Source organism: Helianthus annuus, chromosome 4, assembly GCF_002127325.2.
Source record: "Helianthus annuus cultivar XRQ/B chromosome 4, HanXRQr2.0-SUNRISE, whole genome shotgun sequence".
In the NCBI taxonomy this organism is placed as follows: domain Eukaryota; kingdom Viridiplantae; phylum Streptophyta; class Magnoliopsida; order Asterales; family Asteraceae; genus Helianthus; species Helianthus annuus.
The window spans coordinates 126,871,189-126,943,277 of record NC_035436.2 but is presented as its reverse complement, the minus strand read 5'-3'; the positions used below and the strand labels follow the sequence as shown (position 1 = coordinate 126,943,277).

The window sequence follows — 72,089 nt, the reverse complement described above, 5'->3', positions numbered from 1 at the left end:
ATCGTACCAGGCAGTCCTTGAGACTGTGTGCGATCTAAGCAGCAGCACTAAGATTTGTAATTAAAAATTTCTTTTTGTTCTTTCCGGTTTGATCTTATATTCCGCGTTCGATTGAACCGTCGAGTGATATCACGGGTTTTTTCGGGACTAACAAACATGTTGTGAAATATTTTGACAAAAACATTTAAGAAAACATTTTGAAAAATATTTCAATGAAAATTTTTTGAGAAAACATTTTGAAAAATACTCTAAGGCATGAAGCCTAAGGTTCAGGATAAATCATCTAAGGCTAGATGATTTGTAATTCATAGAGTTGTTATGGCACGAATAAGGATGAGGATTAGGAAAGAGTTCCTAAGTTTACTCACGTTTGGGTCCTAGGAAGGTTATAGACTAGGTTTAAGGCATGCTAATAACCTAATTCCCTATAACCAGTTCTCTGATACCAATCTGTAACACCCCAATCGCGTAATACAACAACACGCGGCGGAAATATCAGGGAGTCACGTTACAAATTGCTCACAACTACTGGTTCTAAATTGTTACAATATCATTAACATCGTTTTACAAACAAAGAATACATGTAATTGTTCTTTTGTTTTAGAAGTCTAAGGCCCGTGTGCAGTCCTATGCGTTGCATGCTTGAACAGTCGAAAACCTGAAACATATGTGAAAAACAGTCAGCATAAAAATTCCGACGAATACATAGGTATTATTAGCCAAGTAAATGGCAAAACATTTGGTATTGCAATACCTCAACAGCTACGAGAGCTGTCAACCGAAAATAAATCTTGAAGCCAAAAAATGGCAAAAATTTAGTATTACAATACATAATCCTAATTGTGAAAACTCGTGACAAAATAGGTTTGTATATGGCAATATGATTATTACTAAGTCATTTTATTCCTTACTGTAACGCCCTGCTTTTTCATACTTTCCATAATTAGAAAGCTCGCCTTGTAATGCTATTTTTGGAAATCTTGTATTATTGTAGTCTTCTTTTCGTTGTAAAATCCGAGACTTGGATCATAAATAAAATTTGTATTTCTTTAAATTCACCATCTACATATTCATACATGTTCATACGTTCGAATTCATTGTACATCGAATCCTTATTTGTAATTCATACTTATACGATATTTATTCACGATGCATGTCCATACTTGTCCTTAAATTGTTGATACCTAAAAACCCCTAATAATATGCTTATTTATACAATGATTAATCATCTAATATGTGACATATACTTGTCACTTACAAACATGTTACATACTTGTACATTACACTTTTTACCTAGTTAAATCATGTTTTATTTCATATTTCACCTTGTTACAAGTTAGGGGAAACATTGTTGCATATTATTACACAACTTAATTAACAAAATTACTCATTATAATGTTTTAAAAAAATAAAAAAAAATAAAGAAATATGGCAGCCCCAATTCAGCAAAATTCAGCCCCATATAGTTGGGTTTTGTGGGCTAGTTTCAGGGTGTAACCCCTTCTAAACACTTACAAAGCCCAACCCATTGAAACCCTAATCCTTCCCCCTATAAATACCACTTATAACTAGCCTCCCTACCACTTTTTCAACACTAAAAACTCTCAAAAGTTCCTCCAAACCGTAGCTGAAAGCAAGGGTTCGAGCAGATTGACACCCCTTCACGAAAATGAGCATAACTCACTCAATTCTTATCCGATTCACTCGATTCTTTTTCCTACTACTTTGTATTGACCTTATCTACGTTTCCATGGGTTTTTCACAGTAAATAAGTCCCTGGAACTCCAGCAAAAAGGCTCCAAAGTCCACTGATTGTTTTTGTTTTCATGAAATCCTTGTTATTTCTTACCAAACTTGAGTCTATCTCATCTCAAACCTATGTCCTAATGCTTACAATACTTTAGTGGTTGGTTAAGCTTAAAAACAAGGTTGAGACATTTGAAATCAGAGGATTAAACCTCATAAACTTGGTGTTTTGTCTAGGGTTTCAACCCACAAATCATGTCAAACATAGTCTTTGATACATGAGTGATTATGGAACAACTTTGTCACACCCCCAAAATCCCACCTGCGGAGTACTACCGCTTGGAGGCGTGACTGACCAGGATCCAGCCACCAATCATACTGAACAAGCATATAATAATCATAAAAGTTTAACCAATACGATTGGTGATCCAACAAAACCAAGTTTAAGTTGTAAGCGGAAGCATAAGTTTAAAGTTATAACATAAGTTCAACATTTTCAAATAAAACATGACACGCAGCAATCCGTGTCCCACAACGGCTCTCCTCCATGCAAGCTCCAGCTGAGTACCTATGGTCCTGCAAAGCATGTAGTAACGAGTCAACAACTAGTTGAGTGAGTTCACGGTTGGGTGTTCGTTTTAGTTATTTCAAAAACAGTTTCCTTTAACTGGCATCCTGCCGTGGGGGTTGCCCCATAGTTTAAAAACGTGACTTGTTCATTCCCAGTTACTCCGGCACTCCAGCCGTGGGGGCTACCCCATGTTAGTTATCAGGCATTTCGGCCGTGGGGGCTACCCCATGCGTACACTAGACTCGTTACCATATCGACTGCTGACTGTAGTCATGTTTATGTGCCCTGAAAACATCAATGTCTATCATCATTGACGTGCCCCAGATCCATTAGTTCACGCCCGTCCTCTGCGGCACGGTGTGAGGTTTGTCAGACCTAAATAGCGCTATCTAACTAATGACCCGCTCGCCATTGGCCCGGCGATTAAGTCGATACAAAAAGGAGGGACTTCGTGATAGAGTTTTAGTCTAGTACGTGTTATCCGTCCATCCGGACGAGGAATCACATTCCTGAACCACTGACGTCCTACCCAAGGAGGACGAGGAATCCACGTTCCTTAACCCCGTTCCCAACCCAGGGAATCCCATGCTTCGTGGAGGGTGTGAACTCACCTTGGTGTGCTCGGCAGTTAATCACGGAAAGTCAATTAAGTTGCAGGTAATCAATTAGGTCCTATCACAGGTATTATTCGTATCAGATTCAAGCCAAGCAGTGCATGTATGTTCGACACGTATTGTACACAGGTAATGATCATGGCAACACGTTTAACATTAACAGTTCACAGTTAGCATTCAAACACAGCCCAAGGTCTAAGTATAAAGTCCGAATAGTTGGGCTCGTAGTAACAGGCCCAAACAACACGTCACAGAAGTCCATAAGTCCGGCCCACTATCTTAGGCCCATAACTAAACAAGTCCAATAGGTGTAGTCTCGAGTCGCAACCGGACTCGCAAGCATGGTTTCGAGTCATGCTGTTTGTGTTGACCATGGATGGTTGCGAGTCGCAACCTATGTCGCAACCGTGGTCTCGGCTTGTCATGTTTTGGTCTCGAGTCGCAACGGGACTCGTAACCCGTGTCGCAATCTGTGGTCTCGGTTCATCATGCTGTGGTTGCGAGTCGCAACCAGGCGTCCTTGACTCGCAACCGGTGTCGAAACATGGAGATTTCGAGTCGCAACCAGGGGTTCTCGACCCCCCAACAGTGGCTGACTCTGCACAGTTGTACTATCCAATAGAATTTGGATGTCATGCAACACAAATATTGTACTATCCACTAAAACATGTTTTATTGTCTAATAATTCATGAATTCAGATCAAACAAGCAGAATTCAAACATTTAACCCACATTCAACAAGTTCTTCATGTTCTTCAAAACATTCAAACACATTCATAACATGTTCAACCTTTATCCAACACATTTTGCATCAATCCTAAACATAATCATGAGTAACAATTCCACTTATCTAATATAACACATAAGCTCGGTTCTATACTAGGCCGAATGTATAACATATGTAACTCGGTTTCATGTTCATCAATATAAATGGTTCAATCTTCATTTAAACACAAGACACCAAAATTCATCATGCTATATACATACCCGAAATCAAGACCTATTAACCGATATCAACATTGTGCACATTAGGACATCATATTCATCAAAAATCATCATACAAACACTAACATCCCAACACAATAAACATCTAATCCTTCATTTTATTATTTAACACAACAAACATTAGTCAAAACATCATGGACACTAACCGGTTGGTGAGGTGTGTGAAGCTTCTAGCCGATTGAGTGTGGACCGAACCACCCTCCAAAGATCCGAGAATGATGAGGTGTTTGTCTTCTTAGGGTTTTAGTGAGAGGGAAAGTATGAGAGTGTGGGTGTGAGTGTTGTCCAAGAAAAATGGCAAGGGTTGCCATGAGTGTGATTTATATAATCCTCTTGGTGCACCCTAAGGGCTTACTAGCCGGTTAAGGAGGTCACGGCCCAATGGCCCAAACCGGTCACTAGGTTCTCGGCCCAAGGCCCATTCGGTTACTATACACTCGAGACCTCATGGTCTCGAGTCGGGTCCTTTGTTCTCGGGTTGGGTTCTTGGTTCACTTATAACACGTATAAATATATATGCACACAAACAAGACACATTTCACATAAAAGGTTCACGTTTATTAACAAGTTAACCAGTTCCCATAGTGTATAAGTATGTTACATCAAACGCAATTGAAAGGTTCTAGATTTCGAGTTGTCACATCATCCCCAAGTTGAAAGAAATTTCGTCCCGAAATTTGATGGCACTCACTGAGGAAGCTAGTTAAGTTGTCTGGTTTTCCCGGTTTCCTGGGGTGTCACATCCACCCCCCGTTGATCTGGAATTTCGTCCCGAAATTCCGTAGCTTCAGCCTCAGTAGCGGTTGTACTGTTCTCAAACAGTTGGGGATACTTTTGTTTCATCCGATCTTCGCGCTCCCAGGTGAACTCTGGGCCGCGACGTGAGTCCCAACGAACTCGAACGAGGGGTATTCTAGTGCTCTTGAGGACCTTAACATCCCGGTCCGTGATTTCGACTGGTTCTTCGACGAATTTCAACTGTTCGTCGATCGTGAGTTCCTTTAGAGGAATTACGTGGGTCTCATCTGACAGACACTTCTTCAGATTCGACACATGGAAAACGTTGTGAACTGCACCGAGTTCCGCTGGTAAGTTCAGTCTGTAGGCCACCTTGCCTATTTTCTCAATGATTTCAAAAGGTCCAACGTATCGTGGGTTAAGTTTGCCTCGTTTACCAAAACGAACCACACCCTTCCAGGGTGAAACTTTGAGTAATACCCGCTCCCCAACCTGGAGCTCAAGTGGTTTCCTGCCCTTATCGGCGTAGGCCTTCTGACGGTCTCGAGCGGCCGCCATGCGTTGTCGTATTTGAGCAATCCGCTCAGTAGTGTCTACCACATGTTCTGGACCAGTGATTTGACTGTCCCCCACCTCTGCCCAACAGAGGGGTGACCGGCATTTACGTCCGTACAATGCCTCAAATGGAGCAGCTTTAATGCTGGTGTGGTAGCTGTTATTATACGAGAATTCCACAAGTGGCAGATGCCTTTCCCAGCTGTTGCCAAAGTCGATTACACAAGCGCGAAGCATGTCCTCTAATGTCTGGATAGTGCGCTCGGACTGCCCGTCCGTCTGTGGGTGATACGCTGTGCTCATATCTAGACGTGAGCCAAAAGACTTGTGCATTGCTTGCCACAGTTCCGAAGTAAAACGTGCATCTCGATCAGAGATGATAGAGGTGGGCACCCCGTGCCTCGAAACAACTTCCTTGAGGTATATTTCCGCTAAGGTGGAGAATTTATCCGTCTCCTTAATTGCCAAAAAGTGTGCGGATTTTGTGAGTCGATCTACGATCACCCAGATAGTATCGTTTCCGCGCTGGGATCTAGGTAGGCCAGTAACGAAGTCCATGGAAATTTGCTCCCATTTCCATTGTGGTATCTCTGGTTGTTGGAGTAGGCCTGAGGGTTTCTGATATTCCGTCTTGACTCGCGCACAAGTCAAACACTTGCTGACGTAGGTTGCTATGTGGGCCTTCATACTAGGCCACCAATACGTAGTTTTAATATCGTGGTACATCTTGTCCGAACCAGGGTGTACCGAGTAGCGAGATTTGTGCGCTTCATCCATCACAAGTTCTCGTAAGTCGCCATAGAGTGGGACCCAAATGCGTCCTGTTACGTAGTAAGCACCGTCTTCCTTCTGTTCTAAGCGTTGCCTTGACCCGCGTAGGGCTTCAGCTCTAACGTTCTCTGGTTTCAGTGCTTCTATCTGAGCAGCTCGTATTTGCGAAGGTAGACTAGAATGGATCGTGAGTTGTAAAGCTCTTACGCGCTTAGGCGCGGCGTCCTTTCGAATGAGGGCGTCAGCCACTACGTTGGCCTTGCCCGGGTGATACCTGATAGAGCACTCGTAGTCATTCAGCAGCTCGACCCATCGTCGTTGTCGCATATTCAGTTCCTTCTGCTTGAATATGTGCTCTAGGCTCCTGTGGTCGGTGTAGATGGCGCACTTGGTTCCGTACAGGTAATGCCGCCATAACTTAAGTGCGAAAACAACAGCTCCCAGCTCCAGATCATGTGTCGTGTAGTTCTTCTCGTGAACTTTGAGTTGTCGTGAGGCGTAAGCTATGACTTTATCTCGTTGCATCAATACACAACCAAGACCTTGAATTGATGCATCACAATAGACCACAAAATCTTCTGTGCCCTCCGGCAGTGAAAGGATAGGTGCACTACAAAGTCTATCCTTTAGATGCTGAAAAGCTGACTCTTGTGCATTTCCCCAATGATAAACAACGCCTTTCTGCGTTAGCAAGGTGAGAGGCTGCGCGATCTTAGAAAAATCCTTAATGAATCTCCTGTAGTATCCTGCCAATCCCAAGAATTGGCGAATTTCCTTTGGTGTACGAGGTGCAGGCCAGTTCTTAATAGAGTCCACTTTGGATGGATCAACGTGAATCCCATCCTTGTTCACCACATGCCCTAGGAAATGGACCTCTCGAAGCCAGAAGTCGCATTTCGAGAACTTTGCGTAAAGCTGTTCCTTCCGAAGGAGTTCCAGAATAAGTCGTAGATGTTGCTCGTGCTCCTCCTGACTCTTAGAATAGATCAGGATGTCGTCGATGAAGACTATAACGAATTTGTCCAGATACGGCTTGCACACTCGATTCATCAAATCCATGAAAACTGCGGGTGCGTTTGTCAGCCCAAACGGCATGACCAAAAACTCATAGTGCCCATATCGAGTCCTAAAGGCTGTCTTAGAGACATCCTCTTCTCGAACTCTCAGCTGGTGATATCCCGATCTCAGATCGATCTTTGAATAGTAGCTCGACCCCTGCAACTGGTCGAACAAGTCGTCAATGCGCGGTAGAGGATAACGGTTCTTCACAGTCACCTTGTTGAGTTCACGGTAGTCGATACACATTCTGAAGGTACCGTCCTTCTTCTTCACAAATAGTACTGGAGCTCCCCAAGGCGATGAGCTAGGACGAATGAAACCCTTATCCAAGAGTTCTTGTAGTTGCGTGGAGAGTTCTTCCAACTCTGATGGAGCTAAATGATAAGGTGCACGGGCTATAGGCGCAGCTCCAGGAGCTAGTTCAATCTGAAACTCGACTTGGCGATGAGGCGGAAGACCAGGTAATTCCTCAGGGAATACTTCAGGATAGTCTCGTACAACTGGAAAATCCTCTAGCTTCTTCTCTTTCTCTGTGGTATCAGTAACGAGAGCCAAAATCGCAGTGTGGCCCTTTCGTAAGCACTTCTGGGCCTTAAGAAGAGAGATGATGTTCTCAACAGCACTTCTCTTGTCGCCGCGAATCATGAGGGGTTCACTACCTAGACCAGGAATACGAACGATCTTCTCGTTGCAAAGAATCTCTGCTCGGTGTTGGGATAACCAATCCATCCCAATGACAACGTCGAAACTACCCAAGACGATAGGGATGAGGTCAATAGAGAAGGTCTGGTTAGCGAGGATAAGTTGGCAACCTTTGACTACGTGTGAGGCCTCCAAACTCTTACCATTTGCTAGTTCTACTGTGTGCTTGTCGCTCAGGGGTGTTGGAATACGCTTAAGCATCTTACTAACTTCTAACGACACATAGCTAGTATCGGCACCCGAATCAAATAAGACTGTAACATAAAAGTCGTCGAGAAGGAACTTACCCGTCACCACGTTGGGATCATTCCTTGCTTCACCTTGACCAATCACGAACACTCGTCCCCTAGCACCATTGTTGTTGTTGTTGTTCCCATTGTTGCTATTCCCCTGATTGTTGTTGTGATTGTTCTGGTTCAGTTGGGGACAATCTTTCTTGAAGTGGCCTTCAGCTCCACACTGAAAGCACCCTTTGTTGTTACCCTGCTGCTGTCGCTGGTTCTGTTGAGGTTGCTGACGATTCTGATTGGCGGGATATGCGCTCCTGCAATCCTTTGCAACATGACCAGGCTTGTTGCACCGATGACAGTTGCCCCTGGTGCATGGCCCACTGTGGTGTAGGTTGCAACGATTGCATTTGGGGTGATTCCCCTTGTACCCACCATGACTTTGACCACCAGACGATTGCTGACTGGGGCTCTTGTGATCGTCCGTCTTTCTCTGCTGAGACTGAGATGGCACAGAAGTTGAACCCCTGCTTGAAGTTCCATCCCATTTCCGTTTGTCCCCACTAGAAGTACCAGAAGTAGTTGCAGCACCTATGCGCTTCGGTAACTTGTTCTGCTCCACCGCCTGATCAGTGAGACGGTGAGCCAACTGAACAACCTGCTGGATAGTGGTCAAGTTTGCTGAAGTCACATGACTTTGGATCTCTGGCACCAAGCCCTTGAGATAGAGTTCAATTCGCTTATACGGAGGGTCCACCATAGTAGGACACAACAAGGCAAGCTCATGCGATCTCTTAGTGTATGCCTCAATCTCTGACCCCGTCATCTTGAGATTGTAGAACTCATCTTCCAGCTTATGAATGTCATCACGACTGCAGTATTCCTCCCTGATCATTTCCTTGAAGTTTTCCCATGGGGTGGCGTTGGCAGCAACCAACCCCAACATCTGCACTTGAGCATTCCACCACGTGAGGGCCAAACCCTCGAGAGTACCAGTAGCATACTTCACCCTGCGCGCTTCAGGGCATTCACACATTTCGAACACAGATTCCAGTTTCTCAAACCAGTGTAGGAGACCTACTGCTCCTTCAGTTCCGCTAAAAGTAGTGGGTCGACAGTCCATAAAAGTCTTAAAAGTGCACACCGGTGCCTGAGCATATTGACCTAAGGTAGGTGAAAGAAAGACAGAGTTTAACACAAAGGTTGGTTCACGAGAGTAGGATCCAAATGATCCTAGAACAAATTCGGACTGCAGGATATACCTCCTGCGTTTGCAGCTGCAAGCGCTGCGGCAACTCGTTCGTTGATCAAAGCCGTCAACTGGGCTTGTGTCATGTTTACGCGTCCAGACATGATTCTTCATAACAAGAGTAATACGAGTGAGAGAGGTTCGCGAAAGTACGATAGTGGGATAGAGTAAGCACGCACGTGTTCAAGCAACAGCAATTATACTAATCAAGCATACCATGGGCAATGTACTGTGTAACTAACAAGTAGGCAATATACACATATCATATTACCTAGTATATCGAGCCTTGCATGTGGAGCGAAGTGTCGTTGTGGACCGTTGAGCACTAAACCGGTTATAGTCTGGTTTTAACAAAAACGTTTCTCCTTTATTAAAAGCAAGTTCACTATAACCAATGGCTCTGATACCAATCTGTCACACCCCCAAAATCCCACCTGCGGAGTACTACCGCTTGGAGGCGTGACTGACCAGGATCCAGCCACCAATCATACTGAACAAGCATATAATAATCATAAAAGTTTAACCAATACGATTGGTGATCCAACAAAACCAAGTTTAAGTTGTAAGCGGAAGCATAAGTTTAAAGTTATAACATAAGTTCAACATTTTCAAATAAAACATGACACGCAGCAATCCGTGTCCCACAACGGCTCTCCTCCATGCAAGCTCCAGCTGAGTACCTATGGTCCTGCAAAGCATGTAGTAACGAGTCAACAACTAGTTGAGTGAGTTCACGGTTGGGTGTTCGTTTTAGTTATTTCAAAAACAGTTTCCTTTAACTGGCATCCTGCCGTGGGGGTTACCCCATAGTTTAAAAACGTGACTTGTTCATTCCCAGTTACTCCGGCACTCCAGCCGTGGGGGCTACCCCATGTTAGTTATCAGGCATTTCGGCCGTGGGGGCTACCCCATGCGTACACTAGACTCGTTACCATATCGACTGCTGACTGTAGTCATGTTTATGTGCCCTGAAAACATCAATGTCTATCATCATTGACGTGCCCCAGATCCATTAGTTCACGCCCGTCCTCTGCGGCACGGTGTGAGGTTTGTCAGACCTAAATAGCGCTATCTAACTAATGACCCGCTCGCCATTGGCCCGGCGATTAAGTCGATACAAAAAGGAGGGACTTCGTGATAGAGTTTTAGTCTAGTACGTGTTATCCGTCCATCCGGACGAGGAATCACATTCCTGAACCACTGACGTCCTACCCAAGGAGGACGAGGAATCCACGTTCCTTAACCCCGTTCCCAACCCAGGGAATCCCATGCTTCGTGGAGGGTGTGAACTCACCTTGGTGTGCTCGGCAGTTAATCACGGAAAGTCAATTAAGTTGCAGGTAATCAATTAGGTCCTATCACAGGTATTATTCGTATCAGATTCAAGCCAAGCAGTGCATGTATGTTCATCACGTATTGTACACAGGTAATGATCATGGCAACACGTTTAACATTAACAGTTCACAGTTAGCATTCAAACACAGCCCAAGGTCTAAGTATAAAGTCCGAATAGTTGGGCTCGTAGTAACAGGCCCAAACAACACGTCACAGAAGTCCATAAGTCCGGCCCACTATCTTAGGCCCATAACTAAACAAGTCCAATAGGTGTAGTCTCGAGTCGCAACCGGACTCGCAAGCATGGTTTCGAGTCATGCTGTTTGTGTTGACCATGGATGGTTGCGAGTCGCAACCTATGTCGCAACCGTGGTCTCGGCTTGTCATGTTTTGGTCTCGAGTCGCAACGGGACTCGTAACCCGTGTCGCAATCTGTGGTCTCGGTTCATCATGCTGTGGTTGCGAGTCGCAACCAGGCGTCCTTGACTCGCAACCGGTGTCGAAACATGGAGATTTCGAGTCGCAACCAGGGGTTCTCGACCCCCCAACAGTGGCTGACTCTGCACAGTTGTACTATCCAATAGAATTTGGATGTCATGCAACACAAATATTGTACTATCCACTAAAACATGTTTTATTGTCTAATAATTCATGAATTCAGATCAAACAAGCAGAATTCAAACATTTAACCCACATTCAACAAGTTCTTCATGTTCTTCAAAACATTCAAACACATTCATAACATGTTCAACCTTTATCCAACACATTTTGCATCAATCCTAAACATAATCATGAGTAACAATTCCACTTATCTAATATAACACATAAGCTCGGTTCTATACTAGGCCGAATGTATAACATATGTAACTCGGTTTCATGTTCATCAATATAAATGGTTCAATCTTCATTTAAACACAAGACACCAAAATTCATCATGCTATATACATACCCGAAATCAAGACCTATTAACCGATATCAACATTGTGCACATTAGGACATCATATTCATCAAAAATCATCATACAAACACTAACATCCCAACACAATAAACATCTAATCCTTCATTTTATTATTTAACACAACAAACATTAGTCAAAACATCATGGACACTAACCGGTTGGTGAGGTGTGTGAAGCTTCTAGCCGATTGAGTGTGGACCGAACCACCCTCCAAAGATCCGAGAATGATGAGGTGTTTGTCTTCTTAGGGTTTTAGTGAGAGGGAAAGTATGAGAGTGTGGGTGTGAGTGTTGTCCAAGAAAAATGGCAAGGGTTGCCATGAGTGTGATTTATATAATCCTCTTGGTGCACCCTAAGGGCTTACTAGCCGGTTAAGGAGGTCACGGCCCAATGGCCCAAACCGGTCACTAGGTTCTCGGCCCAAGGCCCATTCGGTTACTATACACTCGAGACCTCATGGTCTCGAGTCGGGTCCTTTGTTCTCGGGTTGGGTTCTTGGTTCACTTATAACACGTATAAATATATATGCACACAAACAAGACACATTTCACATAAAAGGTTCACGTTTATTAACAAGTTAACCAGTTCCCATAGTGTATAAGTATGTTACATCAAACGCAATTGAAAGGTTCTAGATTTCGAGTTGTCACAAACTTGGGTTGTCCAAACATACAATCCTCACATGATTTGATGATTTCTATTAGTTAGTTTACTTTACATACATGTAATGACCTTAGTTCATGACCCTCCTTGGTTGTTTTTACATCAAGTGTAGTGGTGAACATCAAAGGGGTGCCTAAATGGAAGCCTTGTCTTCCTACCCCATCCATGACACCCATGACTCAACTTGAGGTACCTAAATGAAGATGTAATCTTCTACCTCTTACTTGAATACTTGAATATTTGGACTTAATAATATGTGTATATTATACAACCTAAATACTATCTATGTACACTCGAATCTTTGATGTTGAAATCATATTCATTTGTCAAAGTAGTAGGTTATCATCTAAGGACCTAAACCTTGTTATGATTCTTATGGGTGTTCAACTCATGAAATCATTATAACCCTTGTGGTTACCAAGTGTCATACAAGTGTTATGTGTGAAGATGAATATTTTGATATAATATTTTCATGTCACTTTCATTCCGAATCTCGACTCTAAACATGCTTGAACTTAAACCTTTACGCATTCAATCTTCCAACCTCATCAACTCGTCAATAATTGGATAATTGGAAAGCATATGCAAACTTTGTGAGTATACTCGTATTTCCCCCTTTTTACTTTTACCACTTTTGGGGTGTAACATGTTTACTTATAAAAAACTTACACATGAACATTTTGCTTAAACACATGAACATTCCTATAACATGCTCGTATACGTGATGGCTTGATACTTTAAACTTGGGTGATTCTTATGTGTTGAACTTATCATTAACTTCGTACGAGCCTAACCGTGACATATGTAGCACTATAGGATTAACGACCCGCCCTTTATCATCGGTAATGTCATGAGCATATTGCGTTTCCTTGGTTTGATATGTTAGACACATGCCATGTTTAAACGTTTATCTTGAATCACATGCTTGCTATGAGGAATTGTTTAAAACTTATCTTTTACTATGTATGTATCAAACTTGTATACTCGCCTTTGCTTTTGCATTGAATTGTATTTTAAACATGTTACAGGTTGATGATGACGATGCTATGAAAAGAAGTAGCGTTGATGCCTAGATACACATATAGACGTTAGGTTTAATATGTCGTATCAATTTTGCTTATGTTATCATGTATTTCTTTTGAAGTTGTTGTTACTTGAGTTTATGTAATGTTGACAATTGAAAGTTATGAAATGAAATGGGAATTATTTAATTATCGTCACAAATAGTGTTATGATGTCTCGAGCAATCTTCACACTTCGTCTCATCCCGATGTTTCCGCCATTGGTTGGGGTGTGACACTTACATCGTATTCTCGTTTAAACCATCGTAAAAACTTGTTAATATGTTATTAGAAATCCAAACAAGGATTAATAATAACTGTTTTGAAATAAATCAAAACTTATGTAAGTATTATATAAATCAAATCAATGAGTCATGATAATACTTCAGATATCTTTCTAAGAATCTAACATATAAGAATATGGGAGATTCTACGAAGATTTCGATAATCAAACATTGAAACAATCATACACAAAATCCTATAGTGATCCAGATAACGCTCCAAGAATAATAAAATAAGAACACTTATATATAGGAAGTATCAGCGGCATATCCACCATGTTCTTATTTTATTACACCCGTTTTGTTATCTAAATCACCACTACCACATAAACACATAATTGTCAACTTGTTCCACCTCGTAAACACGCATTAAAGTACACAATGAATCCAAACAGTGGCTCCAATATTAGTACTCTAAACATCCCAAATATGTCTAACTATGAAGATAGATAGATACTATAGGGATCGGGTTCTCGCCACATCGTCTCATCAAACTCGCATTAAAGTACACAATAAATCCAATTAAGGACTCCAATATCAGTACTCTAAACATCCCATATACGTCTAACTATGAAGATAGATAGATAGATAGATACTACAGGGATCAGGTTCTCGTAACATCGTATCATTGGACCACAACATCCTAAATCCTAATATGATTCGGGATAACGCCACCAAGGGTAATACAATAATCACAATTATATATAGGAAGTACCAGCGGCGTATCCACCATGTGCTTATTGTATTATCTAGTTTCGTTATCTAAATCAGCAATAATCTACACAAAACCAACCCTCGAGTCGTAAAGTACTTCTTAAAAACCTTACTATGAAGATAGGAAGATTCTAAGTCTGTACTTCAATTATCATATAAGAATCTAACTATGAAGATAGGTAGATACTACAAGGATTAACATCGCATTTGCATAATCGGAGTAATACACATAAAAGCACTTAGTAAACACATATATGCCATACATTTCGAAAACAAATCGATTACACCTATGAATCACCCCAAAACAGTTGAAAATGGTAAAAGAGGGGAACTATGTACTCGCCTGGGATTGCATATAGTTCTGGTTCAAAGGGTATAACAAAGCTCAAAAGACCAAGAGCTCAAGTGTTGAAGCGGTTCCTAGTGTAACGGATACTATGTTAGTGAATCGACACCTAAATCGGAAGATCGGATAGAATGAGGTCTTGTAAACCAAATGAGTGTTGGAACTCATGTGATATGGTTTAACAAAGCCTACATTCTAAATCGGAACCTATCCTAAGTGCTTACGACCCATTACGACCCGTTAAGGTAGCTTACGCCACTTTAACGCGTCGTTTGCGCAAAAGCGTGTTCGAGACGCCAAACTAGTCCTATGACAAGTATTATATTCCTTAATATATCTATTTAGGTTATGTAATCAGTTTAGATGTCAAAACATGTGTTACATATGCTTAAAATGAAATTATGCGCAAAAAGGGCATTTTGGTCAATTTCCTAAGGCATATAAACTACCTATCATATGACTAACTAAACGAGGTGACCATAAGGTATAACCTCGGAAGGTTATTCCCTATACAACTATGGTCACAATACATGTTTGGTCGGATCCTAGCGATTGACCAAACGGGTCGGGTTCGAAAGTCTAAGCGATTGTTTAGAACGCTTATCTTACGAGCCTATACAAGCACTAAACTAAAAGTGACGAGTTACACATGTTAAAACATGTTTAACTAAGTTAGAAAACAAGTTTGATATCAACAAACGGTTTTTATACCAAAAATAGTTTGGTTGCAAAATACGCATAGGCACGTATTTTGACCGAAACTATGACTCGTCACTACACCTAATTAACGTGGTAATCAGTAGGTATAGTCACAAGGGATTATAACCATCGTGATTACGCTCACGTTGCAAAGTTCAAACGAACTTTGTGTTGACCAAAGACTGGTCAAAGCAGAAAGTCAAACATTGTTTGACTTTCACGCTTGAAAAACGATAACAAGCATGAAAGAAACTTATAAAAGGTCCAGGCAAGGAAGAATTGAATAAAAAATACTCAGGTATGAAGCATAAGCTTCAACTTAGAGAAGAAATGATTCAATTGTGAGGAAAACAAATGAAAGGTTTGGGTTTATATAGATTTCAGAGAACCGTTAGGATCGTTTCTCCTAAATCGTGCTTCGATCTAGACCTTACATGTGGGCACAAGGTTTTACAATACAATGGGACATCAAATGGTATTGCAAAACAATGAACAAAACCATCAAAAACAGGCTGGAAAGCTGAATTCAATGAATCTGGTCTGCAGGTCTATCGCGCCCCGCATAAGAAATGGGCAAGGCATAAGCCCCACTCCTAGCAAACTTTGGCAGATTGTCAGTTTTAGTCCCTACAGCCCTAAAACTTGGTTTTTGATGCATTTTTGACACGTTTAAGCCCCGTTAACCCCATTTCAAGGCTCTAAAATGAAGTTAAAGTATAGGGAACTTAAAATACGCTCAAAAACATCTCGGATGTCGGTTCATTTGGTTGTACGATCGCGTTGTTTGGTTAATTACGATGGAAGTCGTAACGAACGCGAAATCGATCCAAAGTACGCGACGAGTGAAATTCTAACATTCCAAACATTAAAATAAAATATTTTAATGATTACAAAATTTTTGGATGTCTGGATATATTCCGAACGTAAGATATGCGCGAAAAGGCAAACTTATGCACTTTTTGACGCTTTTAGTCCCTATTGATCAAATAAGCTTATTTTCGCATAACGAACCCCTCAAAGCCTATTTCTATGCTATGTAAAGGATATTTAGGGTACGTTTAGCTTATGATCAAGTTCCAGAATGTTCGTTACTAAACGATTCAGTAGACTTTTGCAGTTTGACGCAAATAGTCCCTAAGAGTGAATAAACTTGTTTTTGACACACCAAAGCTTTCAAAACCTATTTCTAAGTTATATAAAGGTTATTTAAGGTATGTTAAGCCTATGTCACTGTTTCGGAGTGTTTACCGCATTAAACTGGTTACGTTTATGCATCAGTTCACGTATAACTTTCCAGAAAGCGATTTAAGGCTTGAAATTGAACTAAAATCAAAACGTGAAATTGACAAATGCAAATAAACAAATTTTAAGACCAAAGCACATTGTTTCTTTGATAAAAGATAGTGTCCTATATCGTGTGTGTTTACGGAGCACAAGTGTCATGGTCACCCCTACTTCAGGAAATTTTGTCCCGAAATTTATTCGAAGGTGACCGTAGTGTGAAATTGAGACAACTGATGGATAAGCAGATTGCTGGATCCCAAAGATGCGGAGCATCATTTGGTGATGGAAGTTTCAGGGGATTCAAAATGTGATTTGGGATATTCAAAGTATCTCAAGGTATTCAACCCTTTGAAACTTGTGAAAGTCGACTAGTGTTCAAAAATCATTTGAGTATGGCACTATGTTATACTAAGTTCCTAGTGTAATTCCTATCAAACAAAAGGGGTGTACATTCAAGCCCTACACGTACGCGGTTTCTAACGTCCCACGAGGTACATCCAATGCACCATGAGCATCTCATGCATAGGAGACGGGTCAACATACCTATGGCATCAAGATCGTCACCTTTAACACCATAATATACTCCCGGTCGGCTCGATTTGAGTTAATGAATGTACTCGCTGCCGTCCATCGGAAATAACCACACAATAACACTTAAACACATAATCACATAATGGTCCAAGATAACATAAAATCACCAACTGATCTTAGCAACGTTCTAAAGAATAGCACAATAAGAACACTTATGTATAGGAAGTACCATCGGCGTATCCACCGTGTTCTTATCGCATCATACTTCTCCCGTTACCATAATCACTTTAGATTTTATGCCACCATACTTAACAAGGCTTACTATGATTCTCATGCATCGATTCTCATAATTAAGTGTGCACCCATAATTACTCGTTTCATCGCATGGTCCACATAGCTTCTCTTGTTAAGCGAGGGTAAACAAATAATAAGGTTGAACTATCGTCTAAATCAAATAAACATCATCACAACATGATATCTGTCAAATCGAATCGTATTTCATACTAGCAATGATAACACTACTTATTTTGCATACAACAAATTTAGTAGCAGGTATTCTATTCTAGTAAGAATATTTATATATATGTTTCATATTAACCAAACAGGTAGAATGCAACATATACTAATCATACATTATCATCATAATGCAAGCATATCAAGAAAATGTTTTCAAATCATGTGCTAGGTATACTAAGTTAACACACTAAGTACGCTAAATCCACATAAGAAGCAAATTGTATCTATAATCATGTACTATACATATTAGATAAACAAATCATGTATATAATGCTATGATCATAAAACGGTATTAACTTGTTCGTAGTATTCGTATCAATCGTGTTACCAAGTTCGTATGAATACACCAGAGTACAGTCATATTATGCTAAATTATAAGATTTAGTTCCTAAAGAATGGAATCCTCGAAATCAGCATGTAATTATAATTACTCATAGTGTAATCACATTAGAGTTTGAAACTTGGAAATGAATAACAAGGATAAATATAAACTTTTTGAAATTTATATTGTCATTACAAACATAGTTAAAATATGTACATTGTTTTCAAAAATAAACATAAAATATAGAGGTTCAGATTATCATAAGCTCTTGATCATTAGCTGGAGCCTCGTTGACGTTGAATACTCGTCCATTAACATTGGCAAGCTTGGGGCAGTTTCGCTTGAAATGATTTAAGTCACCACAATTGAAACATGCTCTCGGGCGAGTCTGAGTAGGACCTGCTCGGTTCGGGATACGACAAGTCATAGGTAGATGTCCAAATAAACCACATATTGTACACTTGCGACAAGGAGAATTTGACGCGTGATGATAGTTGCAATGATTGCACCGAGGTTGCTTTCCACGATAAAATCCCTTAAAGGGTACTGAATTTAGTGGAACAGGTGTAGGAATTGCAAAATTCTTTGAAGTCTTGCACTTCCTAGAATTCTTAGAAGTTTCAGCCTTTGTTCATTTCGAATTCTTGTTAACAGATTCAGAGTTTTGTTTATTGTCTCCTTTTTGAAATAGATTACCTTTTCTAACCTGGGAGTCAGTTAACATGGCGGCTAATTCTTTAGCCTCCCTAAGCGTTGCAGGTCGGCTGCCAGTGACAATGTCTTGGACAGGATCAGGTAGGCCATCGATGTACTTCTTAATAGCCCGATCCAGAGGTGTGACCATAGTGGGGCAAAGTAGGCTTAACTATTTAAATCGGTCAGTATAGGCACGGTTTTCCCCACTATCTTGTCTTAGATAATAGAGCTCGCTTTCAAGTGCCCTTATTTCGCTTCGTGGGCAGAATTCTTTCTTCATAAGATCTTTAAATTCTTCCCACATCAGTTCCATTGCTACATCGGCACCTCGGTCTCTCATAATACCATTCCACCAAGTGAGTGCTCTACTTTGAAAGACACTCGAAGCGAAATCTACCTTGCGCTCATTGGGACACTGAACATGGAGGAATGTGCTTTCTATACTTTCAAACCATTGCAGGAGTGCGGTTGCTCCTTCAGACCCAGAAAATTTTAGCGGTTTCGCTGAATTGAAGGTCTTGAAACTACACTAGGCGTTGTTGTTGTTATTGTTGTTGTATATCTGATGAACCTGGGTTACTGTTGGACCCAGTATGGCCTTAACAACTTCTTTTTACGTAATATGGCAAGTGATTTCAGTATATGTGAAAAAGATGTGCGGAAATGGAAATCAGACTTTCAAGAAACAAGACCTACAGAATTATCAAGTTTATATCACTTTGAAACAAATTAGTTTAACAAGGTGATTGTAAGATTATTATCTAATACAAATGGATCTTGATTTCTGTGGGTGAGAAGAGCAGTGGAGTTTGGGTGTTTGTATGTGAATGCTAAGCTTCAAACTCAAGTATCTTCTGCCTCTTAAGCCTTCTATTTATAGACGGCTGTGGACATGAATAAATAATTGTTTATTCATGCAATAAGTCCTGCGTAAAGTAGCAATTTGACATATTCATTGAATCCATCGTTCAAGTTGCATTTGTAATCATGAAAACCAATAATGTCATGCTTCGGTCATGGGTGGCAGGATAGAGTTGTGATTTTTAGACAAGTGGGTCTTTCATCAGAATTTCTGATAAACCACTTCATCAGAAATTCTGGTGAACAAATCATCAGAAAGTCTGATGATCAGAATTTGTCAGAAACTGATGATATTTCATCATAAATATCATCAGATCCATCAGAAATATCATCAGATCCATCAGAAATGACCTTCTCTGATAATCCAAAACAACTCTTGATCAACTTGTAATTCTTTGTAGTAGATACTTTGCTTTTCAGTTGTCCCAACTGATTTTCTTCATCTTGTTGTGTTCTTCAGGACTGTTATCTTCTTCAGAGATCCAGTTGATTGAGATTTTCTTCAATACTTACAAATAAAGTTTCCTAACAGTTTCCCCTAAGTATTGTAAGAAAATGAACTATCTCATGAATATAAAATTTCCAAACAGTGGAAACTTAATACTTGCAAAATTTAAACCAGTTGCTAAAGTTTTTGAAAAACAAATTACATAAAAGATGAAAATAAACAAGTTTTAATTCAGCTTCACTCTCTGATGCATATCTCCTTTCTTTATCTTCTTTTTGTAGGAGATGTATTTGTTGCAGCTATCATACATGTCTTTGTACCATTCTCTTGCTTGAATCCATTCTTCAATCATTTGCTCAATTTCTTTCCTGCTTCCCTCCAAGTTCTTTTCTATCTTCTGAAGATGTTCCTGTCTCTTGTTCATGGTTTTTAAGATATACCTCAGGGTTTGATTTGAGTACTTACAGATATCAACACTTCTGAATAGAGCTTTGTTCTTGTCTTGATCTCTAAAGATTACACCATATTCTTGTTCTCCATCTTTGCTTGTTTGTATAATGATGTCTCCAGATCTTGCATCATCCAGTATTTCTGAGGGAACTTTTGTCTTAGGTGATCTAAAGTACACCTTTTTGTTGTGCACATGCTCATAATTGATGCATAGATCAAAGTCTGAAAAAGCCATTCTTTCAAATAGTGATATTCCAGTGATATGCCATTCAATGCCCTTCTGACTTCTTGGTTATTTTTCTTTTCCTTTTCATAGTGATCCTTCATGAACAAAATGTCCAAAGGATGCAACTGGTCAGCTAATTCTTCATCGGTCACCTTCTGTTCATCCCCCTTTTCTCTTTGAAGTGTGTATCTGTTTTATACATAAGTTCCTCCTATATCATCAGTTGCAACTTTCACTTCATCCACCTTTAAAATTCTCCTTACCGGATTCTCATTGTGTTTGTGAATGCTGTATGGCCCTCTTTTCATTCTTTCTTCTCTTAACCCCAGTCTGGTACGAGATAGTGATCTTGGTATTTCATCTTCTTTTGTCAAGTAGTAACTTACCAGATTGTATTCAGGAAACATCATTACATCTCTGGCAATTTCTTTGACCATGATAGACTTGGTTTTTGATATTTTTCTCTTAACAATCTTTGACTTTGCCTCTGACTCACCTTCTTGTTCCCATTCTGTCACGGCCCTCGTACCCGGTTTGACCCGATCCAGGAGCCGCGGGACAGAAAATCCCGTGGTATTTATTTTTACAGCGGAAGTCATAACAGGATCGTTTTAAATTTGAAAAATGCCCGAGTATTATTTATTTACACTTCGGGATAAACCCCGTAAATATCATAATTTCATTATTTTACAAACATGTTTATTTATTTATTTGAGCCACCACTTCAAGCTTGATAGTGCTCCGTAGCACGTGTACTTAATTCAGTAGGTCACCTGAAACATGTTGTAAAAAGGTTTTGTCAGTGGGGAAATACTGAGTGAATCATTCATTTTGATAAAATGACACATAGTTATAAATTACAGCATAAGAGCGATTACTATGGCAGTATCTTAATTAATATCTGGCCTTGCCACCCGTGTGACGATGGTCATACCACTATTGCGTCCAGTCACCCAATTAGTGACGTTTTGTCACTGTTAGGTCTTATTAGCCTAACCCCTGTTAGGGCTTATTGCCTAACTGTGAGAAATTAGTAATGTGCACAATACCCCACTAGCCAGCGGTTAAGATAACCACGACTTAATCCCTGTAATTATAACATTTTGAAAATAATTTGAGGTATTGTGAAACAGTTGATAAAAAGAGAATGACTCACATTGCAGATTTATCGAGCAAGGTATAAGCCTACTGATTAGCCTTGATTAAACCTAATTTGATAATAATGCACACACAACGGGTTAGTAACTTAATACAGCAGTTACGTCAATTCACGAGATTAAACCCTCACAACGATTAACAAGTGCAATACTTAACAATTCAATCGGATTCACAACGAATAACAGAGCATAGTCCGAATTCGAACAGTACTCAAATATTCAAGTCGAAATCACGACGAATAATCAAAGTAGAAGCTCAATTTGAGCAGCACTCGGACAATCGTTGGATAGTTATAATCGATCGGACGTTGAATCGTAATAGCGATCGAGTTATTACCCTGATTGCGGCAGCACTTCGTGACCCGTGTGTGTTAATTTGAACGAATACTGATATAACTCGACGTAAAATCGGAATTTTAGCGTCGTTTCAACTTCTCTGTTCATGTCCCAATGTCTGCTATTTATACTAATTTTTGGGACTCCCTTACGGACCGTATGCCTGAACCTTTACGGTCCGTAAGCTAAGAAGTCTAACTATAGGCTGCCTAGGCTCGGGACTAGCTTGCATGAATCAATGAATTTGACCAATCAGAACTTTGCAACGTTTATTTTAGATAATTATTAAACTAAGGTTTGCCCCCCTTGAGTTTTAGGGGCCCTGATCCTGTTTCCGATTGTTCTAAAAATTTTAGGGCTAATGCAGAATTACTTGGGTGTCTCAATTAGGGTTTTCTTATTGACTAATTATCGTCCTAATTATTGATTTTAGTGACAGTTGTTACATCCTCCCCACCTTGAGAAAATCTCGTCCTCGAGATTTACTGAAATAGATGAGGATACTTTCGCTTCATCTCTGATTCCAGTTCCCAAGTGTATTCTGGTCCTCTCCTGGATTCCCATTTGACTTTCACTAGCACTAGTCGTTTGTGTTTGAGAAACTTGATCTTCCGATCTTCTATTTGTAGGGGTTTCTCTACGAATTTCAGCTTTTCATTTACCTCTATATCTTGAAGAGGTACTACCAGGGATTCGTCTGATAGACATTTCTTGAGATTGGATACATGAAACACATCATGTATTCCAGCTAATTCTTCTGGTAGTTGTAAACGATAAGCTACTGGTCCTATTCGTTGGATCACTGGGAATGGTCCGACATATCTTGGACTCAGTTTTCCTTTCTTACCAAATCGTACTACTCCTTTCCAAGGAGATACTTTTAATAGTACTTTGTCTCCGACTTGGAATTCTAACAGCTTGCGGCGATTGTCTGCATAACTCTTCTAACGATCTCTAGCAGTCTTCAGTCTTTCCTTGATCTGGGTTATTTTGTCGGTAGTTTCTTGCACAATCTCTGGACCTGATAATTGACTTTCTCCTATTTCTGCCCAACACACGGGAGTTCTGCACTTGCGTCCATACAGTGCTTCAAATGGAGCAGCTTCGATGCTCGAATGATAACTATTGTTATAGGAGAATTCAATTAATGGCAAATGGCTATCCCAATTACCACCAAAATCAATTACACATGCTCGGAGCATGTCTTCCATTGTTTGTATCGTCCTTTCACTTTGTCCGTCCATTTGAGGATGATATGCAGCACTTAAATTGAGTCGAGTTCCCATTGCCTCCTGGAAACTTGTCCAGAAACGGGAAGTGAAACGACTATCTCTATCCGATACAATGGAGAGTGGGACTCCATGTAGGGATACTACTTCATCTACATACAACTTGGCTAACCTTTCCATGCTAAAGGTTTCTTTCATTGGTAGAAAATGAGCTGATTTGGTTAATCGATCCACAATTACCCAAATAGCATCATTACCTTTTCTGGTTTTGGGTAACTTAGTAACAAAGTCCATTGTTACGAGTTCCCATTTCCATACAGGCATTTCTAACTGTTGTAGTAGTCCTGAAGGTTTCTGGTGTTCTGCCTTAACTTGTGAACAAGTAAGACACTTGGTTACATATTTAGCTATGTCCTTTTTCATTCCTATCCACCAGAAATTATTTCTTAAATCTTGGTACATCTTCTAGAACTTCTTCTAGAATTTTATGAACTTCTTCTAGAATTTTATTTCTTAATTCACCCTGCTTAGGTACCCAAATTCGTTTCTTGTGGAATCTCCAAATTCCATCTTTTCCTTGCTCTAGTTCCTTTAGGTAACCTTTCATTCCTTCGGCATCATCCTTGATTGCCGTTCCCTGAACTTTCTTCAATTGTTCCATTAAATCTAATTGTAGATTTAACCTAATAGCACGGACTCGTTTTTGCTTTTCATGATACTTACGACTTAAGGCATCTGCTACTACATTCGCTTTCCCTTCGTGATATTGAATATCACAGTCGTAATCACTTAGGATTTCCATCCACCTTCTTTGTCTCATGTTTAACTCTTTTTGCCCAAATATACACCTTAAACTTTTATGATCTGTATAGATAGTAAACTTACTTCCGTACAGATAATGTCTCCAAATCTTAAGGGCAAAAATTATGGCTCCTAATTCTAGGTCATGAGTTGTATAATTTTCCTCGTGCTTTTTCAACTGTCTGGAGGCATACGTAATTACCTTTTTGCGTTGCATCAACACACATCCATATCCTAATTTTGAAGCATCACAGTATACTTCAAAATCTTCGGTTCCTTCGGGTAAAGCTAAGATTGGAGCGTTCGTCAATTTGTGCTTTAGAATCCTAAAAGCTTCCTCTTGTCTAGTTCCCCATTCGAACTTAACTGCCTTACAGGTTAGCTTAGTCAAAGGTACAGCTATCTTAGAGAAATCTTTAATAAATCGTCTATAATATCCAGCTAATCCTAGAAAACTTCTAACTTCCATAGCCGTTCGTGGAACCTTCCAGTTGGTGATTGCTTCTATTTTAGCAGGATCTACATGAATTCCTTCGTGATTTACCATATGACCTAAAAATTGTACTTCCTGCAGCCAGAATTCACACTTCGAGAATTTGGCATAAAGTTTTTCCTTTCTTAACAAGGTTAAGAGTGCATGCAGGTGCTCACAATGTTCTTCCTGACTTTTGGAATAAATGAGTATATCGTCAATAAACACGATTACAAATTTATCCAAGTATGGTTTACAGATCCTATTCATCATGTCCATAAATGCGGCTGGAGCATTTGTTAATCCGAAGGGCATGACTGTAAACTCATAATGACCATACCTAGTTCTAAAAGCAGTTTTAGGTACGTCCTCCTCTTGTACTTTCAACTGGTGGTATTCGGATCTTAAGTCTATTTTAGAGAAATACCTAGCTCCTTGCAATTGATCAAAAAGATCATCAATCCTAGGTAATGGGTATCGATTCTTGATTGTAACCTTATTCAATTCCCTATAATCGATACACATTCTCATCGATCCATCTTTCTTTTTCACAAACAACACTGGTGCACCCCAAGGGGATGAACTAGGTTGTATAAATCCTTTGCTTAGTAATTCATCTAATTGCTTTTTCAATTCTAGCATTTCAGTAGGTGCTAATCGATAAGGTGCCTTAGCTATTGGTGTAGTACCTGGAATTAGATGAATTCTAAACTCTACTTCCCTATCTGGTGGTAACCCAGGTAATTCTTCTGGAAAGACATCTGGGTATTCTGAAACTATAGGGATGTCCTGGAGTTCCTTACTTTTAGTGTTAATGATTACAGAAATCATATACACCATTTCTTGTTTCCTTGAATAACTAGCCAATTTCATTACTGAAATTAAATTTCAGTGACTTTTGTGGTTTATCTCCGGTTATTATTACTAATTCTCTTGCGGATGTATGGATTTCTATGGGACTTTTATTATAGAGAATTCAAGCATGGTTGGCTATTAACTAATCTATTCCTAATATAACATCGAATCCGGCTAAATTTATTAGTAACAAGTTTTGCAGAAAATTTATATCCTAATTCTATCTTTGCTTCTCGCAAAATCTTATTTATTCTAACGAAATTCCCATCTGCTGTTTCAACTGTAAAAGCCTGCCTAAGGTTGGTAATTTAAGGGCTTGGTAGAATGAAGTATTTATAAACTTTGGTTTGCACCAGAGTCAAATAATACTTGCATAAACGTTTGTGAACTAAAACATACCAACTATGATGTCAGGAATTAGTTCAGCTTCCTGAGTGGTTAATTGAAAAGCTCTTGCGTTTTTCTTGGTAGTCCCTTCTGCAGGTTTCGTCTTTTCGTTTGCTGGGTTGCCTAGGTTCGGACAGTTTGTTCTGAAATGTCCGGTTTCTCCACAATTATAGCAGGTTATTGCCTTCTTTTTCCTGCAATCCTCTTCTCGATGTCCTGGAATTTTGCAGTAATTGCAGCATCCTTTGCATTTTCCAAAATGCTTTCCCTTGCAGGTATTGCAAAATGGGATAGTGGAAAATCGTCCGGTTCCTCTTTTGCTACTATTACCCACATGAAATTCTTGGGAAATTTTCTGGGCTAACTCCTTCTTCCTATTTTCTTCTCGAGTGCGTACCAGTCCGTCAGTTAGAGTGTTGGCTAACTCTACCGCATCGTCAATTGTGCGAGGTCTCGCAGCTTTGACAATGTCACGAATCTCACTAATCAAACCCCAGATATAGCGAGAGATAAGTACCGGTTCTGGCGAAGCCAGAGTAGGTACAATTCTGGCATACTCAAAGAATTTTGAAGCATACCCTCGACAATCTACATCCACCATTCGGTGACTTAAAAACTTATTTGCCATTTGTTCTTTCTCATATTCGGGACAGAATTTTCTTTCTATTAATTGCTTAAATTCTTCCCAACTCATGGCATAAGCCACGTCACTTCCTTTAGCTTGTAACACTGTATTCCACCATTCTAACGCTTCTTCTTTGAAAAGGTGCGAAGCGTACATAACCTCATCTTCCTCAACACATTTACTTATTCTGATCACTGCCTTGGTTTTCTCTAACCAACGCAGTGCCGTAGTTGCCCCTTCATTGCCTGCGAACTCTACAGGTTTACAGGCAAGGAATTCCTTGTAAGTGCAACCAAGCGTTGCAGCTTTCCTTTTCTTAGGGAGCGGAGCTTGTCGCGGTTCCTCATTATGATTAACATAATCATTGCCTCCGTTTACGCTATTACTGAAGTTATCTTCAGAAATACGTTTGCTAGGAATGATTTGCTGTGGTTTTACCGGATTTTTAACAGCAGCAATGATTGCTGGAATAGCGTTGGCTATCCCTTGAGCAATTATTGTTGGAATAGTGTTGGCTATCCCTTGAGCAACGATATTTTCTATATCCTGTCTAGTCATATATTGATCCCTTGATTGTTGCTTAGATTGATTAACCTCGTTAACTGGTTCATTATTAGCGTTTTCCATCGGATAACTAATTTATAGATAAATAATTAGTATACTGGAAGTAATCCAATGTTACCCTTAATTGCACATAATTACGTAAACAAACCAAAATTTCTAAAATTTTATTATACCATGCTTCTATATACAACCGTTTTATTATTTATTTTACACATACTGATTTTACTATTACTATTACACAACCAAAATTTCATAAATCCCCTATCCTTTTATCAGATGATATTCTAGTAACGGTGTTCCCTCTAATCGTATTTCCAGGAGATCTGTTTCCCAATCTCTTGGATCCTATTCCCAACATTCATTAGTTCTTGGTCAAAGTGGCGGAGTCTAGCTATATTCTTGTTACTCATTGGTGGATTTGGTTCTGGATCGAACTGAGGAAAAAGCATATAGGGATTGTTTTGTAACTGTATTTCATTAGTCAACCATTCGTCTATTTCGAAAGGTCGCGAGTGGATTGAAGGGTTTGGAGTAGCTGGTTCTATGTTAATTGGTAGTTGTGTTTCATTAACAGACTTGATAGTATTATAATCTATCAATATGAAATCTAACTCTTCCTGAGATGGTAACCTCTCAATTTGCCTAGAGCTTTCCCCAATTTCTATTTTCTTAGGCGTGGGTTTTTCGAAAGGTACAGCGTTGAATTCTATAGGTTCCTCTATGTCTGGTATATATCTATTGAAATCTCTGGAAACTTATATTCTTACTGGATAGAGATTTAAATTCTGAAGGGCATCAGACAAGTTACTCATGCTGTTTAGCAACATACACACAATTACTAAGTCAGAATTTATAACAAATTTGGTAGAAAACTTTGAAATACTATTTCATACTGTTTAATTACCAAAACAACTGAAATTTAAAACACCTTAGATTTTATTTATAAATTTATTTTACTGAACAAGATAAAGGTGCTAAAGCTTAGGTCAGGAATTGCATTATTTGCTACATTGGCTAGCCTATAAAGATCTGCCCATCCTATACTCAATTAATCAGATAATAAAACATATATTCATAGAATGACAGTTAGAAAATTTAAATAAATACTTAATAGGCTTAAATCAGTGGCTTGATCAGTGGCTCTGATACCACCTTTTTCTGTCACGGCCCCCGTACCCGGTTTGACCCGATCCAGGAGCCGCGGGACAGAAAATCCCGTGGTATTTATTTTTACAGCGGAAGTCTTAACAGGATCGTTTTAAATTTGAAAAATGCCCGAGTATTATTTATTTACACTTCGGGATAAACCCCGTAAATATCATAATTTCATTATTTTACAAACATGTTTATTTATTTATTTGAGCCACCACTTCAAGCTTGATAGTGCTCCGTAGCACGTGTACTTAATTCAGTAGGTCACCTGAAACATGTTGTAAAAAGGTTTTGTCAGCGGGGAAAAACTGAGTGAATCATTCATTTTGATAAAATGACACATAGTTATAAATTACAGCATAAGAGCGATTACTATGGCAGTATCTTAATTAATATCTGGCCTTGCCACCCGTGTGACGATGGTCATACCACTATTGGGTCCAGTCACCCAATTAGTGACGTTTTGTCACTGTTAGGTCTTATTAGCCTAACCTCTGTTAGGCTTATTGCCTAACTGTGAGAAATTAGTAATGTGCACAATACCCCACTAGCCAGCGGTTAAGATAACCACGACTTAATCCCTGTAATTATAACATTTTGAAAATAATTTGAGGTATTGTGAAACAGTTGATAAAAAGAGAATGACTCACATTGCAGATTTATCGAGCAAGGTATAAGCCTACTGATTAGCCTTGATTAAACCTAATTTGATAATAATGCACACACAACGGGTTAGTAACTTAATACAGCAGTTACGTCAATTCACGAGATTAAACCCTCACAACGATTAACAAGTGCAATACTTAACAATTCAATCGGATTCACAACGAATAACAGAGCATAGTCCGAATTCGAACAGTACTCAAATATTCAAGTCGAAATCACGACGAATAATCAAAGTAGAAGCTCAATTTGAGCAACACTCAGACAATCGTTGGATAGTTATAATCGATCGGACGTTGAATCGTAATAGCGATCGAGTTATTACCCTGATTGCGGCAGCACTTCGTGACCCGTGTGTGTTAATTTGAACGAATACTGATATAACTCGACGTAAAATCGGAATTTTAGCGTCGTTTCAACTTCTCTGTTCATGTCCCAATGTCTGCTATTTATACTAATTTTTGGGACTCCCTTACGGACCGTATGCCTGATCCTTTACGGTCCGTAAGCTAAGCAGTCTAATTATAGGCTGCCTAGGCTCGGGACTAGCTTGCATGAATCAATGAATTTGACCAATCAGAACTTTGCAATGTTTATTTTAGATAATTATTAAACTAGGGTTTGCCCCCCTTGAGTTTTAGGGGCCCTGATCCTGTTTCCGATTGTTCTAAAAATTTTAGGGCTAATGCAGAATTACTTGGGTGTCTCAATTAGGGTTTTCTTATTGACTAATTATCGTCCTAATTATTGATTTTAGTGACAGTTGTTACACATTCCTTCATTGTTTGTATATTCATATATTTGCTTATTGCTGAGTCATCAGATATTGTTGGATTTGGAACAGCAGCTAGCATTTTCAAATTTGTAATGACTTGAGGTTTTGCAGCTGCTAGTCTTTTCAGCATTTCTTCTTTTGGAATATTTGGAGATGGTCCAATCATTGTGGTATCAGCTTTGGTGATTGGTGTGGTTGATGATTGTTGAGGAGTTGACTTTGGAGCTTTCTGATGTGAGCTTGAAACCGGAATTTCCTTCATGAGTTTTTGAGGATCCACTTTGGCAAAACTTGCAACATTGAATTGCATTTTCTCCATTAGTTGTTGTGTTTCTCTTACCAGTTTTGAGTTGCTGGCCATGTTTTTCTGAACTTGGTTGAATTCAGGTTGTGTTTTCTTCTGATTTTCAGCCCATTCTTTTGACAGCTTCTCAAGGACATCTGTGATGCTGTTATTACTTGCCCTTAGAATGGTAATTTCTTCTTCCAAAACTTTATTTCCACTGCTTGACTGTCTTGACTCCATCACATTCACAACTTGTGTTTTGATCTTTTCTATTTCTGTGAGAATCATTTGGATTTCTGATGCAGAAATGTTGAGTTCTGGTGCTTTTTCTTTCATCTTCTGAAGGGACTTTAGTGCTTCAGTGTTATCATCAGTCTGTTTCTTTATTGCTTCCACTGATTCTGATAATGTCTTCATTTCAGCCCTTTGACCTTGTATCTCTGACAGCAACATATCGAGTTTTTCTTCCACTGGATTTCTTTTGCAGATTTTGTAAACTTTTTCCAACATAGTTTCTAGATTTTCTTGATTCATGGGTTTTTCAGGGATATTTGGAACAACAGATGTTCCTGCTAACATTCCAGCTGCAAACACATTTGCTGCTGTTTTGGAAATGATAGGGTCACTTTTTGCTTTACCAAAATTTGGTGCAGCATTAAGTTTACCAGTATCATCTCCACCAGTGGTGAGTGACATACTCTCATCCTGGATTTCCTTATGTCCTTGAATCACATCAAGATGTGATTCTCCATAAGTTTTTAAGGTAAACATATTACCTTTTTCCAGATTTCCTTGATCAGTTTCCTGATCTCTATCTGTTGAGACCTCATACTCCTCCTCATTTTCTGATTGAGATTAAAAGCACTAGTAACCTCTTTATCAATATCAGTTTCTTTATGTTCTAAGTTGTAAGAAACATTTACCGAACTTTCTGAGTTAGTTTGTTTTGAGTGCATATCAACTAAAACAGTTCTTGAGAAAGATGTACCCACGATATGAGATTCATCATGATGTATTACTTCCGTTGTTTCAATTTTAGTGCCACCAAATTGACCTTCTTCATGAATTCTTCCAGCAATATGTGATTCTGCATGATGTTCTTGTGCTGTCTCTTGTAGTATATCAAAATCTGGATGAATTCTTCCTTCATGAATTTGATCATTTTCAGCATCATCTGGTGTGTTGGTAATCATCAGAATTCTTTCTCCTCCTGCTTCTTTTGATGATTTTGACCTTTGTTCTTCATCTCCTTCCATTGATGAAGAGCATTTGAAAACTTCTCTGCTGGCTCTTTCTGTTGTGGAGTCTGATTTGGTTAGAAAAGTCTCATGTTGTATTCTGAACTGTGAATCTTGTGAAATGAAACATAGCATGCTTTCTGGTAATATATGAATATCTTTGTCAAATTCCCATCCATGATTAGAACTCCAGGCCTTCATTGTGTTTGATCTCCACAGATTTTCCAGAATTGGAATTTCCATTTCTCTTGCAGTAAACATTTCAGAGATGAAAATAGAAATTAATCTCGGATATGGCAGATGTGAGATTATTTTTCCATTTTTGGTGATGATTGACCTTTTGATCAGGTTAAAAATTTCTAATCCATAATCAATTCTGAACCCAGTTATGAGTCCATACATGATTGTCAGAATAGCTTGATTAATCTGATCAGTTCCTCCAATTTTTGAAGTGAGACATTTGTTCAATACTTCCATCATCACTTGCCATATTTCTGGTAGTTCATTTCTTCTGATTGAACCAATTTTGTTGATCTTCTTATTCTTGTAACCAAGCCCAATAATAAAGCTTAATAACTCTTTCCTGCTTGGTGCTTCAACATAGTTATCAAGAATAGGTAGTTCAAGCCATTCTCTTACCCTTGCAGGAGTTAATGTTACGAAAACATTTTCCCAAACATGGGCAGAGAGTTGGTTTTCTTCAACTTCATCAAAGGTGTGAACAAATTGTTGTAGCAGCTTTTCTGGTACTTCTTTCTCTTTTGTTAGAGCTCCTGAAATTGGACAGTTCATGAGATATTCTATCAGAAGTTGACATCTCATATCATATTCTAAATGCTCTGTATTCATCAGCAAATTGTTTTCCTTCATTGGCAGAAATGTATTGTCTTCAATTGAAGGTACATCATGTTGAACAATTGGGATGTTGAGGTTTACTTCGGCCATTTTTGAAGTTTGTGAATTAGGGTTTGAAATTTAGGGATTTTTGAGTGAGGAAGAAAGTTTGCTTTGGTTTGGAATTTGTGAGAAAGGTATGATTTTTGAATTTTCTGCTAAGGGCTATATAGTGAAGATTTTTAGTAGAGTGTTGTGGGTTTATGGAGTTGAGAGGATATGGAACGTGTCATGTAGTGGCGGTTAAAGGATCATTAATTGTCTTTTATACCGTTTGATCATGGGATGTCGGTTTTTTATTCATGATATAACCGTTAGATCGTGGGTATCAAGACTTTAATGATGATTAATCGTGTAATCGTGGTTGTGCCCTTTCAACTTGTTCTTTTTGTAGTTTCACTGAAGTGCTTCATCTGAATTTAGATTTGAAAAACATTATCGGTTGTATGACACCTTTCCTTCTTTGTGGACCCTACTCTTTTGAGGAGGTCCAATTAGCTTTCTTCATCTTCATTCTTTTTTTTCTTGCAAGTCAAAATTCCATGTCTTCAGAAAAAAATTTATGTTGAGGAATATGTATTTCCTTTGATCATCTTCCTCCTTCCTTTTTTTTGATCAAATAAAGTCAACAGAAGTCAAAAGAATTTGATATGTTTTTCCCCCTAAATTTGTCACCCTTTCTTTTTTTTTGGCAATCGATCCTTCCTGTTTGTCAAGAAAAATTACTTTTGATGTTTTGTATCAAATTTTTCAGTTTTATCTGGTGAATTTGAATCAAATTCTGCTGATTTGATGAAGTTTCTGATAAATTTTATCAGATTCTGATGATTTATTATATCCTATCAGATTTCATTTGATTCTTACCAGATTTTCCTTGTTAGTTAAAATTTCTTTTACTTATAAAGCAAGATTTAAAGCAAAACATGTAGCATTTTATATAAACACATATATACTACATACCATCTACACATATAAGATCTATTTATGAAGGGTTTTAATCAATATCTATTCCATCTCCATATTCAATCTCAAGAAGTACCCATTGTTCGGTTACTAAACAAAAAATTTTTATTTGTTGGTCTAAGTAAAGCTATGCTTGTATTTTGTTGAAGAAACAGCTCTGCTCTTTGATAACCAGCAGGAATTCCACCAAAGCCCAGTTGACTTGTGATTATCTTCATCAGAAAGCGAGGATACATCAAAAATGGCTTGCTTGACCACATGTTGCTTGCAAAGTCTCTCATTAAATAATAAGAGAAGTTGTAAGGAACTTTCAATGTGACAGCTCGGCAAATTTCTAACAACTTATTAGATGTTTCATGATGATTTATGGTCTTCCTCGAGAAGCATGCACCCAGTTGAGTGACCAGAAACTGCCATGGTTTGATAAAGCCATTTTTGTTGATTGCTCTGGGATCATTTTTAGGATTGTACCCCATGTGCTCCAAAGTTTCTTCAATCTCATCGTCTAAGAACATCAGAACATTGTTGTCATCATTGAGTTGAAGAGCTGTTCTGATGGTATTTTCAATTATTTTGCTAGTTTGATTGAGAACTTTACTTTCAACATATATCCACCCTCTATCTTGACTTTCTGACAATGTTGCATTTTGCCAGAATATTTGAAGGATTTCAGGGAATATTGTTATGTTGGCAGTGAGAGCATTTCCTAGGTTACTTGCCATAAGCATGTTTACCACAGTTTGACATCCATCCCAGAGAGGACCCTCAAAACTGGTTCTGAGTTTGAGGTTGTGGTATAGATGTAAAAGAAGTGGGAAATGATCAGCTCGTATGGTAAGCATTTTTTTTAAGTTGAAGATCTGTATCTGTAAAGAAGAAGATGAAGAGATTTTCTGAATTTCTAGATGAAGGTGATTGTCTTTGCTTAATGTGGTAGACATATATAGTAAATTTAAGAACTGGCATAAATGTTATCTACCCACTGTATCTTGTCTACCACAATCTTGGTTATTTTATTGATTTCTCAAGTGACATTAAGAATAACCCGGATTGTACCCTCTTCATTAAATGATTTAGGCGGCTATTTTTCAGTTTTCTATCATGATTGCCTACTGTTGTCATTTCAGTGTATTTAATGAAGAAGAAAAAAAATCTCTACACCTATTGATAATCTCCAGAAAATCTTCTATCATATGACGTTTTAAAAAAAAATAAACTAAAAATTTAAAAAAAAATACACAAGTTTAAATTATGAATTTGTCAATTTTGAGTTATGGATAAAGGTGATGAAGTGTATGAATTTGTTCAAATAATAATTCAACAATTTTGTTTTAAGAAGTTTTCTGATTTGTTACTAGAAATTCTGATAGTTTGTTAGATTTTTCTGATGAAGTATCAGATTTTCTTATAATTTATCAGATCTTCTGGTGTTTTATCAGAAATGCATTTTTTATGATTCTTTTTATTTAAACAAGTTACAAATCAAGGAGAACTTCATCACAATGTTGGCCATGATTTAGCAGAATATACCTTGAGCCTATATAGGCTACTCTCTTCAATGGTCAGATATTCCTTTTATTTATTTCATTTCTAAAATTCACCATTTTACTCAGCTTTGAGACAAAGTTGCTGAGTAAGCTCCTATCTCCAATCATGTGCTTGGAGCTTCCTGAGTCGCAGTACCAGATCTGCTGCACATGATGATCCTAAAATGAAATGATTAGAGGGTTTTAGGTACCCAGGCATGCTTGGGTACACTTTCTGATGATATTCTGGTTCTATTATTTCTTCTAGATGACCTTTCATCAGAATTTCTGTTAAATGCTGAGCCATTAACAGAATTTTTCTTTTTCTTTTGGAGATGGTGTTGAACAAGCTTCAGTATTTCAACACACATACATGAATCATCAGAAATTTCTGATTTTCCTTCTTGTGATGGAATGAAGGGATAGTTTTGAAAAGATGAGTGAACTGCTTCTGGAGTTTTTACAAACTCTTGACTGTATTCACTTCTTTTTAGTTCAAAATTTGGCTTTTCAAAGGAGTATTCAGAACATGTTGATTTGCAAGTTTCAGAGTCAGATTCTGATAAAAATTTATCAGAAGTCTGTTGAGTTGCGAGTTATTCTCGTACCGGCGGTTATACCTCATTAGTTATAAATGCACTGACGGGTGTACGCCTACACCCGTGTGCTAAGGTCGTGGCCATCCTATGAATGATGCCAAGGATATCCGGGACATGGTCATTAAACTCCCAAAGGCGTTAAACAAACAAAACCAAATTTTTAAACGGGTCATCTTGATAATACTTAACCACCAATCGATTAAGGTCAAATGCCCGACCAAGCGGTATTTTATATACCGTATCCCAAGCCCGTATAAGGAAAATAAGTTAAAAGTATTTACCTGAGCAAATTTATACAATTTATCCCAGCCGTATACCACCAAGCAAGTACAGATAGCTTTTACTGGGCTCCTAAATCTGGAATGAAGGTTTTTAATAACCTATTAGATTCCTAACGGGTCTTTAATTAAGCCTAGACCGGTTAGTTTTTAAAGGAGGATACGGTTCAATACGCATGATTATGCGAAGACCGGATTAGAATGTGGTTTAGAACCGACAAGCTTGTATACTTGTATAATAAGGGTAAACTAAACACATTCTGGATTTTGAGATAAAAATGATAAGGTTTGACCCGTTTCGGCTAATTTATGCAAACTAGTTACATAAGTCGATCCGAACGCGAAAAGTGCGTAACAGGTAACCAAAAGAGTCATGAACAGGTTTCCTAAGTCAATATGCCTTAAATACGCTGTGATATCAGTAGGATACCTTCCATTATGCCCAAAACGAGTTTAAGGCCAATTTATGCCCCGAAGGGGTATTTTGGTCATTTAAAAGATTATAAAAGAGTTTAATTATAAATCTGAGTTTCAGGTCTGATATAATTAGTGAAAATACTTAATTTAATAAGTTATAACAGTAGGGTATTACACCTATGTGAATTTTATCATTTATAACCAAACTATGCACCGAATGGGCATTTTGGTAATTTCACATAAGGTTTAAAGGTCAAATTTGGAAATCTGAGTTTGAAACTTTTGCTCACTGTTAAAATATATAAATTTACTAAAAATATCAGTAGGTATCAAGTCTTATATATTAAAAATAGTTTTTATACATACTATGCGCTTAAACGCGTAAAAAAGGCGGTTTTAAGCGATTTCCGGGTTTTTAAGGAAAAGCTGATATTTTTATCATTCCAGCAAGCTTAAAACATTTTACTTATCATATAAAATCAGTAGCAAAAGGTTTGGGGTCAAAATGTTTTGTAAAACTCAATTTATAAGCCAAAAGGGCAAAGTCGACAATTACCGAATCAAGGCTATAACCCTATGTTATGCTCAGCCTAAAATTAAATAAAAATCTTCAAAAATCCCAAAATATTATTTTATATCAGTAGGTAAAAGTTTGATATCAAAAATTGGGTTTAGATAAGATATACGCTAATTATGTCGTTTAATAAATAAAAAGCTTTTCATTTACGCTAATGAGCATGACTCCTAATCTAGACCTCAAACTGATGTTAAATTTTAGGGACAGTTTATAAATCAGTAATAAAGATTATTGTCCTCTCACATTTTCAATTTTCTCTTTTTAGGGTCAAAAGGCATAACGGTCAACATTTAGGCATTTAACGGAAACATGCATGAACTAGGATTTCTATGGAACCAAGTTGTATAATCTCAGAGGATTATACTAACCTATAATATGGTCCTAAAGGAATCCTAAGGCATATCTAAACTAAGCTAAATCGGGTTAGAACTAAAAGTCAAAGCAAAAGTCAACTTTTGCGACTTTCGGTTCCGAACCGAGCCTATACTTAGAATTGTCGGGTGGAACATGCTTAGATTTATTCTTAATTTAATTACCAAGTTATTTTAGTGTTAAAACAGGTTCTATAGCTTCTGTATTGCTAATTACAAGTTTATTCACAAAATAGTTTCCTGTTGACTTTTTTATTATTAGGTTTGACCCGACATTTGACCAAGTTAGGATGATAATCAGTAGGTGCCCTTTCAAGGGTTTATTGCCTACATAATTACCCACTTATATCTACTTCTAATTAAACTAACTACTGGACCATTAGTGATTAATCACTAAGTCAAACCTTAACTACGATAAGGTTGACTTTTGGTCATTAAACTAATCAAAACTGAAATTAGAAGGTTAAGGACACTTACAAATGGTCCTTAGGATTAAATTGAAGCTTAGGAACAATGCTTGATGTCCAGGGAGCTCCAGATTGAGAGAGGAGAAGATAACAAGGGAAATGAGCAAATGGGAAAGATGAAGAACACTTCTATTTATTGGTTTTGGTGGGTTTTTGGATGATCAATAGGTGTTATGGGGCTTCTAGGATCAGTACATGTGTCTCAACAGCTGTCCAAAACAAGAAACAAGCCCATAGATTCGAATATGAGAGTATGGAAGCAAAACCAAAGCTGGTTTTTGTTTTTCTGTTACTGGGCTAAGCTTAAGGACCGTATAGGTCCTGGAATACGGTCCGTATGGACCTGGTCAGCAAACAGCAACTTTCACTTGTTGACAGATTTAGCCCCTGCACTTCCAAATGCCATTTCCGACACATCTAAGGCCCGTTAAACCATTTTTAAGGCTCTACAATGATGCCTAAGTATGGGGAACATGAAACATGCTCAAAAATATGCCGGATGTCGGTTCGTTTGGTCATACGGTCACGTTGTTCGGTTAATTACGACGAAACATGGACGGACGCGAAAAACGAACCAAATTACGCGACGAATGGAATTTTATCAAGCCAATCACTAAAATAAAATATTTTAGTGCTTAAGTAAATTTTTGGGTGTCCGGATATATTCAGAATGCAAGGTATGCGCGAAAATGCAAACTTGTGCACTTTTTGACACTTTTAGTCCCTGCATGACGTAAAAGTTTATTTTTGCGCACCAAACACCTCTAAGCCTATATCTAAGCTATATAAAGAATAAATAGGGTATGTTTAACTCATGGTCATATTCCGGAAGGTCCGATACCCTACGAATTGACATACTTTTGCAGTTTGACGCTAATATAGTCCTTTAATTGCGCAAAGCAGCGCGAAATGTCGTTTAATGATATCCAAGCCTTCCATAGCCCATAATGGGCATTCCCAAGCATATACTTAAATATTACTATATTCCCTTTCGCTTAAATGATCAACGAAAGGCGTAGATTCAAAAGTTGACGCTTTAGGCCCTTCTATTGCGCAAACTTGTGCATCTCATCATTTAATAGCATTGAAGCATCATATAATCCATATTAGGCATTCTTGAAAGTATTATTAAACATCACGATGCTTCGGGTTCGCTAAAAGGTCATTCAGAGGTACATTTAAATATATTGACACTTTTAGCCCCTCTAACTTGCAAAGTTGCACGTAATTTTACTTATAGGCATAAAAACCTTAGACGGCCATTATTTGGCATTCCCGAGAGTATAATCAAATATCATGAAGCTCCCGGTTTGTTAAAAGGTCACTCAGAGGTAAGAATTAACATGTTGACGCTTTTAACCCTTCATTGCGCAAACTTTCAATTAATTACGCAAACGGCTACACTTGATCGACAAGTGGCTCATTTGTGAATATAATCATCGTGAGAGGTTTATTTAGAAATTTATTTTTGGTATGATAACACTTCCAGTCCTTTCATAATCAAGGTTTTCGATTTTTCGAAAAATTAGTCCCTAAATTTCAATGTTTGACTTCATTAGGTTTATTACACGTGTCAACACATCATTGGTCGTGATTTTACGAGGTGTTACAAAATAGGAATTTGAATTCACATTTATCAGCCGCGTATAGATCTATATGCAGCGTATACCTTTATTCACGTGCCTAGACAACATCGTATCAATGTCAAATCTATCAAACATACGCTGCGTATAGCTCTATATGCAGCGTATAGATGCCTCGTATACTTGCTGCGTATAGCTCTATATGCAGCTTATGTCAGATAGATTTGACAATGTACTAGGTTGTCATGTACCGGCCAAGTACATACGCTGCGTATGGCTGTATACGTAGCGTATATATCCATGATTTGACAGTGTACGAGGTTTAACTGAGTGGTCGTGTACGAACCCTACTCCTACGTGAGTATAGACCTATACGCAGTGTAAGTAAAGGTAGGGTTTGGTGTGCAAATAACCATGTTGGTGTGCAAATATGTAGACCCATTAATAAACAAAGTGTCACATAAAGTTTATGCAACTTGTGTGTCAAGTTTGCTTGGTGTGTTAACAGTATAGATGAAGTTGCAGATCTGATTCACTTGTGAAAGGGTAACAATTGTTTTGCTTCTATTCTTTCATAAAGGAATAACTCAAATAAAATTCAGAAAAAAATCATGTATCTTGCCATCTAGTTTCATACATACATACATACATACATACATACATACATACATACATACATACATACATACATACATACATACATACATACATACATACATACATACATACATACATACATACATACATACATACATACATACATACATACATACATACATACATTACATACATACATACATACATACATACATACATACATACATACATACATACATACATACATACATACATACATACATACATACATACATACATACATACATACATACATACATACATACATACATACATACATACATACATACATACATACATACATACATACATACATACATACATACATACATACATACATACATACATACATACATACATACATACATACATACATACATACATACATACATACATACATACATACATACATACATACATACATACATACATACATACATACATACATACATACATACATACATACATACATACATACATACATACATACATACATACATACATACATACATACATACATACATACATAGGGGGAGGTTCATTTGAGAAGAAAAATTAATTAAGAAGAAAAAGAACAAAGGGTAAAATTGTAAAACATCAAATATTTTTTCCTTTTATTTATTATTATCTTTGATTAATTAATTAGTCATAAAGACTATCATCCTCCACAATAAAAAAATTTGCTTACACATATCAAAATTTATCTTGCACGTATTGAAATGTATCCTACACGTATCGAAATTTATTATACACAACTCGTAATCTATCCTACACATCTCGTAACTTATTCTACATTCTAAATTATTATTTTTAAAATATATTATTTTGTTGAAAATAAATTACAAATTTAGTGTAATTAATTAAAAAGAGAGACTACTAATTAGTGATCTATTTAAGTTTACCAATATGCCCTTATAATGCTATTAAATACAAATATTAAATAAAGCAATCTTAATAGTTAAAAATTCTTCTTTTTTTTTCTTACAAAAGAATTCTTCTTATTTGAACTCTCCACTACATACATATATATAATGTTTTTATTCTAATTCTATTTGTTCTAATATACTATTCCACAATACAATCCATAAAAATTACATACCACTCCGGTTCTAATAACTCTGAGTGTTTTTAATCTTTTTGTTTGGCTAAACTCATTATATTATTTTGACTTGAGAACTTTATAGATTTTCATGTTGATATAATGAGACCGTATTTGTAAGTTGGGGTTACATGAAGGTCCTTTAGGAAATTTAGACAACTCATTTAAAAAAAATGACCATTTTAATATGCGTGTTTCCACCACACGTCACCAAACAAAAAATCAAGTTGCTTGCTAAAACACAAAAAAAGGGAAATTCCCTACCTTTGTCGTGACTTTAAATTTGACCCTGTACTTTTGATTTTGTTAAAATCTGATCGATATACTTTGAATTATTAAGTTTTAAACCATACAGGTTGTTAGTATCTTACGCTCTATTTGTCATACCCACGGTCCTACATACAAGAAGAGGAGAGAGGTGCACATATTTTCAAGCTGACCTCTATATTTTAATATTTGTATAAATTAGACAAAAAGTTACATGTACATTTTGTGCCTTTTTGGATGAAAACTTTAGTTGTGATTTATGAGAAAGATTTCAAATAAATTTTATTTGTGATAGATTGTGAAATAGTAATTTATGTTTGCGAAGATAACGGAGGGGGTACAAATGGTGGAGCGGGCGGGAGGGCATGGTTGTTATTGGTGGTGGCAATGAAAAGGATGGAGTTGGAGATGGTGGCTAGCGGTGGAGATTAAGGTTTTTAATTTTTGTTTTTTTTTTTGTGTTTAATGATATTATGTTTCAATATTATACTTTCACCAAGAAAAGACATGGAATGATCTAACACAGAGCCGTCCCCGAAAACTCTTGAAAAGATTTAGGTCTCGGCTCTCGGGCGACGGAAAGAATTGGGCCCAAAAAGATTTAGTGATGAAACAAAGACTCGAACTTGAGACCTTTACATTATTTTGAGATGGTTTTGGACACTACACCACCAATATTTTTTTTATATAATAAATGGATGAATATACTAAATATATAATTTTATAATTATATACAAGTTTATAAAGACTTTTTGGACCCTTTGAAATTTTGGGCCTTGGGCATCGGCACGGGTTTGCCAGGCCCAGAGCCGGCCCAGATGTAACACGGTTAATGAGATTACTTCAAAACATGATTTAAAAAGAAGCAAGTTATATTTTTAAATCTGTTTATATTAAATTAAATACAAAAATCCAAGAATTAAACATACCCATCCTTTGTTTTGGGTCAAACAAAAAGACGATGTATATATTTTTTTGAAATGTGTGAATTATTTGCGAATGTCGGTAGGTTTATCATACGTTGTCTTAATCGAGTCTGCGTTAGAGAGCCTCCTGGCACAATAGATCCCCAATTTAAACCTCTCAATAAGAAACCCCTATCACCTAGACTCAAACTTGAGACCTGGAAGGGAAAACTCACCCAGACCCACCATAGGTGAAACTTAAATTCTCGTGACGACCGAAACCGAAATTAAGGTTCGTTTAGTTATTAATCAAAATCAAGTGTCATATACGCAAATTAACAAAAAACAAACGTCATTTGTCAATTTACGCTACATCAAAACAGATAATAATAATATTCTAAACTATTCACAACCCAATTTGTCAATTTACACTACATCAAAACAGATAATAATAATATTCTAAACTATTCACAACCCAACCTGTCTTTTTCCAATTGACGCAAAAAAGCAAGTCAAACCATACATACATACATTTCAACCCATCCCTCAACTCAAATTTCCAATCATAATTTGTACTACACATACCATTTAATCTCATTTCAACTCTGTACTACACTCCTCCTCAGAAGTACATTCAATTTCATTATTAACGCACGCATTTACACCCACCACACCACTTGTAATTCAGAAAGCATGGAGGGGGTTTCAATAACCGAATCCGACACACCGGAGCAGATTCCGGTGAGAACACCACCGTGGCAACAGCACATAACTGTTCGAGGAGTGGTGGCGAGTTTATTGATCGGGATTATGTACAGTGTGATTGTAATGAAGCTTAATTTAACAACTGGGCTTGTTCCAAATCTCAACGTTTCAGCTGCTCTTCTCGCGTTTGTGTTTATCCGAACGTGGACCAAGATGCTCCATAAAGCCGGTTTCACAACCACGCCCTTTACCCGACAGGAGAACACCATTATTCAGACATGTGCGGTTGCTTGTTACAGCATTGCTGTTGGAGGTTCCCAAATTTTACTAATTATTCTACCTAATTACTTAATTGGTTATGTTATTTAAGCCAAGGGGATTAATAATTATTCATGTATTGTGTAGGTGGATTTGGGTCTTATTTGTTGGGGTTGAACAAGAAGACATATGAGCAAGTAGGGGTAGATACAGAAGGGAATTCACCTGGGAGTTACAAAGAACCTGGGATTGGTTGGATGACTGGTTTTTTGTTTGTCACAAGTTTTGTTGGCCTCTTGGCTTTGGTTCCCCTTAGAAAGGTTTGACTTTCATATATTATCAAGTTTTTTTTTTTCTTTTAGTTTTTAATTTTAAAGTTTAGTATGGGTTAGTAAAAGGAAAAACTCGACCTTACCTGACCATTACCTGACCCGAGAAGTGATCAAACATAAAATACAGAACCGATTCACTACCCTAAATATAGGGCCGGTTCCAGTCCATAGGTCCAAGTCGGGTTTCACTATGAAAAGAACCGAGAACCGACCCGACCCTATTTTATATGAAAAATTGGAACCGATCTAAATACCTAGGTACTTGGGTTCGGGTCGGGTTGGGTATATTTTGGGTTCGATTCTAGGTTATTTTCGGTCCGGACCTAAACTTGTTCACCCCTAAAATGGGAGGAGGTTCAGCGCAGGTGGGGGACGATCCAAGGCTGATCCCCACACCGTGCAGCCTAAATAAAATACAACTTTTTTCGAGTTTAAAGTTTAAGGTTTAGGTTTTCAGATGTTGACTTTCAAATCTTGACTTGTATATATATTTATTTTTGCAGATTATGATCATAGATTATAAATTGACATACCCAAGTGGCACAGCTACAGCTGTGCTCATCAATGGTTTCCACACTCCCAAAGGAGACAAGATGGCCAGGTTTGCATTCATGTGGTATTTGGATTTGTGTCACAATTTAATTTTCAATAAATGAATAAAAAAACATACTTTTTATGGTATAAAAATACTTTTTATATCAGCTATTAATTGTAATAATAACAATTGAAATTTATCAAAAATCAAGATATAGTTATTCTTATTTTTATAACTTTAGAACAATACAAACGCATCCAAACACACTACTAGCCTTTTGTTAAAGCTGCTCCTGTTGTTAGATTAGAGACAAAAAGCTAGATTAATAAATAAAATTCGAATAAGAGAAAGTTTATTATCACTTATTTATATATCTAAATTTGGTACCAATAATTATGACCTTAAATTAAACAGAAATGTAATCGAAATATTATAATCTGTCAGATAACTAAGATTCTATGCTTAATTAAAACAAAAGTAAATCTCAAATAATCCAAAATTTTTAAAAGACTTGAGTGATATGTTTTTGAGAGTTTGGACCCTTTTCTTTACTCCTTTTCCGTATTTCTAGTTACCTAAGTAAAAAAAAATATTATTTAGAAGATTTTTTCATAATTCTGATGGTTCTGTGCAGGAAGCAAGTAGTCGGGTTTGCGAAATTCTTCACGGGTAGTTTCGCCTGGGCTTGTTTCCAGTGGTTCTATTCGGGTTCGGGCAAATGCGGATTCACATACTTTCCTACATTCGGGTTAAAAGCTTATGCAAACTCGTGTGTATTTTACTTCTAGAACTTTTGGCTACTTTTATGACACGTTATCAGAATTCATGTGGTGATATATTAAACGTTGGTTTGGTGCAGGTTTTATTTTGATTTTAGCATGACATACATAGGGGCAGGAATGATATGTTCACATCTTGTGAATTTGTCGCTGCTTGCCGGGGCCATATTATCTTATGGAGTAATGTGGCCACTAATCGGTGACCGGAAAGGCCATTGGTTTCCTTCTAGCTTACCAGAAAGTAGCATGAAGAGTCTAAATGGTTACAAGGTTTGAAACCATATATGCTTTGACTAGAGGTGTCAATTTTGACCCATTACTTATCAGTCGACGTAAGTTGTGCTACAACTCAAACGGGTCGAATAAAGGCCACACCAACCTTTTTTATACAAACTTTAAAAGAAAAACATGTCAAATGATGAAAACGCCATTGAATATTTAGAAAAGAGAGTAACTTTAACGTTTAGCATGTTAACACCTTATCAAATATATTTCTCTCTTTTCAAACTTTATTAGTGTATTTCATCATCTGGCATGTTTTTAGCTTAAACCGGTATAAATGAAGTCGCACAGATATTCAGACGCCTTTAAAACTAGTTAGAAATTGTATATGCTTTGAATTGTACTCAAAGTGACCCGTTTCAACCCAAATGCATTTTGACTTGTCGAACCCATCCACCCACCAAACGATTTTTGTATTACAGGTTTTCATTTCGATCGCGCTTATCCTAGGAGACGGGCTTTACAATTTTCTCAAGATCACTTTTTTCACAGCTAGAAACATATATTCCACCTCAAGAAACAACCCTAAAACCAGTAAGTCTTTAACGCCTCAAAATCATATAAAATGTATACTTTATGACATTCTAGTGACAGAATGTTATATGTTATATACAGACCAAGATGACAATAATCAACCTCAAGATAATCTGCAACGAAACGAGGTGTTCTTGAGAGAAAGCATCCCGTTTTGGGTTGCAGCGGTTGGTTATATCGCCTTCTCTATCGTCTCCATAATCATCATCCCGATCATGTTTCCCGAGCTCAAATGGTATTATGTTCTCGTAGCCTATGTAATCGCACCATCGTTGGGCTTTTGTAATGCTTATGGTGCGGGACTAACGGACATGAACATGGCCTATAACTATGGAAAAGTTGCACTTTTCGTGCTCGCTGCAATGTCGGGAAAAGATAACGGTGTGGTTGCGGGTTTAGTTGGGTGCGGTTTGATTAAATCCATCGTCTCAATATCATCCGACTTAATGCATGATTTCAAGACGGGCCATTTGACCATGACTTCACCACGGTCAATGCTGGTTAGTCAAGCTATCGGGACAGCCATCGGGTGTGTAGTGGCCCCGCTAACTTTCTTTCTTTTTTATAAAGCGTTTGATGTCGGAAATCCCGATGGTGAATATAAAGCTCCTTACGCTATAATCTACCGAAACATGGCAATTTTAGGCGTGGAAGGGTTTTCCGCACTGCCACAGCATTGCTTACAGTTATGTTACGGGTTTTTCGCGTTTGCCATGATGGCAAACCTGGTGCGTGACACGTCATCGAAGAAAGTTGGGGAGTGGGTCCCGTTACCTATGGCGATGGCGGTACCGTTTCTAGTGGGGGCTTATTTTGCTATTGATATGTGTGTGGGAAGTTTGGTTGTGTTTGTTTGGCATAAGGTTAACAAGCAAAAGGCGAATTTGATGGTGCCTGCTGTTGCTTCTGGTTTGATTTGTGGTGATGGATTATGGATTCTTCCTTCATCAATACTTGCATTGGCTGGGGTGAATCCTCCAATTTGTATGAACTTTTTGCCTACAAAAAACTAATGAGTTTAGGATTAACATGTAATGTAAAGATAGGAATTGTAATAAACACAAAACTGTCATGGTCTAGTTGTATTCTAGTGTCCGGGCCGTTTGGTTCACTTCACATGTTCGTGCTAAATACAAGTGACCTAAATGAAACAATATTGAAACTTGATTAGTTTTTGTCTACAGGAAACAATTACAAACGAACAGTTGCTTGCTTTTCAACCGTTGGGAGTCTAGGGGTATTAAACGGGTTGGGCTCGCAGGTTGGCAGGTTAAACTTGACATGAACCCAAAAACCTTGCCAGGCGCATGAAACCAAATACAACAAAAGTTTTCACGGGTTAACACGACATATTTAATTAATGTTAAAAAATTACTGATATACAATAAAAAATATAAATGTATAATAAGTAATGATAAAAGCCTTCATGTTCATTTCTCTTTATATATAAGCTTTAACATAATCAATCTAACGAAACACATTAAAAGAATAAGTGTAAACTTAAACAGGTTAAACGAGTCAACCCGTGAACCCCGAGCATGACCCGCTTTAGCTAAATGTGTTTGCGTATTCTACCCAAAATGACTTTGTCCATTTAGAATAATTCCAAACCTATGATTTCCGTGTAAGAAATTCACACCCGTAGCGGGGACCATTAACCTTTCACATATTAACCATGGTTAAAAGCAAACAAGAATCACAAATTAAAATACGTCATATCATGTTGAGGGGGACATATAAAATCTTATGCACCATTGAATGATTCTGCCTTTAACAAATAAGATGCTACAATATCGTTATCTAACTTACACATAAAATCATAAATCGTCATCATCTGCTACACCATACATTACTCCTGTACAGAATAATTCTGTATTTAAAAAAGGAAAGAGATGCTCTAGGATATATCTCATCATTTTTGATATTTTTTTTTAACAAATTCTAGCACGTTTTCTACAAGGTGACAAGATCAAAAGCACATAAGCACAGTGCACACCACCACAAAATAGAAAAATAAAAAAAAAAATCACTTTGTGGTCCAAAAATTATTCCATTATCATACATTTTTTAGGAACAAAACAGCTTGAAAATGAGCTAACTTTTTGCATAGTCTTCATCACTAATAGCTTCATATCAAAGCAGAATATACAAAAAGACATGATGTTGGAGTCATCTCATATTCTTATTCAGATTCAGCGAATCAAAAAAAGATATTGAGTGGTGGAGGTTCATCAACTTATCTATTATTGTTGTTATATTGTAAAATTTTATAAAACAAATATATATAATCTGGTTTTGAGTGAACAAAATGAAAGGAGTAGATGGTACCTTGATGCAGCAGAACAACGTGTCGAATCCATCTGGAGCCAGGTTACATCTTGTAATATGATCAAAAGATGAATTTTATGCGGGTTTCACATTGTCATATGCAACATCCGACCTCTCATATCAGCCAATATTGTTTGCAGTGGCGGACCCATAAATTATTTGCTGGGGTGCGGATGAGTTGTTCAAGCATATTTTCAGGGGGTGTGGTCGGGTTTTTTACCTAAAAAAAACACTAATTTTTTTTCAAGGGGTGCGCCCGCCCACCCTGGGCTTCACCTAGGTCCGCCCATGATTGTTTGTTTTGCCTAAAAAGACCTCACGTTTTGTTTTTGGTTACCCATGTATAAGGATTACCCAACCCGAGCTTGCAGTCCTCTCATCCACATCCAATACACCTAAAACGTGTTGATAGTATTTGAGGTCGAACATTCATTATGAACTCCAACATCTCTCTTATCAACAACCGACGTAAGATTTGCCTATGGTGTTACATAACAAATTCAAATAAGTCTGAAGAAGACTGCAATATGTTTAACCATTTCTTTTCACAATCAAATCGTGCAGTTTGTTGCCACATACTTGAAAAGCCTGTATAACCACTATTTTGGTATTTGGATACAACAATGTTGGTTTTGAGAGTTTGAATTGCCCAACTAGAGTGATCATATAACTCCTTACACGCCCCAACATCTCTCTTGTCAACGACCGATGTGAGATTTGCGTAATCACAAATCCAAATAAGTTTAAATCATTTCTCTTCACAATCAAAATCATGCAGTCTGTATAACCACTATTTTGGTGTTTGGATACAAAAATAAGCTGTTTAGACAGCTTGAATTACCTAACTAAAGTGATTAAATGACTATCTGCAACTGAAATAACCAATTTTCATAAGCATTTCAGCTCAGCTGAATACAATAACCAATAAGGCAGGCAGTTTCAACAATCAGAATACCAAATAGTCTCATAAGTAACATGTATCATAAACAACAGATCATATTCATCAAAATTTTATTTCCAAAAACTCTACAAATCACAGTTTTCAATCAATAAAACCTGTTTTCTGAAACACTGCATTACGAACACGACACAGATCCCTCCCTTTGAGCGTACGACCGGCACCTTCAAACACCGAAAACGTCACATACGATCTCGCAACAATCTCATGAGGCGGAATCATCTCACCATCATCTTCCACCTCTTCATCAACAACATCATCCTCAAACCGCCTTAAATCACTCTTCGGCCACACCGGCACGTTCACCGGCGCCGATTGGTGATAATTCGCACAATACTCCGACGAACGCCGGAGCGACACCGGCGGAATCGTACGCGCTGCCGTGGCTGCGGATTGCGACGGACTTATGGAACGGTTTCGTCGGACGACGGAGTGCTGGTCGTCGGATAACGCGGCGTAGAGACCGGAGGTGTGTTGACGGTGAATCGGTGGAGAAGTGGAGACGTTTGACGGTGACGGAATTTCAACGGTATCGGAGGAGGATGATGACCAGATGACGTCACACTCGTGTAACTCGAAATTGTTGTTGTGGAGATCTGTTGGTTTTTGTGGAGGTGTGGGGAAGAGGAAGGTGAGAGAAGAAGAATTCGAGGATGACGGTGAGTGAGATACCGCAGCGGCGGTGGTGGATTTAGGCATGACGGAGGAGAGTCGCCGGTGGTCGGAGAATGGGGTTGACCAACAGACGCCTCTCCTCTCCTCTCCTCTCCTCTACGGTGAATTGAGTGGGAAATGCAGAGGTTTGTTACAATCTTAACTGGAATTTTCAAGGGAAATAATAATGTGACTAATTTTATCCAACTTTTGAAGTTTTATATTATTTTTGTTAGAGTTAATTGCTCGGATGGTCCCTGTGGTTTCAAGTTTTTTCACGTTTAGTCCCCACCTTTTGAAAATAGCAGGTATGCTCCCTATGGTTTGTCAGTTTGTTTCTCGGATAGTCCCTGAGTAGATATCAGTTAGTTTGAAAATAGCAGGTATGCTCCCTATGGTTTGTCATTTTGTTACTCGGATAGTCCCCAGAGTAAATGTTGGGGGACTATCCGACTAACAAAATGACAAACCATAGGGAGCATACATGCTATTTTCAAAAGGTGGGGACTAAACGTGAAAAAACGTGAAACCACAGGGACCATCCGAGCAATTAACTCTTTTTGTTATGAAAATAAATAACACAAGGTTTTTTTTTACATCATAAAATATATGTTTTCGAAAAACAAAATAAAACCAGGCGATACGCAGTGGCATTTTGGTTGGTATTATTTTGATTTGTTACGGTAGCGATACGATACGATGCAATACAGACACTCAGTATAGCAATTGACACGTGTTTTACATCGATCAAGACCATAAAAAACTAACACAGTTACAGATGTTGTTTGAATGGTATTGGTTCGCTTCGTCATAGTATCGGTATCTGTACCAGTATCCATAAATCGTTGTAGACCATACAAATAAATACATGTACTTGTGATATTGTTCGATTTAGTTCAGTACGATAGCGATATGCCGTTAGTTTATCAAAATCAGAAAACACAAAAATTAGCTACCAAATTAATTATTTTTTTAACTAATTACAATAATATAAAGAAAAAGACTGTTATGGTTATTTAATTAAACTAATTTATAATAAAACAAGTAAATATTAATAAAAGATAAAGATGATAATATTAATTCTAGGAAAACAAATACAGTGTTTTAAGATTTAGAAGATTATATATGAATTAACAAATGATTAATCTGTTTTTACACTAGTCCTTAAGTTACATAAAATTAGTAATTAGTTGTTGTAATTAATTTTTGTTATATATTGCAATAGTTGACTAGTTGTGGTGTCCTTCAAAATCTTTAAGGGTTCTTAATCAGTCACTATTGGCCAGGCTACCACTCTACATCACCACCACAAAAAAACTACCACGTGGATTTGCTATCTACCACTACAGAAATGAACCCATTTTATTTTATTAGCACAAACCATCCATCATGGCCCTTCACACAATCAAACAGTATCTCATCTATAGTATCTATCAGTCTACTCACTACTGTGAAACTTGGTGAAATAATAACTTGAAGGACCCGAACGATTAATACCATAATACCAGAAAGCATAAGGGTGGTTTGGTTTTAGTTTTATAGGGTGCCTTCAAAGAGATTAAGGAGCGTATATGTAGACAACCTTACCTCTACCCCGTAGGAATAGAGATGCTGCTTTTAGTGAGACCCCCGGCTCGATTGTAGTTTTGTATCAAGCCTTGGACCTAAGACACTTAACACTCAAACAATCGGGTCAGTGATTGATTGGTACATGTACCCTTGTGTCTTTCAGCTATCAACGTCACCACATGATACATGATTAACCATCCGCCGCTTTTAACGTTATTTTCACGAAATTAGTAAAATAACGTTAAAGTTAGTATCATTTTACTTTTGCTCCCCGAGCGGCGAGCGTCCACACATATATACATCAGTGGCGGATCTAGAAAATCCGTATAGGGGTAACGTTTCTATAAAAAGGGGTATCGAAATTGAATAAACGTCATTTTTTTCCAAAATTTACACTACCGTCGGAGCGTCACCAGAGCGTCAAGGGGCAACGGAGGTTACCCCTTCTATCACTCTAGGTCCGCCCCTGATATACATTATATGTACACACCACAAGCAGGGCATTAGATTAAGAATAATATATAATATTATTATTACTTGAGTCTTATATTTATCTTTAAAAATAGTGGATAGATATAAGATGCGAATTTCTTTAGGAGCTGTTTAAATTCCAATAGTATTGATAATAAAGTAGGATTAGTTTAATTTTGTATTTAAGTTTCGATTTCTTTTTGAATCATTGTGTACGAAGTTTAGTTTGGAATAATAAAAAGTTTGTTTCTTTTTTACTTGGTGCCAACAGTGATCGATAAATAAGGTTTTTTTATACATCTTTTTTATATTGGAAAATTGGTATTTAATAAACCAACCTTTAACCAGTTGGTAAATAATAATCTAACCTACAGAATTGGTATATAATAATCCTACCTATCAACATGTTGGTACTCAATGAACTTCTGTTAATTTTTTTTAACTGAAGTTAATTTTTAAGTTTTATTTATTACACAAACAGTCCTTGTAGTTATAAGTTACTAGTTTTAAGTTTTATTTATTACACAAACAGTCCTTGTAGTTATAAAAAAATCTAAAAAATCATAAAAATTCTAAAAAAATCAAAACGCAAAACGGGCAGAGTTTCCTCTGTTTTTGGACAACCCCGACAACACAAGTTGTCGATATAATATTCAAAACGCAACAATCAATGAAGCATTAAATATCTATACGATTTATATACGATTTAAACAAAACTAAAATGAAACTTAAACTAATAAACTCTTACTGGAACCGAGACGACTACGTGACCAAACTGACCCGACTAGACCCGAAACCAAGTAAACCCAAATCAAATTTGTAACAAACCGGACCTGAATCGAAGCTAACCAGAACCACACCATTCACTTTATCTCTCTATAAACTTGCCGCCTACCCACCACCATCTAACCCCATCACCACCGCCAATTGCTGCCGCCACCATCACAAACAGATCTGAGCGAAATAGATGGGTACTACCACCACTATCGCGGCCACACCACCACCATCAAACTTTCTCCGTCTTCTAACCGACCACCTCTCTCCCTCTTCTAACCGGTAACCACCACCATCCAGCCGCCACTTGCCTGACATCACCACCATCTCGCCATCTCTCTCCCATTTAAAGCCACCATCACTAATACCACCAAGTCGCCGCCACCACCATCACCCGCCTAAAAACCTGCAAATCGAACCAAACTGCCACCATTACCCACCGATGAACCTGCAAATTGAAGCCCCAATCGCACCTGGCAAAGAGCCCTATGGAATTGATTGAAAAACGATTCCATATGTGAGAGCCGTGTCGTGCAGATCTGATTATCTGATTTTAGAATTTTTTTTTATTTTTTAGGATTTTTATGATTTTTTTATAACTACATGGACTGTTTGTGTAATAAATAAAACTTAAAACTAGTAACTTATAACTACAGGGACTGTTTGTGTAATAAATAAAACTTAAGAACTAACTTCAGTTAAAAAAATTAACAGAAGTTCATTGAGTACCAACATGTTGATAGGTAGGATTATTATATACCAATTCTGTAGGTTGGATTATTATTTACCAACTGGTTAAAGGTTGGTTTACTAAATACCAATTTTCCTTTTATATTCACAACTTCAATTTTGTTAGTTTAAGGAATAGAAAGCAAGATTTTTAAATTGAATTGTTTTTCAAATGACATAAGGTTTAATAAGTGGCATCAGAGCCTGGTGATCTGGCTCGTTTTCGTTATAGTATTCCTATCTGTTTCTGGTTCATGGTGTTACCAATCGAAGGTGTCCAGGTTCTGATCACAGTATGTTTCCGATCGCAGGAAGTATCTCGAAGGAAAGTTCTTAGAAAATCGATTGCAGCGACAAGTCAGTCAAGAAAACTGAAACAATGGCAGAGTTACAGGTCGTATATGTAATCAAGAAACTGAACCAAAGCAACTACAAACAATGGTCGACGTGCATCAAATCGTATCTTCAAGGTCACGATCTTTGGCAGGTATGAACGCTATCGAGATGAGACAACCCACAAACGATATCAACGGTGCTATCGGGAAGTGGTAGGTGAAAGCGGGTTGGGCGATGTTTATCATCAAGACAACAACCAATGACGATGTTCTTGATCACATTCAAGATCTCAAATACCCAAAGCAAGCGTGGGATACACTTGAAACCTTGTTTACGAATAAAAACGATGCCCTATTGCTGTCACACCCTGTCTTTTGCGGAAGCGTATGATGTGTGACTAGCTTGTTATCATTGCATTCGATCATAATAAACAACTACATGATTTAAAACGATGTTCATCCATTCGGAAAATTTGGAGGATCACAAACACTTGTCATTTAAGTTTTAAAACACAACCTTCATCTAGGTTACAATTCAACAAAAGTGGATGACATCTAAACTTGTAGTCTACTTCTAGTTACAACACTTGCGCCCAAGATCCATCCTGTCACCTGAAATACATGTAATTTTGGAAAACATCAACATAAAGTTGAGCGAGTTCATGCGTTTTGCATACCGAGTATGAAAACATGGTATGTATCTTGTATAAATAAAGTATTCTTGCAAAAATCAAGTTTTCTTGTGTACACCACGTACTAATTGAATGTTTGTACAAAGACATTTCGGCATGTGAGGACATATGGAGCATTAGTGTTGGCTCCTTTAAGGCATGTGAGGACTTATGGAGCATTAGTGTTGGCTCCTTTAACTATGTCGATTACCCTCGACTGTGTCGATTAACCTCGACTGTGTCAATTTCCCTTGACTGTGTCGATTACCCTCGACTGTGTCGATTTACCTCGACTGTGTCGATTTACCTCGACTGGGACACCGAAGCACTCAAGAGGTCACATAAGGACCATGAGTGGGGCTCGGCCGTACCCGTTAGATCTAACCCTCGTCCCTAATTACTGAATGTTTTTAATGGCTTGGTACTAGTTTTCACCAAGACTTTATGGCATTTTTAGTATTAAGTCTATGCTCACATGATCTAGTAATTTCTAGGCATTTCTTAAAGCACATCATACTTGGTTCTCGTTCTCACCAAGTGTGCTTCTCGTATTTTTGTATTCTCGATTCGTATTGCACTCGGTACTCGTTCTCACCAAGAGTGCTTCTTGTATTTTTACTACTTGTAAAAAAATTATAATATTTGTAACATGTATTTCACCCCCGAGAGTTATAAAACCAAAAACAGTTAAAGAAAAGGGGGAGCATGAACTCACAACTTTGCGTTCCTGCGTCGTAAACTTCACCGGAGTTGCTTATCTAGCGTCGTGACCTAAACGCGTTTTATTAACGTTAGTCACTAGACTTGTATCGCACAAGTGCAAGTCACTATCTTTTGTATTTGTGTTCTTGTGTTAAAAATATTTATATTTTTAACTATTTGTCTTATATCATTTTCTCAAAAATAAATATACGTATCTTGTATTTTGCACCCGAATTATGTATTTTGTCCAAGTAATATATTTTCATAAATATATCCTCTTGTATGTGTCTAAGCATGTTGTATGTGTATTTTCATGTTTATACTCCTCATGAGTATTTAGTGTATCTTTACGTCTCAATACGCTAGCACGTATAACACATACTATATACACTTAGCACAAAAGTTGGTGATAAAATAATATATATTTTTCTCTCAAAAATATACATATTTATATCCACTTTTATTTTTGAAGAAATCCTCATTTCTTATCACCAAAAATTAGGGAAACCTTGGTAATACCTTTAAATACATTTTTAGGGAATAAGTTCTTCAAAAACTTATATTTTTCTAAGTGTCAAAATTTATAAAAATTTTGACAGAGTTTCCCCTAAAAATGGAGGTTTCCCATGTTTTCAAAACATGTGTTTATTTTCTTTTAAATCGTCAACAATCATCAACAACAATTATCAACAATAATCATCAACAACAATTATCAACAATAATCATCAACAACAATTATCAACAATAATCATCAACAACAATCACTAATTTTCCCCATTTCATGAACTTGCATATTTACAAAAATGTGTAGTAATTTACTAGCACATTTAGTAAGTCTTGTTATCTTTAAAAATAAGTTTAATTTCTTAAAAAAAAACTTTATTTTTAAAGAATATGAAGTTCCACAACTTCTAGTCGGTTTTTACGAAAATTATTTCTTTGTTAAAACTTTTGTTACACTAGTGTTCGCACACTTGTTTGATCACAAAAAATCACTTTTGTTTGTGTAAGATCCGGATTAGAACATGTGATTTCTTTTGACGCTTGGTCTTTTGAAAATACCACTTGTGGACACATAGATCGGCTAGTTTTAGACACTATTTCATAAGTAAAAATACTTTTACACAAGTTCATGTTTCTTGTGTGGTAGAGTTTCACCTTTTAACCCTTGCACCATTTCAAACAAGCTTATGTCAAGATCCATGATCTTAACCAAACAGGGTTAAATGATGATCCGAGCTACCACAACGTAGATCGGGCCTAAATAATCACAAATTTCAATTACTACAACATTTACACAACTAGTGAGCTTTTAACCATCATTTTTCATGTTTTTAGTAGACTTTAATGCACCATTTTGTAAGATTTCGAGTTTTAATCATTACACATCACATTAACCACTTCAAAATAGCTCAAGAATGTGTTTTAAGCAACATACCACTAGCTCGAGGCTAGGGAAGTATCTAGACGCGAATGTGGTGGATAAAAGCTAGAGAAAGAGGTCCTTCGAGCTCCGAGTGCACCAAGCCTTCTTATGCGTGACACTTGACACTTGTATGATGTTGGAATGTGAAGAACAAAATCGAAAAATATGATGGATGATCAAGGGGTGTTCGGCCGAAAGTTTTTGAGGGAGAGGAGAGAGTAGTTTTGTGGTGTTGGGTGGTGAATTGTCTAGTGTGCCATCTCAAGGTATTTATAGACATCCCATATGGCATATTCCTAGCATATTCCTGGCATATTCCTGGAATATTCCTAGCATATTCCTGGCATATTCCTGGAATATTCCTAGCATATTCCTGGCATATTCCTGGCATATTCCTGGAATATTCCTAGCATATTCCTAGCATATTCTTTGGAATATTCCTAGCATATTCCTAGCATATTCCTGGAATATTCTTAGCATATTCCTAGCATATTCTTGGAATATTCCTAGCATATTCCTAGCATATTCTTGGAATATTCCTAGCATATTCCTAGCATATTCCTGGAATATTCTTAGCATATTCCTAGCATATTCCTGGAATATTCCTAGGTTTTCTGCGTTGTCTGCGTTTTGCAGTGTAAGCACTGTGTCGCGTAGGAACACACGGTACGTGCTTAAACTTGAAAAATAACGTTTTTAAGCGTTTTAATTTATTTTTCAACACGAACCTGATTAAAATAAAATTTTAATCATAACAGAATATTTGTGGGATTAAATATTATCCGGGCGGCCATCAACGTTCGTTTCGCAGTTTTGTCGCAATTAGTTCTGCTCTTAAAGTGTGTTTCGGGTGCTTTTTAGTGCTTATTTTTGCTTTCATATAGCATATATATTAAACCCTTGTATGTACTCTTGGGTTTTAATGTATTCTTGTTATTGGACCTACACCTAGGCTCCAATTTTATTGTCTGACTGCTTTCTGCAGTTCCGTTGACAAAGTGTGTCTTACCGGTGAGTTTACTAATATTTTTGACGCAACGCTCTCGTTTTTGCATAAAGCAATATTTTGTAGTATAAAACGTACATGAATTCACTTGTATGGAATTCAGAAACTTATTTCTCTTGTAAACTAGATCATGTATGTTCATTAAGGCACATATCACTATTCATTTAGTGTACGGAATGTACGGAAAAGTGACGGTTGTCACAATTGCAACTAGTCGAAGGTGAACTAGTAACGGCGTCCCAAGGTGATCTTCCTATTTCACAGTATTTTTGAACAATTAAAAACCTATGTCTTGAGATTGGTGAGGAAGACAAAATGAATAATCAACATGAATAATCCAAGCATGGTCGTGACCGAACAAGGCAAGAGAGAAACCGCGTTAGTTGAATTGCGCGAAGAGAAAGTTTCATCTTATATCACGATTTATCGAATGAAGGAGTCTAGTTTGAGAGGGAACGTTCATCAAGTTTGGATGGAAGAATTCCTTTGAATACCATGATGTTTGGTCATGAAGTTGAGAAAGAAAACGTTGTTTCCTATTTAAAACCGGGTAACACAGTTCCAAATAATGCTCTGACAAGTAATCTCGAAACTAGCAAAGTTGTAGCCAAGAAAAAGAATTCTGCAAATACTGTAACAAGGGTGAGTCCAAGAATTAAGTTCAAAGAAGTGTGAGTGTTACGGGGAGTGAAAGATCTTGGTCAAACAATAGAAGTTAGTATTGAGAGGGAGTGTGAAAGTGAAACTTGGTACAATACCAACTTGAAGGACTAGAACGGTTAATGTTAGAAAGTATAAGTGTGGTTTAGTTTTGGTTTCATTGGGTGGCTATTATTATTATTATTATTATTATTATTATTATTATTATTATTATTATTATTATTATTATTATTATTATTATTAATTAACCCATTATAAAGAAGCAACTTTTTTATGCATTATGAGTTGTACTTCAAGTTTGGAGAGTTTAAAAAAAACTTGATTTTTCACTTTTAATCCAAACATTTCATATTTTGTATTTTAACCCCTTTTATTGTTTTTTTATTTTTACCCCAAAGTTTTCCATCTTTTATAATTTAACACAACACTTTATTATTTACAACTTTGGTCCCCATACTTTTTATCTTTCGCAAGTTTTTCGTTTTACGTTTCGTTCTAAATTTTGCGAGTTAACATGTCGTAGCGTGCATGTGAGGTTCAACGTTTTTTGCTCTATTTTCCCATATTTGACAGACCCGTCGCAACGCGTCCATTTTTTCCCTTTTGAAAAGTTCGCCGCAACGGACGAGTCCTAGATCGACTAAGTTATTATTTTCTACGTTTTACGTTTCTGGTTAATTTGCATTAGGAGTTGTACTCCAAGCTTAGGGAGTTTTTCAAAAAAAAATTTATTTTTCACTTTTAACCCAAACATTTCATATTTTGTATTTTAACCCCTTTTAATTTTTTACTTTTAACCCAAATTTTCCATCTTTTATAATTTAACACAACACTTTATTATTTACAACTTTGGTCCCCATCCTTTTTATCTTTCGCAAGTTTTTCGTTTTACGTTTAGTTCTAAATTTTGCGAGTTAACATGTCGTAGCGTGTGTCACACCCTGTCTTTTGCGGAAGCGTATGATGTGTGACTAGCTTGTTATCATTGCATTCGATCATAATAAACAACTACATGATTTAAAACGATGTTCATCCATTCGGAAAATTTTGAGGATCACAAACACTTGTCATTTAAGTTTTAAAACACAACCTTCATCTAGGTTACAATTCAACAAAAGTGGATGACATCTAAACTTGTAGTCTACTTCTAGTTACAACACTTGCGCCCAAGATCCATCCTGTCACCTGAAATACATGTAATTTTGGAAAACATCAACATAAAGTTGAGCGAGTTCATGCGTTTTGCATACCGAGTATGAAAACATGGTATGTATCTTGTATAAATAAAGTATTCTTGCAAAAATCAAGTTTTCTTGTGTACACCACGTACTAATTGAATGTTTGTACAAAGACATTTCGGCATGTGAGGACATATGGAGCATTAGTGTTGGCTCCTTTAAGGCATGTGAGGACTTATGGAGCATTAGTGTTGGCTCCTTTAACTATGTCGATTACCCTCGACTGTGTCGATTAACCTCGACTGTGTCAATTTCCCTTGACTGTGTCGATTACCCTCGACTGTGTCGATTTACCTCGACTGTGTCGATTTACCTCGACTGGGACACCGAAGCACTCAAGAGGTCACATAAGGACCATGAGTGGGGCTCGGCCGTACCCGTTAGATCTAACCCTCGTCCCTAATTACTGAATGTTTTTAATGGCTTGGTACTAGTTTTCACCAAGACTTTATGGCATTTTTAGTATTAAGTCTATGCTCACATGATCTAGTAATTTCTAGGCATTTCTTAAAGCACATCATACTTGGTTCTCGTTCTCACCAAGTGTGCTTCTCGTATTTTTGTATTCTCGATTCGTATTGCACTCGGTACTCGTTCTCACCAAGAGTGCTTCTTGTATTTTTACTACTTGTAAAAAAATTATAATATTTGTAACATGTATTTCACCCCCGAGAGTTATAAAACCAAAAACAGTTAAAGAAAAGGGGGAGCATGAACTCACAACTTTGCGTTCCTGCGTCGTAAACTTCACCGGAGTTGCTTATCTAGCGTCGTGACCTAAACGCGTTTTATTAACGTTAGTCACTAGACTTGTATTGCACAAGTGCAAGTCACTATCTTTTGTATTTGTGTTCTTGTGTTAAAAATATTTATATTTTTAACTATTTGTCTTATATCATTTTCTCAAAAATAAATATACGTATCTTGTATTTTGCACCCGAATTATGTATTTTGTCCAAGTAATATATTTTCATAAATATAACCTCTTGTATGTGTCTAAGCATGTTGTATGTGTATTTTCATGTTTATACTCCTCATGAGTATTTAGTGTATCTTTACGTCTCAATACGCTAGCACGTATAACACATACTATATACACTTAGCACAAAAGTTGGTGATAAAATAATATATATTTTTCTCTCAAAAATATACATATTTATATCCACTTTTATTTTTGAAGAAATCCTCATTTCTTATCACCAAAAATTAGGGAAACCTTGGTAATACCTTTAAATACATTTTTAGGGAATAAGTTCTTCAAAAACTTATATTTTTCTAAGTGTCAAAATTTATAAAAATTTTGACAGAGTTTCCCCTAAAAATGGAGGTTTCCCATGTTTTCAAAACATGTGTTTATTTTCTTTTAAATCGTCAACAATCATCAACAACAATTATCAACAATAATCATCAACAACAATTATCAACAATAATCATCAACAACAATTATCAACAATAATCATCAACAACAATCACTAATTTTCCCCATTTCATGAACTTGCATATTTACAAAAATGTGTAGTAATTTACTAGCACATTTAGTAAGTCTTGTTATCTTTAAAAATAAGTTTAATTTCTTAAAAAAAACTTTATTTTTAAAGAATATGAAGTTCCACAACTTCTAGTCGGTTTTTACGAAAATTATTTCTTTGTTAAAACTTTTGTTACACTAGTGTTCGCACACTTGTTTGATCACAAAAAATCACTTTTGTTTGTGTAAGATCCGGATTAGAACATGTGATTTCTTTTGACGCTTGGTCTTTTGAAAATACCACTTGTGGACACATAGATCGGCTAGTTTTAGACACTATTTCATAAGTAAAAATACTTTTACACAAGTTCATGTTTCTTGTGTGGTAGAGTTTCACCTTTTAACCCTTGCACCATTTCAAACAAGCTTATGTCAAGATCCATGATCTTAACCAAACAGGGTTAAATGATGATCCGAGCTACCACAACGTAGATCGGGCCTAAATAATCACAAATTTCAATTACTACAACATTTACACAACTAGTGAGCTTTTAACCATCATTTTTCATGTTTTTAGTAGACTTTAATGCACCATTTTGTAAGATTTCGAGTTTTAATCATTACACATCACATTAACCACTTCAAAATAGCTCAAGAATGTGTTTTAAGCAACATACCACTAGCTCGAGGCTAGGGAAGTATCTAGACGCGAATGTGGTGGATAAAAGCTAGAGAAAGAGGTCCTTCGAGCTCCAAGTGCACCAAGCCTTCTTATGCGTGACACTTGACACTTGTATGATGTTGGAATGTGAAGAACAAAATCGAAAAATATGATGGATGATCAAGGGGTGTTCGGCCGAAAGTTTTTGAGGGAGATGAGAGAGTAGTTTTGTGGTGTTGGGTGGTGAATTGTCTAGTGTGCCATCTCAAGGTATTTATAGACATTCCGTATGGCATATTCCTAGCATATTCCTGGCATATTCCTGGAATATTCCTAGCATATTCCTGGCATATTTCTGGAATATTCCTAGCATATTCCTGGCATATTCCTGGAATATTCCTAGCATATTCCTGGCATATTCCTGGCATATTCCTGGAATATTCCTAGCATATTCCTAGCATATTCTTTGGAATATTCCTAGCATATTCCTAGCATATTCCTGGAATATTCTTAGCATATTCCTAGCATATTCTTGGAATATTCCTAGCATATTCCTAGCATATTCCTGGAATATTCCTAGGTTTTCTGCGTTGTCTGCGTTTTGCAGTGTAAGCACTGTGTCGCGTAGGAACACACGGTACGTGCTTAAACTTGAAAAATAACGTTTTTAAGCGTTTTAATTTATTTTCAACACGAACCTGATTAAAATAAAATTTTAATCATAACAGAATATTTGTGGGATTAAATATTATCCGGGCGGCCATCAACGTTCGTTTCGCAGTTTTGTCGCAATTAGTTCTGCTCTTAAAGTGTGTTTCGGGTGCTTTTTAGTGCTTATTTTTGCTTTCATATAGCATATATATTAAACCCTTGTATGTACTCTTGGGTTTTAATGTATTCTTGTTATTGGACCTACACCTAGGCTCCAATTTTATTGTCTGACTGCTTTCTGCAGTTCCGTTGACACAGTGTGTCTTACCGGTGAGTTTACTAATATTTTTGACGCAACGCTCTCGTTTTTGCATAAAGCAATATTTTGTAGTATAAAACGTACATGAATTCACTTGTATGGAATTCAGAAACTTATTTCTCTTGTAAACTAGATCATGTATGTTCATTAAGGCACAGATCACTGTTCATTTAGTGTACGGAATGTACGGAAAAGTGACGGTTGTCACAGTCTCCCCCCGTTAAAAGAATTTCGTCCCGAAATTCAAGCGATGCCATCGGTCGCAGGGGAGTTGTGAAACCAATATGGTCACTTATATTTGAAACACGTCTTTGTGTTCTCATGTCATGTATTTTATCATGCTCAAGTAAATCAATCATGTCTTTTCTGCATTTTGTGGACTCTTGGTCCGAAACCTCAACAGGTTGTATAGTATATCATTGACGTGAATCTTATTTGTGGGAACTATGACTGTTCCTTGCGTCAGACTCCTCTAAAGACTAGACACATGAATGTATCGTGATCACTACTGATCTTTTTCTGGAAGCTTCATCTTGTGAACAATGGTTCTGATCCCTACACCGGGGATTCAATCTTTTTGTTTTCCAATTCACACTACGCCCTTTCTAGGCGCGGCTCTCAATTTAGTCGTGCTTCTTGTCTCAAATTCTTACGATTTCTGCCTCTCATCGGCGTAATCTTTCTGTGTTCTGCGGGCTGTCTTGATATAATCGCATATATGAACGACCTTGCCTCTAGATTTTTCCTGGACCATCTCGACCAGTTGATCCATTATTCCCGGTCTCCGTTCAACACAACGGGAATTGACTCATTACGTTCCATCTAAAGCTTTACACAAAGCGGTTTAGACGGCGGCGTGATAAATACTGTTGTAGGAAGACTCTACTAAGGGTAAGTGAGTGTTCCAACTTTTTATCAAAGTTTATCACACAAGCACGCATCTTGTTCATACAGTCTGCATCGTTCAACAGCTCAGTTCATATTCGAGTTCTTACGATCATCGGTGTGCTGCAATCCCTTGCGATCAGTAAAGATCGTGCAACGTTTTCTTTCAGGTAATAACGCCCAGTTTGATGCGCGCAATGACTGTACCTATCTCAAGGGTTCTTCTCATGATTCCTTAATCAATGTGCCACGTATGTAATGTCGTGGTCTTGTTGCATCGGCGTACAATCGAGACTTTGTCAAGAGGCGTCACATAATTGCAACTCTAGCTCCTTAGCTCTTGGTTGCAGGGTTGGCATGAATCTCGTTCTTATCCATCATGGATCTGAAAGTTCTCACTTCGCGAATTCGAAATCCGCTTTTCGTCATCATAGCGCTTAACTGTTCTTTCTCTAAGAGTTGCAAGGTAAGTTGCAGTTGTTGCTCACGACCTTCCTTGGTCATTGGCCATATGAGAATGTAGTCAATAAGTATATGGCTTATCTAGGTATGGCTTACACGTTCGATTTCATGAGGTCCATGAATATTGTCGATGCATGTGTTAGGCCAAATGGTACGACAAGGAACTCGTAACTTCCAAAGCGAGTCCTAAAGGTCGTTTCAGGGACACTTCCTTCTGGTATACGCAGTCATGGACATCCTGTCCTCAAGTTGATCCTTGGGTGGCAACTAGGATCTTATGATTTTGTCTGTTTATGTTGCCAGTCGTTGGCAAAGGATTCTGATTCTCAATTCTCAGGAATTTACGCAAAATGGAACTGCCAACCTTCTCCTCATATCCCTAACTAAAGGCGTCATGTCCTTAACTTCCTCTGTCTGGTAGCTCTTGCAGTTACGTCCGGAGCTCATGCTTTACGGACGAAGTTAGTCGGTAAGACATTATTCGACACTGGTGCTGCTCTTGGCACGTGGTTTATCCTAAACTTCTCTTGACGCTGCGAAGGGGCATTTCTGGCAAGTCTTTTGAAAAGGCTACTGGAACTTCTTCCATCGCGGGGATGTTCCCAGGTTCTGCAGTCTACTCAGAGGCATTTCTATGCCTCTTCGACCAATGAAGGATGTCGTAGATCTGCCGCCTTATGGGGTCTAGCATCCTTGCGCCTATTACAGTAAAGTTGGGTTTCATCATTCGCACGAGGGATGCGTCTGATTTTCTCGTATTGACGACTTCAGCTGCATACTTGGATTTCCGATCCATGCTGATTATTATGACCTCACGAGTCAATGGTAACAGAAGGTTACGGCCCTCTGAGTGCCTAATCACGATCCTTAATCGCTTCGACTGTTTAAGCTATCCTTCTATATGCCCATTTCTAAAGAATACGGGACGTCTATCTTACTTGAGACTAGGCCAAGAAGTTTCTTAAGTTCTAAGCATGCAAGGTTAAGGTTGATGCCAGTATTAGAAATAGATGCATAAGGGTGGTTAATAGGGAACGTACCCGTAACCGCATCTGGATCCTAGCGTGGTTCACGAGTTTCGATCGTGAAAACCCTTCCTTGCTTGTTTCTTCTTTGGGCAATCTTTCCTAAAGTGCCCTGCTTCACCACATTTGTAGCAACCGGGTATTCTCTTATTTCTTCCATCTGGGTCCTTCGCCCAACAGGCGTCCCTGTTGTGCCCTTCTTTTCCACACTTTCCACACCTAGGCTTCAGACATCGGCCTTTATGGTGAAAAGTTCATTCTCTGCACCTCGGCTTAGTCCCCGAGTAAACATTACCACCTGCCCTATTAATGGCTCCATCAGTGCTCCTGCCATGTGGCGAATTCACTTTCTTTCTTTTGTTTGCTTTAGAGCTTCCATAGTTGAGTTGGGTGCTCATCTTTAGGTTTGAGGACTTCCTCTTCTTGTTGCTTGACGACTCCACATGAGTCTCTTTCTTGTTATCCTCAGATTCCGAAAATTTTCCCGCACGTAGAGCCTCTTCAGTAAGGGTGACACTCATATCGATAGCCTCTGCGATGGTTGAGGCTTTTGAGGTAGTAACCATGCCCCTAATCTGGGGTGCAAGTCCCCAAATGAATCGTTCTATCCTCTTGAATTCCGGTTTGACTAGGTAGGGGACGACCCTAGACAAGTCGTGAAATCGCTGGACGTATTCAGGAATCTTCGGTCCGTCCATTTTCAAATTCCAGAACTCCACCTCAAGCTTCTGGATTTCAGTCCTAGAACAGTATTTCTTTTCCATCATTTCCTTGAGCTCGTCCCAGCTCAGTGCATAAGCAGCATCTGCACCAAGGGTCTGAACCTGAAGGTTCCACCATGAGAGTGCGCCATCCAGAAATAACCCTGAGATATAGGTAACGCTTTGTTGGGGTGAACAGTTACTCATTCTTAGAACTGAGTCCGTCTTTTCTGTCCAACGAACAAATGCAACGGCACCTCCTGTGCCATCAAAATTCAAAGGCTTGTAGTCCAGGAACTGTTTATAGGTGCAGCCAGTTGGAGGGTTATTCTCAGTCGTGCCATTGATGTGCTTAGAGCGGAGGGCTTCATGTCGTGCAATTGCCTGCGAGATGCATTCTTGCAGCTCGGCTTTTGTTCTTGGTAGCGTACTGGTGTTTGTGTCTCGCCTGGGCGGCATTCCCTTCTGCCAAAACGGTATGAAGTAGGTTAGGCAATATTCCAGGTGTCTATGAGGTACATAGCACCATAAGCCATTATGTAATCACCCAATTTCACATGTATACATAAATATTCAATGTATGAGCGGGAAACAGTTACTGAGCCTTCACTTAGGCTTGCCAACTTGGCTTAAAACGAACTTGAGGTTACATTGCCTCGGTCATTTAGGTTTCAGTTATTTCCCGCTACATTGGTTTTCTTAGGTTTTTGGCTTTACTGGGGCGTACATTTTCCCTTAGAGGGGGTTGCTCGTGTATGGGTGATAGAGAGTGCAAAGTCGCTGAATCTCTTGAATGTTTCTCATCTTCACTTGCTTAAATGTCGTTTTCCTCAAACGTCTCGTACGCAGGTAGAAGTGTCAGTCACGAAGTAGGCTGAGACAGGCTTCCTACTTTCTTACGTGCTAAAGCACTGATCTATGTGATGTTCTACCAGATGAAGGTGAGGACACCTATACATTGAATTTGGTGTGGTTTTCATTAACTCAACCCGTAGAGTCCACCAGGATTTCTGTGCACTACAAGTCGTTATTACGTGGGCCCCCGTAATAATAAATTGTCTTGCACAGTTACCCCAATTTTCTCTCGTCCAAGCAGATGATTGATCTAGGAGGGGACACTACTGTCCTTACACTCCTTGCCATGGAAAGGACCATTGCGGAGGTCCATGCGCTAACATTCGTTACTGTTATGCGCGTATAGGCACGATGATTAGATGGAATAGGAATGGAGAGAATTCCTAGTAGTTGGAGGGGCACCTTCGTGATGAATACTTCATCTTCCTTTTCTAGTCAAGTATGTTGTCAATTTTGCTTCACATAATCCGGAGGGATCTCGTCCCGTTGATTAAGAGTTCGTTCAAGGTCGCCGCCTCTGCCTCGTCATCACCACCGTAGTTTGGCATCTTCACGTTCGAGAGGGAAGAGCAGCCATCTCCTACAGAAGTAAGCTCAGAGTCTTGCCTGGTAATCACTCCCAGCCACGAGCTTTGCAAAGGACGCGAGGTCGATAGCTTCATCGTGCGAGTCACGTACCGTAATAGGAGTCGGAGTCGAAAGAATTTTATTCACGTCAATAATCATTCCGTACACTTATTCGTATGCATGAATACAAATAACAAATATGCTACTTAGCATAATCAAGTAACTTAATGCATTATACCACGTATAACTCTCGTTTTGGGGGGGGGGTCATTTTGTCAAGTCTAACTTTTGTAGACTATGCCTTGGTTGGCACCTTACTCTATGGGTATTCCTCACTAATGTCCTTGCCTTGTCTTTTCTTTCAAAAGTGTCTGATCGTGGATCTTGGCGCTTTCGTGAATGCAATGAAAACCATTTTGTAAAATGTTTTTGTGAAAGCACTTTAGTGATTGTAGTCTAGACTCGAGAAGGAATCCTAGTTCACTACAATCGAAGCTCTGATACCAAACTGTCACACCCTGTCTTTTGCGGAAGCGTATGATATGTGACTAGCTTGTTATCATTGCATTCGATCATAATAAATAACTACATGATTTAAAACGATGTTCATCCATTCGGAAAATTTTGAGGATCACAAACACTTGTCATTTAAGTTTTAAAACACAACCTTCATCTAGGTTACAATTCAACAAAAGTGGATGACATCTAAACTTGTAGTCTACTTCTAGTTACAACACTTGCGCCCAAGATCCATCCTGTCACCTGAAATACATGTAATTTTGGAAAACATCAACATAAAGTTGAGCGAGTTCATGCGTTTTGCATACCGAGTATGAAAACATGGTATGTATCTTGTATAAATAAAGTATTCTTGCAAAAATCAAGTTTTCTTGTGTACACCACGTACTAATTGAATGTTTGTACAAAGACATTTCGGCATGTGAGGACATATGGAGCATTAGTGTTGGCTCCTTTAAGGCATGTGAGGACTTATGGAGCATTAGTGTTGGCTCCTTTAACTATGTCGATTACCCTCGACTGTGTCGATTAACCTCGACTGTGTCAATTTCCCTTGACTGTGTCGATTACCCTCGACTGTGTCGATTTACCTCGACTGTGTCGATTTACCTCGACTGGGACACCGAAGCACTCAAGAGGTCACATAAGGACCATGAGTGGGGCTCGGCCGTACCCGTTAGATCTAACCCTCGTCCCTAATTACTGAATGTTTTTAATGGCTTGGTACTAGTTTTCACCAAGACTTTATGGCATTTTTAGTATTAAGTCTATGCTCACATGATCTAGTAATTTCTAGGCATTTCTTAAAGCACATCATACTTGGTTCTCGTTCTCACCAAGTGTGCTTCTCGTATTTTTGTATTCTCGATTCGTATTGCACTCGGTACTCGTTCTCACCAAGAGTGCTTCTTGTATTTTTACTACTTGTAAAAAAATTATAATATTTGTAACATGTATTTCACCCCCGAGAGTTATAAAACCAAAAACAGTTAAAGAAAAGGGGGAGCATGAACTCACAACTTTGCGTTCCTGCGTCGTAAACTTCACCGGAGTTGCTTATCTAGCGTCGTGACCTAAACGCGTTTTATTAACGTTAGTCACTAGACTTGTATTGCACAAGTGCAAGTCACTATCTTTTGTATTTGTGTTCTTGTGTTAAAAATATTTATATTTTTAACTATTTGTCTTATATCATTTTCTCAAAAATAAATATACGTATCTTGTATTTTGCACCCGAATTATGTATTTTGTCCAAGTAATATATTTTCATAAATATATCCTCTTGTATGTGTCTAAGCATGTTGTATGTGTATTTTCATGTTTATACTCCTCATGAGTATTTAGTGTATCTTTACGTCTCAATACGCTAGCACGTATAACACATACTATATACACTTAGCACAAAAGTTGGTGATAAAATAATATATATTTTTCTCTCAAAAATATACATATTTATATCCACTTTTATTTTTGAAGAAATCCTCATTTCTTATCACCAAAAATTAGGGAAACCTTGGTAATACCTTTAAATACATTTTTAGGGAATAAGTTCTTCAAAAACTTATATTTTTCTAAGTGTCAAAATTTATAAAAATTTTGACAGAGTTTCCCCTAAAAATGGAGGTTTCCCATGTTTTCAAAACATGTGTTTATTTTCTTTTAAATCGTCAACAATCATCAACAACAATTATCAACAATAGTCATCAACAACAATTATCAACAATAATCATCAACAACAATTATCAACAATAATCATCAACAACAATCACTAATTTTCCCCATTTCATGAACTTGCATATTTACAAAAATGTGTAGTAATTTACTAGCACATTTAGTAAGTCTTGTTATCTTTAAAAATAAGTTTAATTTCATAAAAAAAAACTTTATTTTTAAAGAATATGAAGTTCCACAACATCTAGTCGGTTTTTACGAAAATTATTTCTTTGTTAAAACTTTTGTAACACTAGTGTTCGCACACTTGTTTGATCACAAAAAATCACTTTTGTTTGTGTAAGATCCGGATTAGAACATGTGATTTCTTTTGACGTTTGGTCTTTTGAAAATACCACTTGTGGACACATAGATCGGCTAGTTTTAGACACTATTTCATAAGTAAAAATACTTTTACACAAGTTCATGTTTCTTGTGTGGTAGAGTTTCACCTTTTAACCCTTGCACCATTTCAAACAAGCTTATGTCAAGATCCATGATCTTAACCAAACAGGGTTAAATGATGATCCGAGCTACCACAACGTAGATCGGGCCTAAATAATCACAAATTTCAATTACTACAACATTTACACAACTAGTGAGCTTTTAACCATCATTTTTCATGTTTTTAGTAGACTTTAATGCACCATTTTGTAAGATTTCGAGTTTTAATCATTACACATCACATTAACCACTTCAAAATAGCTCAAGAATGTGTTTTAAGCTGTCACATCCCGAAATATCAGAGCTTGGCGTGACTGGACCGGTACCTTCATTGCACAGCGGAAGCAAAAAGCTAAGACTTCTAAACAATGAACGCCGCTAAGTACTCAAATTCCCATGGGTTCTCCTATTCCAACCGTTCCATAGTTTTGAAAATGCAACCTGAGAAAGAACATGCGAAAAGTCAACATAAAGTTGAACGAGTTCATAGTTTGTTTTGAAAAGATTTAAAATAAATCTTTTTGATAACCGGTTTAAAAGTTGTTGAGAAAGCATAGTAAAATCATTTTCTCGGCATGATATATGAAAGTTGTGAGTCTAGCCCACAATAGTCTTTGTGCATTTCACGAGAGAGAGTGGGCCGAGCCCAAACGAACCTTTGTAAGCAGGATCAGCGCGTCCTCTTACTTAGGTATAGTTTGAAAAACGTTACCAAAGTTTGTAAATCCATGTATTTGTGAGTTTACTTCAAATGAATCTTAAAAACATTTGAAAATCTGAGTATTAAAACTGGTATGTAAGCGTCTATGAACAGATCATTAATGTTTTGCAAGGACATTAATATGTGTGGCGACATAGGAAGCACTCAACCCTAGCGGATTTCCCCCGGTCCACCCGGTTAGAACAACAAAAGCACTACATGGGCCACACAAGGACCCAAGAGTGGGGCTCGCTACACCCGATAGATCTACCACTTTTGCCCTCGGTCTTATACAAGATTAATGGCACTTAAGAGAGATTACTATTCGCTCACCTTATCTAACAGTTCATTCCCTAGCTTAACCATACCCTAGTTAACGTATAATGTGAGAGTTATTCATGTCCTTGGGCCTCTGCCCATGTCCTTGGGCCTTTGCCCACGCCATTCGTGTTATTAAAACTCATGCATGTTTCGAAAAACACTAATGTTTTTATAAACCGGTATGTTTAGCATAATCTTTTCGTAAACCATTTGAGTTTGTTAAAATCATGTCGCAAAATGGTTTATAAATATGCAATATTCATTTATCGAAACCTTGTGTGATTTTGCAAAACTTGCATGTCTTTCCACCCCCGAAAACATTTTATAAAAATGTAAAACAGTAAAAAGTGGGGGTTATGAACTCACCTTGACATTCCTGTGCAGTGCTAGCTTAGCGTGATTCCGTAGTGTCGTTCCAAGAATGTGGATTAGCTAGCGTGCAACTATGGCATCCCTACGAATGAATACTTATGAGTTTTTTAATTTAAACGTAGCTAAACCACGTGTCCGAGCTCTACCGAGTCGCTAATAAGACGACTCTATGAAGGTGTTAATACTTTGTTTTGAAATAACCGAACTATGGTTATTTGATCCCATTGATAATCGGGATAAAACTAATTCTCAAAAACAACTTAGTTTTCGAGTGTTTTATAAAATATATACGATTATGTATATAATCATATATATTTATATATGTGTGTGTATACGAATGCGTGTTAGTCGTCGCGAATAGAAGGCGTAGATCGATAATGATACGGTAATACACCGTTGTAGTTTTCGTATGATGGAAGTAGATAAATATGTATACATGTATATATTCGAAAACTTGACGTTTGAACGAATATAAACAAATATATTCATTTTATAAGATTATTCGAACTAACAACGGTTATAATAAATATAACTAATTATAGTTTGTTAAATAATCGTCGAATAATAGTCGTTCGAAATAACTATAAGGAAATATATTTATCATATAAAAATTATACGTATAACGACGTTGAAACGAACATAGAACATTATATTTACTTTATAAATGTGTTTAGAAATCTCAACACTTAAAATAAATAGAAATTTCATATTTATTTTATGAAAATATTCACGTATTTCGATTATTGGCGTTTTGAATAGAACATAAATATTCATGTTTATTCTATATAAATATCGAGTTTCGAGGTTTCTAATCGTTGAAAATATTATAACTAATTATTTTGGTTCTATAGAAATCTTCGGGTTTCGTTAAGTAATAAGTTAAGTTTGTTGGAATATTATAACGTCGTTTTGTGTAATCCGTAAAGCGTCACCAAATAAGTATATTTATATATTTACTTTATGATAAAAACTCGGATTTTTCAACAAGTGTAGTTTTTTTTATTATTACAATATATGTTTAGTAAACCGGGTTTTAACAAAAATCGGGCAGAGTTTTCCCTGTTTTTTCGAATAACCCGACAATAAAAATTGTCGTTATTTGTCAAAAATTCAACAACAGTTCAATCAATATAATCAACTAAATATAGGTTTTATCAACTTTATAAAAAAACGTAACTAATATCTAGTTGAAACGGGTCGAGCTCGGTTTCGCGTAGTCTAAAAAAATCTATATACTTTTAAGAAGAATAACCCGCTACTCTTATCACTTTACCGGGTCTTGTGAGTTGACCGGGCGTTGACTGAATGTTGACCGAACCCGAATCTGACTTTGACCAAGCCGTTGACCTGTTGACCCGTAGCCTGACTGACTTTGACTGCTTTGACCCGGAACCGATTGAGTTTACCCGAGTTGACTCGGTGTGACCGAGTCTTGAACAGAAGTTAAGGTTGGCCGATAGCTGACTTGAACCGAATCTGAAATAAAACGCGAACCGAATCATAATCCACTTTGAACCGAAGCCAAAACTCACTTGTGTTCTTACACCTCAAACCGGAGCAAACCCGAACCTGTTGAGTCAGTTGACTGTGCCTGAACCCGAACTTGATTCCAACCAAACTTGAAAACTCGAACATCATCATCAACTGATGTTCACACCATCATCACTATCGGTCATCATCTTCGTCACCTTCGTTTGTCGTTACCGGAAAACAAAAGAAAGGAAAATTTAAAG

General features: G+C 37.6%; 2 protein-coding genes across 2 annotated transcripts; one reads left to right on the top strand and one right to left on the bottom strand.

Annotated features, from left to right (window-relative positions):
- The first annotated feature begins 42,221 nt into the window (after positions 1–42,221).
- On the top strand, positions 42,222–46,345 carry LOC110936701 (metal-nicotianamine transporter YSL3). Its single transcript, XM_022179116.2, has 7 exons — positions 42,222–42,768; positions 42,861–43,033; positions 43,549–43,646; positions 44,215–44,349; positions 44,440–44,629; positions 45,064–45,175; positions 45,257–46,345. Exons 1-7 carry the CDS (start codon positions 42,444–42,446, stop codon positions 46,186–46,188), a joined length of 1,965 nt encoding a protein of 654 aa, XP_022034808.1. The 5' UTR covers positions 42,222–42,443; the 3' UTR covers positions 46,189–46,345.
- Positions 46,346–48,545: 2,200 nt separating this feature from the next.
- LOC110933566 lies at positions 48,546–49,160 on the bottom strand. Its single transcript, XM_022176782.1, has one exon. The coding sequence runs from the start codon at positions 49,158–49,160 to the stop codon at positions 48,546–48,548; it is 615 nt and encodes a 204-aa protein (XP_022032474.1).
- Positions 49,161–72,089: the final 22,929 nt, after the last annotated feature.

Excerpts from the sequence above, each read along its gene's own strand:
- LOC110936701 (XM_022179116.2), top strand. The coding sequence starts at position 42,444 with ATGGAGGGGGTTTCAATAACCGAATCCGACACACCGGAGCAGATTCCG. Across the intron at positions 42,769-42,860 it reads TTACAGCATTGCTGTTGGAG|GTGGATTTGGGTCTTATTTG; the intron begins GTTCCCAAATTT and ends TGTATTGTGTAG. Across the intron at positions 43,034-43,548 it reads CTTTGGTTCCCCTTAGAAAG|ATTATGATCATAGATTATAA; the intron begins GTTTGACTTTCA and ends TTATTTTTGCAG.
- LOC110933566 (XM_022176782.1), bottom strand. The coding sequence starts at position 49,160 with ATGCCTAAATCCACCACCGCCGCTGCGGTATCTCACTCACCGTCATCC.